The sequence below is a fragment of the Mytilus californianus genome, unplaced genomic scaffold (genome assembly GCF_021869535.1).
Source record: "Mytilus californianus isolate M0D057914Y unplaced genomic scaffold, xbMytCali1.0.p SCAF_9, whole genome shotgun sequence".
Classification (NCBI taxonomy): domain Eukaryota; kingdom Metazoa; phylum Mollusca; class Bivalvia; order Mytilida; family Mytilidae; genus Mytilus; species Mytilus californianus.
In genome coordinates, this window is record NW_026262745.1 from 97,140,903 (window position 1) to 97,212,991 (window position 72,089).

Below are 72,089 nucleotides of genomic sequence, written 5' to 3' on the forward strand. Positions count from 1 at the left end.
ATGTGGAAAATCGGGTCTCACCTGCACGGTTTTATATGCTTGTGGTGGTGATTGTGAACAGACATATATTAGTAATTTTAAACATTTTTTAGTAATTTAGTAATTTTTTTTTTTATTAAAAACTCTACTTCGAGGATACAGATTGGATACTCATTTCTGAAATTTACGCCATATTGTTTTTTACCGGAAGTGTTTACTTTGTATTCAAGTATTTCAAAAATAATAGTGAATTAGTGGTTTGAGGATAGCTTTAAGCCAAAAGTGTAATGACCGTCACAAAAAAACACTTTTTTAAAGTTTTGAAAAAACTGAATATTAAAATTGAAAATTGACATCGCTATGTCTGCAATATTGGATATTGCCAGAATTAGGGATTTTAAAGACATATTTCCTATTTATTGTATCCATGAGAAGCACCAACGAAAGGTTCCTGCACAATATAATGAATGTAGCAATACATTAACACATTTCAATTACCCACTCTAAAAATACGCCTATTTAAATACTTTGTCCGCCATATTGGATTTTACCGTAAGTAGTGTTTAAAGACATATAATCTATATAATGTATCCAAAAGTAACACAGAACAAACGTTTGTGCCGAATATAATGATAATAGCATGATTATAACACCTTTTAACATACCAACCAGCCTTCGGTATTGAACTGATTTAAGTATAATGTCCGCCATATTGGATTTTACCGGAAGTTGTGCATTTTTTTAGATTGCTTCCCTATCTGAAATCAAAGAGTAATACTAGAGGAAGCGTTGTGTCAAATTTCATGCTTGTAGCAGAATGTGCATATTTTTTATGATATAGTTTTGCATATAATATTTACATCCAATACATACACATACATTGTTATATTATTTTGGAAATACTAACCACGTGTGACAGGGGAATAGAGATATGGTCACTTTGGTCTTCTGCCGGCCTTTAAACCCTTTCCTAAGTGGGCGTCCGTTTGGCTGTGGATCAAAAATCAGTGTTTTCAATAAGTTTACTGTTAACTCAAAAGATTTTTAGTACTAAGATTTTTTTTCAGGTAATGGCGAACTCAAATCTGATAAATTCCTTTGTGTAAAAGCTGATGATGGAATGCTACTGCTGGATGCAGAACGGAAAAGCCAAACTTGTGTCGGAGATATAGTGAAAGTATTTAGCCCAGCTGGGTTTGAGATAGGGAGTATTAGAAAAAGGTATTCATAAAAAATTGCGTTTTCGTTTTCTTTGCCCCCATTGAAACAAAACCTTACAAAGTCATTTGATTTTTGTTGCTATGAGAATTAAAATTGTGTACAGATAAATAGAAAGCCTATTATTGAATTACGTTATGGTTTAATGTAGCTACTTACTGATATTATGTTAATCCATACACTGAGTCGATTGATTGATTGTTGTTTGATTTACATCAAGTAGAAACGTATTCGTGCATGTTAAGGATGAGAAGAATTCCCAATTCATGCAATAGTTAGGTTTTGTAATAACGGTTGAATGGGAATAAGGGCAGGGTATCTGGACTACTACTTGAAGACAATGTTGATAGTCATTAAGGCTTCCAACAAGGCATGAGAATCTCTAAAAGACACTATAATATTAGAAATATGATTAAGGGCTTTTATTGGTCTTGACTGCGGGTGTACTTGTGTACTTTTAGGTCCTATTTTGCATATAGCATCTATCGTGTTGCACATGTTAGTATAAATCCGATGATAAATCTCATTCGGTAGGTCACTTTTGAGGAAAAGAGGACATGGTTGTGGTTACGCAATTGGAACATATCCGTCGTCATCTGTAAAACATTCTATAACATTCAACAAACTCGTCATGGTACCCGTAACATTTTTTGAAGGGTTGATTGCAACTTCACCACTTGGAAGTCTTAATCTTTCCTGTTAGCTAATAATCCCTCTATCAAGGAAACCTTAGTAATGGTAACTGCAAGCTCTGGAATATCGCAAATCGTTAACGATCGGTCTGAGAACCAATGGAAACCATATGTCTATACGCAAGTCGAATCTTTTAATTACAATTTACACCTATAATACACATGCATGCATATTTTGGTGTATAATGGTTTAATATCATATGCTACGATATCTATTTTAGAATCAATCTTTAAATTAAATGTTTATATCATCTGTTCTAAATATATTTACCTATAATTGGCAGAGCAAATTCCATCATTATTTATTGAAACAGATCATTGTACTAATTTACTTATTTTGTTGACACGATAGGGATTTGTAAAGGATGTTCTTATGTTGTGTTACCACACCACTGTCCAAGGTTAGGGGAGGGATGAGCGTTCACAAACATGTTAACCCCTTCACTTATTTTATGTGCCTGTCGCAATGTCTCATGTTTAATGTTTGTCATACTTAATAGAAAAACATAGGATATTGGGTATCTATCCATGACACAAAATCAGTATATGGACAACACAAAAACCCATAAAAAGCAAAGGAACAGCGCTTTTATTTTACGCCCCCCCCCCACCCCCTCCCCTCGCCCCTAGCACAGGCTTGAGTAGAAATCGTTTCAAAACTGATTTGGATAGACTTTATAAGATGTAACACCAACCAATCGGACCCGGTAAAAAAAACATACTAGTAAGTAATACATATTTTAAACAAAATAGTTCCTACACACAGGTGTGAATCTTATATAGATTACATTTAAGTTATTAAGGTATCAGATAAAAGGAGAAAGACCGGTGATCCTTGTAGTACTCATAATTTACTGATAATTTTGAATAATACAAAAATGTTTGAAAGGGAGCATATATATATGAAGTGCTTAATTTGGTGTATAAAACAAAATTACGTAATCAGTGCAGTACGGTCTGATGTTTAAATCCCGCTTCCATAAAATGTTTTCAAGTGAAAAAAATCACGTGGACAGGAATGAGGGCCATGACAAAATGGTGTGCGTCTTATTAAAATTTAAGTTTACAAACTATTTTTGAAAGTATCCAAAAATTGAGGGAATGTTGTAGCAGACATAAGAGAAGTTATCTAAAGAATAAATACACCATAATTTTGAAAATAAATTAGAGCATACATTTCAAGCACAGGAAAATTTTCTGCGGCCTCCACACAGCACGAGAAACAAACTCCATTAATATAACAGAAAAACAAAGGATATTGGGTATATATCCATGACACAAAATCAGTACATGCACAACAAAAATGTGCTAATGCATAAATTGTTTTGTTATAAGTACGGCCGTTAGTTTTTTGTTTTTAATAAAATAAATTCATATTTTAGTGTCACTGCTTTTTTATGCGATTATATGGTATTGGTTTTTCTCATTGTTGCAGGCCGTACGGTTGTCTTTAAATACTTACATCCATTTCAATTGAAATTGGGTGGATAGTTGTCTTATTGGTATTCAAACAAAATCTTCTTCTTTTTATATTAATAAATAGAATGTTTTTAGCAATCATATATAATCCAGTCTACCAAATCTTATGTTTAATCAAGTCTCCTGAAGTCCCATTGTATTGCTTGGATTGGGAGAAACCAATAAAGTATTCTATCCTTAACACAGCACATAATAATATATTTAATGTCATGAGGCATGTTAAAAGGAAACGTTGTAAATATTTTATTAGTATACTCGATACGAAACGGTTCTGATCAAAACATTAACTTCAGAATTCATACCAAAATTTTACTTCGGCTTATATTTGGGTCTATCTGAGCAGTCAACGTCAATATTAAATGGTGGTCATAGCTAGATTGAAGTAATTTTCATTTTCAGTTGACATGTCGAGGGTCATGTAAAAATTCCAACACGTCTACTTTTTAACCGTATACTCGAAGGAAAAATCGATCGGTTATTTATTGGGGGATGTACGGCGGGCGGCTGCCAAACAGTGTCCATTCATATACATGAAAACAATAATGCGGTTTTCTGTGACTGCATGAAGGTCAAGTTCAATTATCACGACTTTAGCTTTTCTCGTTCTTGAATTTTGGAACCTTTTAGAAATCAGAAATTTACTTATTATGTGATCGAGTTATTTCCATTTGAACATACATTAATAAGTTTGTGTATAACTGAGATGTATAGATAGTCTATCAATGATTGTATCTGTTCACTTTATTAGTCAGAAGTTGTCAACAAATTATTTATAACGATTCTTTTTTAAGTCATGAGTGTTTTGAAGGTATATGTCACAGTTGGTATGTGGTATTTCATATTTGTTGCGTGTGTTAATGTGTTAAATTTTTACTTGATCCTGTTTGGGTGTCCAAATTTGCAAATATCATTTTTATTAGATAATAATCTATTTTAATTAAAGGGTATCTTTCATTACATTACGTTGTGTAGATAAAGTTGTTGACATTGATTGATTAGTTGCAAATAAGATATAAGTTTGTGACACATAAAAGAACAAATATTGGGAACTATTAATTATATTTGATTATAAATTGAAAACATCATATCTAATGTTAGAGAACAATTTTTTTGTGGTGAAATCATATCTAATTTTAAATTTTCATTACTGGTTCATGGAAACAAGTAAGAGGTATTTCCCTTTCAACAGAAACTGTTTAAATTAATAAGTATTTCATCAATAACTGAATTTTTGGGGTTCTTTAATAAGCGTCCTCTAACAATGCACTTTGATTTTGGTACTGGAACAGAACAGGTAAATGTCCAATTTCAAATTTTTCAGTTCTTTGACCACATTTATTTTGTGTCGCAAACCTATGCTGTATCAAATATTCCATCACAAACAAAATTCAGAGCTGTTTTAAGCTTTAATCTTGTATCCATACTTGCTTTACTATTTAGGGTTCGACCTCTGCAGGAAAAACCGGTTTGCTGTCACTCTGACAACCTCTTGTTCAGTAACTTCTAAATTTTAACATATGGTCAGGGCTGTCATAAAACCATTCTCAATATAGATCTGAAAACGTTTCGCCCAAAAGGGTTACTGACTGTGGTATAGAGACAAAATCAATTTGATCTTCCAATCGGCAATAAATCCTTGTCAAAGTGGGGCGTATGTCGAAATGGGGAAATTAAATCAAACGCCTTATGTAAAGAGAACTCCTGGAAGAACTCTTGGAGGTGTCCGTAAGTTGATTGTAGCGGGACAAAATTCCCGTCCCTTTCCAAAAAAACCAACATTCTCCTGACCTTCATCCCGGATGTAATCTATTACATGACCTACCTAAAGTATTAAGTGTTACTGTGGTATCCTCTTGAACATGCATTGACAATTTGCCCCTGAACTGTTAGCAACCAACAATTAACCAAAATGTTATATTTACATACTCTTGTTTTATTTTATTTCTCTTTTTGTTTAGGAGGTTCACTTTTAACTCTTATGAGATCTTTGACGGTAATATGAATGTGCTATTTCGCTTCAAATATGATTCATCTGAAACTGCAATCAAGGTACGTCTGTCCAGCATCATATTACACACTCTGATATAAAATGAACATATGGTAGTGATTCACGTTTTATGGGCAAATTTACAAAGTGTCTTAAGTTTATACTTCTTTAGACCAAGTAGTCGATACAACTTGTGCAGCCAATGTTAATTTTAGTGCCTAATCCATGAGCGATAAACACAAATCCATCCAAGGATCCCACAAAAATTTAATCAATAAAAATTAGCTTTTGCTTTGGTTGATAATCTTTACTTACTACTTCTATAGTGTCACTGGATTAAACATGTAATTATTAGCAAAATACATTTTAATATTAAATTTTGTTTTCATTTTGAGTTAGGACAAAATATTCCCTCAAAGATATTTTGAAATATTTAAATCCTTGTGTGCCTTATCGGAAACACATATGAAAAACAGCAATAATCGACAGTCAAACAAGTTCATGTATAATCTATAATTTGACGGGGTTAAACATGTTGAACAAACCTCTCCTTACTTGGGACAGTTGTGCAACAACACAACATAAGAAATAACTATATAATAAGATCAACATAAACCAGGAAAATATGTACAAAAAACACCTGACGGACGTGGCAGGGTATTTATACATCCACCCAAACACAAAGTTCAGAAATGGGAGCACTTGCAGTTTATAACACTTTGTTCAAAGCCAATAAAAATAAATTTTAAATAGAATTATGTAACAGAATTGTAATATTGGGAACAAACCAAAGCAATTCGAAAACCAATCGATTTTCTCTAAAATGCAAATTATTCTCTGAATAATTTTACAGAATGTGAGGGATGAAGTTATAGCAACAGTAACAAATCAGACAGAAAATACAACATGTCATATAAGCTGTAAGTAAAAACAATCTTTAAACTGATAAAATTCAAATTAAACACTTCTCAGTAATTCTTAAATTTGTAAAAAAAAATATGCTTTCTTACAGGGGTCACCTGTAGCATGTTATATCAAAATCTTGTAATCTTTATTTTGTCTTGTTTCGCCTTCTTGTATTTATCTAGCCAAGCACACTTAGTATTTTAAAAATTACTTAAATAATAAAGCAATTTGTACAAAATTATCAATATGTGCTGTTTTTTAAGTAAAATTCTCCGCTGACAAAAAAAAAAAAAGATATAATCAAATTCCCTCAAGGTAACTTGACTTAGATGGTTATGGCTATCTTCGTAGGTAAATTTTGGTCAAACGACTTTCCGAGCTATGGACTCTTAATGTTAGTGCGGGTTTTTTCTGCTTTGAAAATTTATTTGTCATGTGATTATGGACACTATGAATACAGTTAATAATGTTGTTTAAGCTGCAAAATCTCCAAAAATATCGTGTCATATTCATGCATCACTAAAAGGAATATATTCTTAGAAAATGATATTATCAATACCACTTACATCCATTACCTAGAAAGTGTTTTCGTTTTTGTTTTACAAAATTATGACGTGTAACCTGTTATGTTAACCTTACCTAAATTGAACAAGAATCCCCCCAAGATTGGTACATATTTTACATACTGTATTTTGGTATCTCATTTAGATATGCATTTATTTTGTAATTGGTTAACCATTAGGTTTATAGACCTAGGTTCAATTGATTTGATTTCATTAGGTTAAAGAACAAGGTCAAGGTTAAAGATCATGTTTTAAATTTTGGTTTATTATCATTTCTTTTCAGAAACTGTATAATATTTGGCAAATTATTTTTACTTAACTGTTAATTGCGACATGTCGTAACGCATGAATATTGGTTGCAAGGGTACTTTTCCATTAAAAAGAAGTTTGCTTCCCTCTTATATTCTAATGATGATGATGATGGATGGCTGCTTAACGTCCAGCGGCAAATGTATATGCATATTCAGAACATGTTAATGTTATATGAATATTTATACCCTGCTTTGTACTAGACCGACACTCTGAGTCGGATAGTTAACGTGTTAGCTCACAAGATAACAGTCCGCAGGAAGACATGTCACCTTACCCGGACACATTATTATATTCAGACTCCGAGACAACCAGTCTTTGCTCTAACTCCTTAATGCCGCGTGCTTGGCGGAGAAACAGCAAATACCAATTTTAAAGTCTTTGGTTTGGCCCGGCCGAGGTTCGAACCCACGACCTCCCGCACTCGAGGCGAACACGATACCACGAGACCACCGAGGCGGTTCTCTTATATTATGAATGAGCTATATGCTAATATAACTCGTTAATGTAAAAAAGAAGATGTGGTATAATTGCCAGTGAGACAACTCTCCACAAGAGATTATATGACAACCATAGGTCACCGTACGGCCTTCAACAATGAGCAAAGCCCATACCGCACAGTCAGCTATAAAAGGCCCCGAAATGACAAATGTAAAACAATTCAAACGGGAAAACTAACGGCCTAACTTATGTACAAAAATTTAACGAAAAACAAATATGTAACACATCAACAAACGACAACTACTGAATTACAGGCTCCTGAATTGGGACAGGCACATACATACAGAATGTGGCGGGGTTAAACATGTAAGCGGGATCCAAACCCTCCCCCTAACCTGGGACAGTGGTGTAACATTACAACATAAGGACGAACTATAAATATCAGTTGAAAAAGGCTTAACTCATCAGATGGATACAAATAGAAATACTACACAGTGTGGACGTGGCCGGGTACTTGTATATGCCAACAACAAAAATACACTACGTACAGATCTGAGAGTACTCGCAGTTACTGACAGCTACACAGGTAAAATAGCTACGGACGTATCACGGATGTGGTAATATACGTCCGTAAAACATCCGTAATACGGATGTATTACGGATGATACGGTTACGTCCGTAAAACGTCTGTAAAAATACATCCGTAAAACGTACGTGTAAAAACTGGTGTAAAACGGATTGTCCGTTTCACGGACGTTTCCTAAACATACGTATTACGGACGTTTCTGAAACATCCGTATTACGGCTGTATCATATTCAAAGATGTATTTTAAGAAAAAATGTATTCCATTATAACAAATCTATACGTCAACAGCATGCATAGTTAATTATGATTAGTTTTACAATAAATGAAAAAGTTTTGATTACTTTTATCATGCTTGAGATATATCTTGACACAAAAATGAGATGACTATGGTAAATAATGCTGAAACAGGTACACCAAGTGTAATATCAGGGCATAAAACACTCACTGGTAATTTTCCATGTGATTTAGAATTAAAACACATATATAGATCCATTCAAGTTGTTCACAGATTGTTTTTCTGTTGAAAAAACATAACACATGGTGGTATTAAACTTTTATACTGTTAAATTTTTGAAGCAATATTGATACATGGTAAACATCAGATAAATAAAATAATTATAAATTGTCTACAGATATAAGATTTATTTTTATATTTCGAATTTGTGTTAGTGAAAAAATGATATTATTGACAGCAATTATGTAATATTTGTGTTATACTTCAATACTTTTGCAACTGTTACCATGGTTACAGTTTCTAGATTTATGAAATTTTCTGGCGATTCATGAAAACTATTTGCTTTATTATAATAAACATAAAATTTTATATATGTTTATAATCAAACACACATTCAATATCTGAGTACAGGTAATCTATTAATATTCATATTTGTTGAGAAATATTTGGATAAAAAGATTAAAAAATTATAATTTAAGCAGGATCAGCAATTTAATATCAAGACAAAACAATGTTACATCTAACCTGTATAGTGTGACTGTGAATAAATATTTGAAATACATGTTTTTAGATCCTGTTCCAATAAATAGCTTTTCCACAGTAAATTATTTCTAAAAGCCAATTGATGAAAATATTTAAATTCTGAATAATAATGAGGATCATGTCTTACAGGAGCCAAACAAGGGTCAAACTACAAAATATATGTCAGCAAGGTATATATCTTTGCAAATTAATTAATCATATTAACAAAAGCAAATTATGTAAACTTGTGCATACATTTGATTATCATGGGTTATACATTCTTGTAACTTTTGACACAAGAAAGTAATTCAGGATGTGACATTCACAAATTAACAGCTATGGTCAAATCCAAGTACAGTTTGTTAATTCGTATGTACCAAATTTTAAAATTTTACTCCAAACTTTTCACTGTTACTGAGTATGAATATGGAAAAGCAATTTATGCTTTTTAAAAAAATTATTAAAATAATACCATAACATTTTTTTCACAAAATTTGCATTAAAATAACAAATTTAAACAATTTCATAACCATTTTTTTAATAATTTTTCTCACCTACAATTCATTTTGTAAACCTTTTTAAACACCACCTACATAACAAGGTTCATTGCAGTCATAGCACCAGAAGATATTTCTAAACTTTTACAGACAATTGTTCCAACCACCACTGCCCCCTCAAAACTTTTCATACAAATCATGTTATGAAATTTGGAATACAAGGAATATCTTAACTAATACATAAATTTCTGTTAAAAATTTAAGGACAATAAGATAAAAAATTAAGCACATTAAGATGTGTATCCAAATTTGTAATTTTTTAACCGATATGTTAAGTTTTTATCTTCAATTTGGTCATTTTATACAATTCTCTTAATGTGTGCATTTTAAAACAGGGTCCAAACCTGTTCAATTTAAACTAATAATATGTCACATATCTGGAAAATACTCATATTAAGTTAAGAAACTTGAATACAAATTATGTTTAATGCAACTGATTTTGTCAAATTTCACCAAACTCTTATTTTTTTGTGTATTTATAATTCAAAGTGTAAATTTACACCTTTTATAAGAAAAGCTCCATAAAAATATTTATTTATAACTTCTCTTCTTCCAAATTCATTATCTTGATGCAATTTTTGTCTTGAAACAATGATATTAATATTTGATATTAAACATGGTGTTAAACATGTTAAATTGGGGCCTTATGAAACATACTTCTTTTCAACAAGTCAAACATAACCTACTGTACATTTACATTATTGACTAAATGAAACTATATTTATTTAGAACATACACAGTATGATTTTTCTTGTGTTTCAAATGATTTGTTTTTCTTGTAATGTTTTCTTGTTCAATTCTTTCTTCATGCAATGCCTCTGAAATGTTGCATGATCCTCCTTTGCAATCATGAAAAAAATTAACCCTTTTCTGTACATTTATAGAACTTAAAATATCAAAAACATTTTGCACATTGTACATGTCACAGTTACAATCCTTGGTGTTGACCTTCTCAGCTTTCTGCAATTTGACTATTAGTCTTGTGCTTCCTCTTTTTGGTGTTAAAATATACCCCTCTTGGAATATACCATAGCATTCCTGCAACAAAAATACAAAATTATCATAGTTGTCTTTGTTATTTCGTTGTTTGTTTGCTGTCTTATTGAAATATTTAACTAACAAGTTCTTTTATTGGTATAGTTCCTCTCTTTTGTTCTATTGGACAATTCAGTGTTCTTACATATCTTATGTTAATTATACTCACTAAACTTGTTAAAATTTGTGGGCAATTAATATACAAAATATGTACTATTAAATAATTGTAGGATAATATATAATTTATTTGTATAACCTAAATAAAGTAAGAAAAAAGTGAGGAGCCGAAGATATACTAAATACCATTTCCTTTTCATAAGTAGTTCGTCTTCAATTTATATTGGGTTTGCATGTTAATTAAACACGAAGTTACATAATATTATTCCTATTTGATTCAATTATCTTCAAAATATGTCAAGCTGAAATTTGACTCCCCATAGTATCTTGCATACTCAGAATGTTTATCTTAAGTGTAACTTATATGAAGCCTATAGTCCAGTCAATCTAGCATAAATTTGACCCTAAACTTGAAGTAATTGCAACTGAAGATTTTTAAGTTTTAATCTTTAGCATTATACCCCAAATATACAAAGACAAAAGTCCAACAAAATCTAACTTTAGGAAAACTAAGAATCACAAGTTTAAAATTCCTATGGAGATTTGTATTGAAAAAAAGCAGAAATATCAATAAAATTGATACAAAATTATAACTTTACCGCTTTTATTCTTTAGAGTATAACAAACAACTCTAAAGGTGTTTTCATATCTTTTATCCAGCTGCAACCTAGATTTAATAATTCGTTAGTTGACCATTTATTAGATTTTTCAACATGTCAAGGTAAAGAATCTCAAATTTGATAAAAATAACTAAGCATCTATTCTTCTTTTTATGGTTTAAAGTATCTTGAAACAAGGTAGATGCTGAACAAATATAATTTACAGATATAAACAATACCAAATATTCACATTATTTTTTTCAAAATGGTCACAAAACCATAAATTTGCAATTCCTTTAATGAAAAATGTGCAAAAAAAAATAAAAATATGCATAACACTTTGGTATTGTCACATTTCATGAGCTGAAGATTTTATAATGTAGTCAAACAAGAACTTATAACCCCATCAAAGTATCATACTTTACATGAATTTTAAGAAAATCAACCAAAAACTGGTTTAAAAAAAAGACTCATTTTTGCGGAGTTATCTCCCTTTCCAATGTTAATTTCCATAGGAAATTAAAAATGCTGATTTTGAGTTTTCATCAAGTAAGATTTTATTGGACTTTTTTATGTGTATAATTAGGGCTTAATGCTATAGATTAGAACTAACACATTTTCTGTTCCAATTAGTTTGAGGTTCAAACTTGGTTTGAATGGACTACTGGTACATAATCATACAACAGTCAACATGTTGGTACACAGTCAGGAATTTCTTTAAGGTTGTTATTTATATAGGCTTAGATATATATATATTATATAAATATAAGAGATGTGGTATGATTACTTGAAAAGAAAAAAAAATAAACAACTCAGAAAAATAAATTGTTAGTTTTTTACAATTCATTAACAGAAGATGTTTAAATGAATCTTTATTAATGATCATACGGTATTATGTTTGCACCTACATTTTCATTCTCATTTATGTATTGCACCCAATCGCCACTTTGAGCAAGCTCATTTTCTTGGGTGGTCACACCACTTCCTCTCTTCAGGGTATACTGGCTGATGTTAGCATCAATATTTAGTGAAAGAGTGGCACTCAATATTACATCCTCATTTTGGGATTCCTCCAAAACATGTCCATGTTTTCCTCTTTTTAATAATGAAATTTTTCCTGCGACCCGTTGAGTCTGGTGACCCAACCCAAAATACTTTCTTACTTCTGGGGAGGATAATCCAAAGTTGATCACATTTGGTGATGCAGTTTTCCTATGAATGAAAATCCACAAAATGACATGCTGAATAGTAAAAATCTTCAATTACAGTTTTAAGTCGATTTATTATATACAATTATTAATGAGTTATTATAGGATTAAACGCCTTCACTCAAAAATTAATAATATGTTTGTGAGTGACTTGGTCCTGAGTTTATACACCAATAAATTCCTTTAAAAAGGCATTTAATCCTTATAATTCTTTTAAATTGGAGATAAGGAATTTATTTTTCCACACTCATAACCTCTATCACAAGTAAATTGTGTATTTGTGTCATTGAATTAGCCTGGCGCATGAATATATTTGTTGGTTAACGCAAAATATGTACTCCATGAAATTTGCTATCTGGTAAAAAAATAAACTACAAAAACTCTTATTGTCATTCAATGAATGTTTTGTGTTTATTATTTAATTTAAACGATTGACGCGCAGTGAAAATAAATATTTTTAATGTCGGCAGCTGGATTGTGTTATAATAGCCGCCATCTTGTTTACATTGGTTACAAAAAGAAATTCTCAGTTGAATAGAAAGAGAATTATATGATGTAATAAGCCCAAGTCAATAACCTTGCCTAAGAAAACAACGATAAACATATTACCCATGGTGTTTCAAATTCAAGACTGTTTCTTCCAGTTGCCTGTCTGTGCCAAACTGTTTCATGGTTTGTATGACCCCCAAAAAAAATTGACCCTTTTCCCTCTACATATTCAACTAAAATGATCTATAATTTTCTGTCTGACCGAATAAATTTAGTCTTACATTTTGTCAGTCAGACACAGTTCAGGATACACCGCAGGAGTGACTGTATATGCTTGTTACCACTTTACAGATTCAATTTGGATTTTACTTATAAATAAAGGAATTTTACTTTCGTCTTCCTTAAATTTTATTACTCACCATGTCTCATGGTCCTCAAAATACCCTCCAGTCATAATATGCTTAGCAACATAGTGCTTTGCAAATTTAATGCTGGTGTCTCTTGATCTCGCTTTCTGGTTCTGTAAAAATATTATATTGCGAATTGTACCGTGATTTTTTTCAAAAGCGTCCTCTTGAAAAGACTGTGGTGGACCATGGCGCTGTATATCCTCAACCTAAAATCAAATCACATCTTAAAAATAATGTGTAGTTTTAAGACAAGTCTGGCAGTATTCCTGAAAAATTTCTGAAGCCACCAACCAGATGCTCTTTCTTTAGAAATTATTGTTATATCAGGCTAAAATAAAATTTTCTTATAGCACCTATAATAAACAGCTGCGCCATGAGCGCATGATACGCCCGTCGTCTTGTGTGTGAATTTTTATGCAATAAGCATAAATAGTTTCTGACATACGGCGTGACATGCGAAAACCCCCTTTTTTTTTTTTTCAAAATACTCAATATCTCTAAAATAAAATTTTGTATCAAAACCAAAAAGTATACAGATCTTAAATCGTTTTTGAGATACGGCGCGACATGTGAAAACACCCCTTTTAAAAAAAAAATCAATATCTCAAAAATAAAATTTTGAATCAAAACCAAAAAGTATACAGATCTTTAGATAAATATAACTAAGAAGTGTGTAAAATTTTAAGCAATAATCATAAATCATTTTTGAGATACGGCGCGACATGTGAAAAACCCCTCCCCCTTTTCTTACAAAATACTCAATAACTCAAAAATAAAATTTTGAATCATCACCAAAAAGTATACAGATCTTAAGGTTAATATAACTAAGAAGTGTGTAAAGTTTTAAGCAATAATCATAAATTGTTTTTGAGATACGGCGCGACATGTGAAAAAAAAACACACACCTGTTTTAGTTACTAAGTCCCGTAACTCAAAAAGTTTTAATCTTATTTTCACCAAAAAGTATACAGATCGTTTGACCATCATAAGAAACAACTATGTTAAGTTTCATGAAATTTGGATAAGTCATTCTCAAGTTACGGTGCGACATGTTTACGCCGGACAGACAGACGGACGGACGCCGGACTTTTGTATAACATAATACGTCCCGTCAAAAATTTGACGGGCGTATAAAAATTATACAAGCCTGGGCTGGTGGGCATGTGGCCAAACTTGAAAACTGAACATGGAATTCAAAGTTTTCAGTGGCTATTTCAGTTATGGAAAATAAGTTGTACTCTTGTAACTACATTTTATAGCTATACATGTAACCATAATATTAGCCTGTCACAGTTTATAAACAATATAAGTACAACTTTTGAAATATATCAACTTTTTTGTATTCAGAATTTTTGAAGGGCTTGGATGTTACTTTTATATCTAATTTTTATATCTGATTACACTTAGAAATAGATGTTTTTTTTTCAATAAAGAAAAAATAATATAAAATGTATATGTTTTCTTTTCTATTTTTTTGTGTTGCATGATGACTGTGTCATTGATTTATATACCATATCTCCTTTCATTAATAAATATGTCATATATATAACAGGCCAGTTTGGTCTACAAAAGACTTGTCAGGGACACTTGAATTTTATTTTAATAAAAGCATGAAGCATTGAGTACCAAACATTCTGAAAGGATTTTCTAAATACAGCTAAGGTTATCTATTTCTGACCTGGAAAATCCTTATTATTTACAATTTACATATTTTTCAATTAGGATTTCTTTCTTTTCCATATCTGAAACCTACCACATGCAACAGAAGATGTGTTTTAGCCTTTTTCTTCAGTTCAGGTGCATGTTGATGCACAAGCTGATGATATGCTCTGATGTCTTCTCTCAGATCTTGAATATCTGTCCTTGTAAAATTGGCCTGGTTTAAGGTTTTCTGAATCTAAAAAAAACATTATTAAGTATCATGTATATGAATTGTTATCTTTGTGTAAGATCATAAAAGACCTAAATTTAGACTCTTTGAGACAGTTCATACAAATGCCTTGAATACCTCAAATTACTGACAGGTGATAGTCGTTACAATACAAGTCAAGTCTTAAATCATGTTTCCTTCTACTGGATATTTAAGAGAAGATTTTGCCATTCTTATGGAGGAATTATACCTTCTTCAATGGACTTGTGAAAAGTATAGACTTATTAAAGAAATCTTTTGTATTGGGTCTGAATTAGACCAGTAGAGCTGTATTTGCTCCACACATTTAGACTGTTATCTTTACTTAACTAAATTAATATTTTGGCTTCATCGTTTATATGTAAATTTATGTAGAATATTTAATAAAGTATGTGAACATCTGTATTTGGTCTCATTTGCCAGAGCTCAGTCCCAGTGGAACAAACCTTTGTCCGGCGTTCAATAGACACGAGGGGACGGTGTCGCATAGCCATCGGACCCTCCTGTTACACTACCCTACATTGATGGTCATTAAATTTATGTGTAAATCGAGTTGAGATGACCAATGATAATCTGCTTATCAATATGTTACCTATGACAACTATGTTAATGTCATTGACAGGCATGTGTGCCCTTAGTTTCTAGAGATAAGTTTCATATCACTCTACTGTGCTGAGTAAGAAAATCATCAGTCAGTAAGATCAAAGGTAAATTTCGTAAAATAGCGATAATTCTTAATATTTTATAGGTAAAATAGATAAAAAATTGTTAATCAAGAATTGAAATAAAACCCTTACTCAAAATATCCATATTATTAGCCAAAAAGGATAGAGCAAATACCGATTTCTAAATCCTTTGTTTATAACAGTGCCAAACAGTAAACATGTTAATGTTATTTTTCAATAATTTTCCTTCATACCTTTGCAAGGTAGGACACCATGCGTACATACTTTCCAGCTACTCCTGCATAACTCATGTTGAGAGGTGCAAGCTGTAACTGAAAAACAAAAATTAATTAGCATGAAATTTATCATTGCTTAATTTTACAGTTATGGTAGTAATTTTTTTGTTGTTGACCTATATAATATAAACAAAACTATGCTTTTTTGTGTTGGATTTTCCCAAGTCAGGAGCCAATAATTAATTAGTTTTTGGTCTGTCATGTTTTAAGTAAATAGTTGTATTATAAATTACACCCTCAGTTTCCTAATTTGAATTGTTTTACTTTCTCATATCAGGACCTTTATAGCTGATTATACAATATAGGTTTTCTCATTGTTAAAGGCTGTACTGAGGCCTATATAACTTCTACTTCTTTTTAACTCTGTTGGATAGTTGTTTCATTCAGCAACCATAACACATTTCCTCATCTTTACACTAATCTTATATTCAGGATCTATTTTTGGAATAACTTACCAATATTCCTGAAAAAATCAACCTCAATTACAAGCTCATTCAAAAAAAGATTAAAAAAATTACTTGTTAGAACATAAAGAAGCATAATAAATGCATAATAATTTCCACACACTTACTATATATATATATGTAAGCCTCAAATCTATGTCCAGCCTCAAATCTATGTCTTTTCTGCAAATCTATGTCCTTTTTAATATTGCGTCATAGACGTTCCAAATTTATGTCCTTTATTGTCTCAGATCTATGTCTTTTATTGTCTCAAATCTATGCCCTGTATTGTCTCCAATCTATGTCCTTTATTAACTCAAATTTATGGCCATTTTTGTCTCAAATTTATGTCCTTTATCGAAATTTAGAGACGTAAGACAGTTACATCGACGTCCCTATCTCCCACAGAGTCAAGGACACATAGAACGCTTCAATAGAACACTGACAGAATATTTTAGAAAAGAGATGTCAGTGGAAAAAGACTGACTGGCCTTCAAAATTGTCAGAATTTTATTACAACTACAACAACAGGGTACACACATCTATGTGAATGTTGATGTCAAGGTACACAATGGATTTTTAAAAAATACATAGATTCGAAACTTGAATAGTTCCCCAAAACAAAAAAATTGTTTAATAAGATAGTGGCACAAAATGTCGTTGTTAAACACAATAAATTATATCATACACATTTTTTATGTGGTATCTATACATTGAAACATTGAACAAAACGTTTGTAAATAGGTGTATATGTTAAAGCTTACGATACAGAATAGGTTTAATTCATTGTTGAAGGCCGTACATGTATCTTTAGTTGCTTGTATACAGATGTCATTTTGTCTTAGGTTGTTTATTAACTTATATTTCGTATTTGTTATCAAGACGTAACGAGTAAAGGGAAGTAACGATAATTACTACAGAACAATTAAACACGGGATCAAGAAAAGCAAACAATTTGAAAATGTTGTAGTTTTACAATAAAATGTAAATAATTATCATACAATAATTACACAGGCATGTAAAATTTTTAAGCACACACATGGAGAACACATCCCAACTTAACATTGAATTATGTGAAATGACTTAATAAAACAAAAATTCTATAAGGCCGTACTTATTAGACGGGCATAAATTTGAGCATGGCGAAACAAACTGGAAAAAGATTTAAGAAAAGGACACAGATTTGAGGCCGTATATTTTTTTAACAGACATAGATTTGCGAATGACGTCAAGATTGAAAACAAATGTGAAAATATGACACAGATTTGAGGCCGTATCTTTTTTAGCGGACATAGATTAGCGATTGACGTCACGATGGGGCACAGATTTGAGAAACAGACACATATTTGAGGCCGTACACAGATCTGAGGTTTACATATATATATATCTTTATTCTCAATAAACCATCAATTTGACAAGGTATAGAGAAATAGAACTTAAGATATTGTTGATTATTATTATTTTTATTATTATTATTATTATTAAAGCTTTTATTTTCCAGCCCAGTAATATATAAAAATGCAATGCTTATTATGTACCACATCATTTTCTACCAGTTTTAGGTATATGTTTACTGCTTAAATGACATTTGTCATTAAAATAAAAAATAACTTACATATTCTTTAAAGTGCTTTCCTTGTTTGCTATCAATATAATGGAAGAAATTTTGGAATTTGCTTCCTGGTACCATCGACAGCAAATGCAATTGCAGTTTCAGTTTTTGTATACTGTCTAAATCCTGTAGAATTAACTTCACCAGGTGCTTTGCAAGGCCAAGAGGTATCAGATGAAGTAATCCTACAGGTATGTCTCTGTTAAATAGAAAGATAAAATAAATAATACAGGACAATCATTATGATAGGTAGTAAAATTAATTTCAATTACTTTGTCTTTAATCTCTTTCTATACATTTGGGTTGTCCAAAGCAGTTTTCAGGCTTTAACATTATCAAGCAGTTGAACATCCATAAAGGTTTAAATTCAGGAATGTAAAAACACTTGAATACATCGGATATTTGAATACATTGGATATTTAAATACATTGGATATTTATAACCAAGGCAATATTTTATGTCAATACATAGACGACAAATTCTAGGCCCTTCATATTTTTTATAAGATCATTGCAAATTTCTACTTAAATGGTCCAAAAAAATATACCATAACTAGGAGATATCTGTATTGTATAGCTTCCTTAAAACGTGTTTTATTGACTCATACACTGAGTTAACCTAAGTTTTATGTAGGTCAAGCTTAAACAGTACAGTTATAACCATTCTTATGTAAAATTAACAAATATTTCTTTTAACACCAACCATCCGCATCCCCCTCCATGACATTGTTCTGGTCAATAGAACCTTACTTGATTAATTGCTTTACTTAATTTACTTCCAGTATTTAAGTTTAGTCATAATATTTAAATTTCTAACCTCAAAATCCCCTTTGAGTGAAGTTTTAAAGTGTACATAAAGCCTCATAACCTCACAATAAAATATGCATTAATCATACTAACCCCATACTGTATCTAAATTTATTTTTATGTATCATAATTAAACAAACCTATGAGGATCTATTAAATCCCAAAAAACATTTTCGTGCTCTTTCACTCCTTTCTGTTTTCTTAACGCTTTCTTGTCTCTCTCACTGGATCTCAAATTAATTCTTTCGATTGTTCTCTTGGTTTCTTCTGGTGTTCTTGAAGTTCCTAAAGACATGAAATGTTCAGAATCAACCTGTAAAATATTTCAGAACTTTAACGATAGGAAAAATAAGGCGTATCTCATAATTTAATGGTTTCAAAACACTTCTATAAAGATCAATATTTCAGAGTTATTCAAATACAGACTTTTTGAAATGTTATAAGAATAGTGTATATTTATCATGACTATTCATTAGCTCAGACAGACTTATAATGTTACTGTTCATGTAAAAATGCCAGATTCCTATATAGGTTTCTATGAGGGAAACAATTTACTATATCCCATAGTTGAGTGGGAGAGGACTTTATTGAATGTCACCCTCTCGTCCAGACCAATCAAAATTCTATACTTTAAAGGACAATGAATTGAATTAGCATCAAGTAATTAAAAACAATTTTATCATTTGACTGTCAAAATAAAAAAATAAAACATCTTGCTTCACTTCTGTTAATTTTTCTAATACTCGTAACGTTGTTATGTATGTGACGTCATAGAAAATACTTTTAAATAAAATTCATCTGTAAGAAACAATAATGGTAGGACATTCAGTATAAAAAATTAAATAACATAGCTGAGAGGGTGATAGAGCTGACTGGTACCCCTTCACCGCGGTTGACAATGTTTTCTCGGGGTAACAATCTGCTCTATCACCCTCTCAGCTATGTGTTATTTATGTAATGTCTTTCAGCACAAAAAAAATTAAAATTAAATATGTAATTAAACTCATCACCTACTTAGAGAAGCTATTTTTCTGTAAATTCACATTTTATAAAATATTTATACTGTTACTGCTGTTGCTGTTACAAAATAAATACATTCAATTCATTACTTGTATTCAAAGGTGCAGTTGTGTACAAAAAATAGTCATGGTGATCATAGCTACTTACATTGCATCTTGGGCAGTATTTATTAGCTGCTGCTCCTAAATGGTTGCAACAATAAGACAACATATTGAAGTCTGCAATAACAGAGTTGAGACTTGACTTAATGAAGCATTTTTTCATCTCATTGGCATCATAACCTTCGACTCCATCACTAAAAGTAAAAGGATGAGTTTATTGAAGCATTCAAATCATGAAAATTTAGAGTTTAAAAAAATAATCACTTTTTTCATATGTTATATTGAAATCGTCATCAGAATTTATTGCAGTTAAAAATGCAAGAGAAAGCTAGAAATTTCAAGTATTACTACAAAAATAATTATGAAGAAAACTTGTTTATATTAACAAATCTTAACCAAAGAGTAAAACTTTTAACAATTCACCTTAAAAAACAACGTTGATTGAGGCTATTTTTATATATATGTCAATGTTTTAAAATTGTTCATTTCATCTAATGAATATTTTCCTTCTGATGCCAACTAACAAACAAAAGCTTAAAAGAAAATTAATCCTTTATTTCCACTAAATACTTAAGAGTTATCTCCACTTAGAAGTCAGGAAATAGAAATGACTTAGCACTTGCTGAACACAAGTTTGCATAGTTCAAGTACAAGTTACTTTGTGATCCATTTGGATCTGGGGGATTTTTTTGGTGGTAATGTAGTTGAAAATAGCTTGAAATATCAACCCATAAGTGCCACCTGGAACTTAAATGGTAATGGAAGTTTTTAACGACCTTGACCTGCTGTAAGCCCTCGCATGGTCATTTGAGCTTAAGGTCATAAGAAACGAGTTAATGGTGAAAAATAATGTTTACCAATGCATGTATATATCATAAACTTAGTTTTCTGTGCACGATTTTATCATTTTTTATGCATCCATATCGTATAATCGTTTATTTTTTTATTTTTTTCTCTGTCTGTTAAGATGAGAAAATATGGCAGCTAATTTATTGTTGAGTTTGAAGCTGTAGTTTACCGATTGTCACCTTATAGTAAGCAATCAACAAAGAAGCATGGATATTGAGCACATGCATAACAGGTACAATAAGGTAATAGTTAATTTCAATGACAGATCAATGTGTATTGCGATCACCAGATTTTTACAAGATAGGTCATGCTGAGTTCACTTTGCACAGGGAAAACAAATTGGCAAATTGTTTGCTGTAACAATTCAAAAAAAGTAAATCTTTATCAAAATTTGGACAAATCATAGAATTATGTACAGAAGTTTTATAATTAACATGTGATAGAGATTACGTCAGTGTGGAAAAAAGAATTCCTTATTTCCATATCTAGAAGGAAATTTTGTAAAAAAATAAATCCATTTTTCCGTATTTTACTTTTAAATGGACTTAGATTTTCTGCCAGGAAACAACATATTCACTCTGTGGTTAAAGTTTTTAAAATTTTAATAACTTTCTTATACTTTTTTGGATTTGTACCAAACTTGGACAGAAGCTTGTTTATGATCAAATGCTAGTATCTAGTAGGAAATTTTGTTTTCTTCCAGTTAACATTACATTCAGTCTGCAGTTAAAGTTTTTAAACATTTATTATATTCATAAACTATCCTGGATGTTTACCAAACTTGGACAGAAACTTCTTACAATCAAAAGATAGTATCAAGAGGAATATTTTTATTGATTTACTTCCTCATTTCTGTTGAGCCTGCGATTAACAGAAAAAGTAGGCGAGACACTGGGTTCCGCGGAACCTTTACAAATTTTTTTTAAGAATTATAAGGATTGAAGGCCTTTTTAAATGAATTTATTGGAGTATAAACTAGACCAAGTCACTCCCAAACATATCACAAAAGTCTTTCCTTTTTATAAGCTGCTGCTGCTAAAGGGTTGCAACAATAAGACAACATATTGAAGTCTGCAATAATGGATTTGGGACTTGATTCAGCTGTTTTCTGCTCTTTTGTTGGGTTGTTGTCTCTTTGACACATTCCCCATTTCCATTATCAATTTTAATTCGGACTTTTAAAAAAAAAAATTTTTCCTATAATATTTCTGTCATATAATCAAGGAAAAATTAACATCAAATATAAAAAAGAAGATGTGGTATGATTGCCAATGAGACAACTCTCCCATAGACCAAATGTACACTTTGATTTATCATGAAATTAATAATTAATCACCTTTGAAGATCTTTTATATCATTTACTATTACTTGTGCAACATCCATTATTTCTACTTTTTCAGATGCACCTAGAAATTGAAGGGCACCTTCTTTTTGTCTTTCCTTGGTTGGTAACCCTGGAAATATATCATTTATAACTCATGAAAAACACTAAATCCTGCTACAGTTACATGTTACAGTTAATTTTTAATGCAATACACTTTTGCTATCGGCTAATTTCTATTTACCTGTGGAAATATAGTTTAACATGTGGTTATCTCAGAACAAATCAAAATCAAATCAGTGAAAATATAGGAATTAATAATATCATATATATGTTTAGGACTTTGACATTTTTAGTAACGATTATTCTTAAAAACGTATTGTTAAAATGGCTTCATATGGACATGTGTCTATTATGTACAAAAAAAGGTACCAGTATCACATAGGACCAGGAATTTTTATTTTTTTTTTGGGGGGGGGGGAGATAATTATGCCCTGCCGTAGCATTGGGGGCATAAAGTTTTTTACCCTTGTCCGTCTGTCCGTACGTCCCAAAATTGGTTTCTGTTCTCTAACTTGAATTTGCCTCAACCAAATGTTTGAATTTTGGTGGTGTCAATTTTACCGTTCTAGAGTTATGCCCCTTTACAAATGGAATGCTGAATTTTTCGTTTCCGTTCTCTAACTTTAGTTTGCCTCAACCAAATGTTATGAAACTTATACACAATGCTTATTACCACAAAACACAGATCTATTTAGAATTTTGGTGGTGTCACTTCAACCGTTCTAGAGTTATGCCCCTTTATAAATGGAAAAATTGCAAAATTTGTATTTTCTTCTAAATATCAAAGTAATCTTTAAAATTGGAGTTATCTTCCTTTGTCCATGATTATAGTTGAATCAACTACAATCAATGCTTTATACAATGCAATGTTTAATTTTGACTTCCACTGATAAAATACAGATCAAGTTGAATTAACCATTTTTGAGTTATATATGCCCCTTTATAAATCGAAAGATTGCAAAATTTTTAGTTTCCATTCAGTAACTTAAGTTTGCCCCAACCAAACATTATGAAACCTATACACAATATTCATTACCACAAAACAATGATCAAGTACAAATTTTTTTCTAACTTTAGTTTGCCTCAACCAAATGTTATGAAATTTATACACAATGCATATTACTACATAATACAGATTAATTACGAAATTTGGTGGCGACACTTTTACCATTCTTGAGTTATGTCCCTTTATGAACATAAAAATTGCTGAATTTGTTAGTTTGTCTCAACCAAATGTTAAAATACTTATACACAACCGTTCTAGAGTTATGCGTGTTTACAAATAGAAAAACTGCTGAATTTTTAGTTTCTGTTCTCAACTAAGTTACCCTCAACCAAATGTTATGAGACTTACACACAATGCTTATTACCACAAAATTCAGATCAAGTTCGAATTCGGGTAGAATCACTTTTACCTTTCTTCAGTTATGTCCCTTTATAACTATATGATATGCCAGCGGGGGCATCATCTGTGTCCACATGTGGACACTATCCACATTTATTTTTATATAATTTGCAAAAATTAGAATGGAAAAATTTAGGTAGAAATAATAACTTGCATTTAAAATTTTACACTTGAGGTACAGAATTTTTTTGGAAATATTATACCTGCTATTTGCATTTGAATACAGTGCAGTGCCATCCACTGTCTGCTCTTGTGTGTTGCAGTGTCATCCAAAAAAAGATTAATAGGAATGTGAACAACAGGTAAATCATCCACTCTATCATTATTGAAGTTGATATCAGTTTTCCACTTTTCTGCTTGAGCAGGATGTCCTATAACTTCACAATTAGCAAGTGGCTTTCTGTAATTCATTAACATAGGAATAACAAAACAGCAGTTGTTCACAGCTACTTTAGTACAAGTAATCTTGATGTACAGTTCTAAAGATGCATATCAAATGCACATCTGTATAGCTGTATATAAACTGTACATCTGTAAAGCTGTATATCAACTGTACAGCTGTATATAAACTGTACATCTGTAAAGCTGTATATAAACTGTACATCTGTAAAACTGTATATAAACTGTACATCTGTAAAACTGTATATAAACTGTACATCTGTAAAACTGTATATAAAATGCGGATAGATATAGTATAACACAAGATGCAGTGGTAGAATCTATATGATAAGCTTATACACAGATTTAAAATGTGCAGTTGATGTACATTTTTACAGAGTTACAGTTTATATACAGCTTTAAAAATGTACAGTTTATATACAGTTTAACAGATAAACAGTTTATATACAGCTTTAAACTACAGATGTACATTTGATATGCATCTTTAGAACTGTACATCAAGATTAATTGTACTAAAGTAGCTTATTTATGGAAATTTACATTTGTATGATGATCGATATATTGAAAATGTGGTCATGCCATGAAAAATCTTGGTAATTAAATCTTTTTTTCTATGTTACTATGTTTCCTTTGTTTTAGTAATGCATCAGAATATTGGAATAACAGTACTCTTGTAAATGTGTCAAGGCAGCCATCAATTTGATCGGACTGTAAAACTGTTAGTCACATCCCAAATTAATGGTGGTAACTCAATAGCGTAACAATACATATACTGATACTGTAAATTCAGAAATTATTGCGTGCATTTATTATTGCGATTTTGTCATTTTGAACTAAAATGCGTTTTTAATTTTTGCGATATTGAGAAAAATCCTGTTTAACTCATATAAAAAATTTTCAAAATGCGATTTTAAATTATTGCGATTATAACCCTGTCGCATTTTTCGCAATAATAAAAACATCGCAATAATTTCTGAATTTACAGTAGATGAAAATTGTATGTCTTAAAATATTTTCAGACAATTGAACCATGATTTTTCCAACTCAAAATATAAATGATATTACTTAATCAAAATTGCTGTTTCAAATGAATTGCTTTTGAAGTATTAACTTATCTGTATGAACTTATTGTACACATATCAATTACCTTATGATAGATTTAGAAGTATCTGGGTGTGAAATCATCATCTTCAAAATTGCAGATGGTTTTAGAGTCCACAATGGAATGTTATCTGAGTTCTGTCCCTTTAAGAATTATAATAGTAATTATATCATTCAATATACAGTACATTATTCTATTCAAGAACATTAATACAGCACCATTGCTGACAATTGCATATACTACAGGTCTTTAGAGAAGATTAGCACTTTTCCAGCAGATAAAATGAGCTATACTGAAAGTGCTCTGAATCATTGATAGTCACCCCGAGTCCCTTAATTTGCACAATAATTGCAATTTATATCTTAACCAAATAATATTCCCTGATACATGTTTCGCTGTTTACATTTTTCTTGATGAAAAATCCTGGAATTAATTTAATTTTTTTATCAAATATTTGCTGAGTTAATAAAAAAATCATTACAATTTTAGGCATTAATGATGAGGGTTATGAGAAGTTCTGTTGGTCTTGACTTATATAACATATATTTTCTTCAAATTACAATAAACTAAAAGTGCAAATTAATGAGTTATTTCCCCTTATGGACAGTATTTTTGAATAGATTTATAAGTGAAGCTCATTGCAGAGAGATATAGATTCCACAACTGCAACAAGTGTGTTACGATATTACTCCACTCAAGACAGTTAAATTTTAATATTTAAAGTGTGAGGCTTGCTAAGCTTTTTAAATAGTTAAAATTTAACTGTTGAGAGCGGAGAAATATCGTAATACACGAGTTATAGTGGTAGAAACTGTTTCTCTAATGATTTTTATCCTTCCTTTTCAAAGATTTTAAGAAAGTTGTGTTTCATTTTATATGACGTCATCAGGTATGGTTGCCTTTTTTCATGACGTCACAATAGTGAAATCCAAAAGAAACCAAAAAAATTTAATGTCACAATTGAACTTCGACCAATCAATTGCTGAGAACAGATTTTTCACTAGTGAGGAGAAATATCTTTCTGACACCAATCAAGAAATGTGAAAATAGCACAAAAATTAGAGAAGAAAATATCCAAACAACATCTTAACAAATTGAATATAAATTCTATAAATAAGATACTTAGTACACATTTTGAAATCTTTACTGCAAATGGTCTTCCTGATATCATACTTACCTTTGTAATTAGTTCTTCCCATGAAAAACTTCCAAACTTCTTTTCTTTCAGTTTGTAAAACAATGGAATATCAGGAACATTTAATTCTTTCATCATGTACAGCACAAATTTAACAACTTCATCACTCTGAAAAAAGGTATAGCAACCATATTCCCCACAAACAATGTTAACTTTTCTGACATTGGACTCAGACTTCTTTTAAACTGAGTTTTACTCTGCATATTGCTATGTGTTACTTTTTTCTACATTGACTAGAGGTATAAGGGGAGGTTTGAGATCTCACAAAACATGTTTAACCCCGCCACATTTTTGCGCCTGTCCCAAGTCAGGAGCCTCTGGCTTTTGTTAGTCTTGTATGTTTTTTAATTTTAGTTCATTTATATGTTTTGGAGTTTAGTGTGACATCCATTTTCACTGAACTAGCACACAATTTCATTTAGGGGCCAGCTGAGGACCACCTCCAGGTACAGGATTTTCTCACTGCATTGAAGACCCATTGGTGGCCTTCGGCTGTTGTCTGCTCTTTGGTCGGGTTGTTGTCTCTTTGACATATTCCCCATTTCCATTCTCAATTTTATTATATTGATTTAACTATTTTTACAGATTTGACTATTACATTGGTGATGTTAACATGTATTTTCAAGGAGGTTCAAGGGGGGTCTTAATTAAAATCCATAGATTTTATTTAATAATTAGTCAAAATTAAGTCTTAAATATCATGCTTTTTTCAAAAATATAATAAAAAAGTATTTTCACGATACAGGTTAAACACAAAACTGTTTCTATTAAAAAATAACTTTATCTGAGTTATATCCCCTACTATCTGAATTATCTCCCCTTATTTGGCAAAGTTGAAACAAAATGAATAAAAAAAAATTACTCACTACTCTTAAAATTTGCACATTTCATTAAAGATTTAGACCAATTGTTATCTGCCCTTCAAAATCCAAACTGAAGGAAGACACCCTAGCCACCTTAAATCATTGTATTCAGAACAGTTTGATAAGTTTCTGCATGAAAAAAATAACATAAATTGTCTTGAAATATACTTTTTATTCAGCAAGAATCAGGATAGAAATGCTCAAACAGCCTTGCATTTCACCTTTCCCAATTTTGAATCAATTTTATATCATGTCACCAATGTAAAAAGGCAACTCAGACTAATTCTTGGAACTCAAATGATTGAAATTAAATAACATATACGGGTCATTAAAAAAAAATGTCCAATTTTCAGTACACCCATGCTAAATTTTTTATTTCTAATGGAAAATGCCGTTATAAGTGTTTAAATGAATGTTTGTAGGGATTATGAGTCAGAACATTAATTGAAAACACGATTTAGATCTATTTTGATAAGATTAAAATATATTTAAGTCCGATTATTGCGTAATTTATGTGCGTACAGTGTCCGAGTAACACATTTCAAATGATTTTTTCCTATTTTCTGATCGCCTTGATATCTGCAAAAGGGACTTTTTTAGAAAGAAAATAATAACTCTAATGAAAAATCGTACCTTCTTTATTATTATAAGTAACATTTTTTCTACAAACTAAATTAAATCAGCGTACATGAAGTTCAGGTCCAGCCTGTTACTGCTACTGAAATCAGCTGTTAAATTTTTCTCTCTATGAATATTGAACTAGTCAGTGTTGATTTCAAAAGCGCAAAGTAACCTAAACATTTAACACAGCACGTTTCTTATATAACAGTGTAGAGAAAAGAAATTTCAAGACATTTAGTGAAAAAAAATAGTGGGTACTTTTTTGTCATGTCTATGCTGTTACCAACATATTGATTAATTACACCAAATATTATACTTGCAATAGTGCAATAACGTGTTGGAAACCAAAATCACAACATAAAAACATTATCACTTCATCAAAGGGAGTAGTTATTTCACAACAGCATTCAAAAATGAAGAAATTTGTCTATCCTGTTATGTCTATCCTGTACAAAATGGAAAATTGTCAAATAATATATTATTTCACAGAATGAATATATATACTTGAAGTTTTTACTCTTAAGAATCATCTTATTGGCTACGAAAAACCAGCTTAAAATTTTATCGCAACCTTTTCTAAATAACCCTAAATTTCTTTTGAACATGGTAACAGGAGAGACAAAATATTGCACCACCTATCAAAAAATGTTTCAATATATTCTTGTATGACATTATCAAGATTGCATCTTTTTATATGTTGTTCTATAAGTACTGTTTGTTTTGATTTGCTTATGACGAGGGTTGTTTGAATAGGTAACTTTAAATCAATTTTGCAATTTCAAAATTCGACATTTTTTTAAAATGACCCATACATGTACATGTACTTACAATAGGATGAGTTGTGGAATTCATGAAAATGTATATCAATAATTCTGTCTTTGACTGGAAAGGATACCAATCAAAGTCTTTTGACTGCTCATCATTTGAAGCTGAAATGTTAAAAATCATGTGTGTACTTTAGTAGCTATCTTTTTTATTACAACACTCATTATAAGAAAAAACAAGTTATGAAAAATGTTCTTTATATATTTCTGTTATGTCTTTTGTCTAAACATACTAATCAATTATACTGCACTAGCTACAATAACCACAAAAATTAAAAATAAGAAATAATTATTTTACTTCCATGAATTTCCCTTAATTCATGGTTCAGAGACTACTTAAAAAGAAAAGTAAAGATTTCTTGGTTTTCCTTAACGGAAGATTATACAGACAGAATAAGAAGTATACTTAACAACAAAATTATTTTCATTTACCTGTGTATGAAAATATTTTATAATGTACATTTAGTCTCAGATGCATGATTTTTATACGCCCGTTTACGGGACGTATTATGGTATACCACTGTCCATCTGTACGTCCGTCGTCAACATGTCGGACATTAACTCAAAAATGCTTAAACCAATTTGCATAAAACTTTGGTAAATTGTTTATATCTATTGACGTGAGCTCCCTTTCGTTTTTTATAAATTTTAGATTTTAGGTTTCCGAGTTATGGGGTTTTATTCATTAAAAAAGGGGGGATTTTCCAGTTTTTCGGACAAAAACTCAAGAATGCTTTCACCAACTTGCAAGAAATTGTGGTTAATTGTTTATATCTATTGACATGAGCTCCCTCTCAATTTACATATATTTTAGATTTTAAGTTTACGAGTTACAGGGTTTTATTAATAAAAAAGGGGGATTTTCCAGTTTTTCGGACAAAAAGTCAAAAATGCTTTCAGCAGTTCTTATGAACCTTTGGTGAATTGTTTATATCTATTGATGTAAGCTCTGTTTAGAATTTTATAAAAATATCATTTCTGAGTTATGGGGTTTTATTCATTAAAAAAGGGAGGATTTTCCCGTTTTCAGACAATAACTTCAGCAGTTCTTCAAGAGCCTAAATCAGTCACCTGTAATTTTTTGCTTGATTATTTTTGCTTTTTAATATATATTAATGAGTGGCTTAAAAATTCCATTCAGGTGTTCTTTGTATCTGTCATATTTTCTTCAAAAGCAAAGAAATACATTTTACTCCTATGTTCCATTTTAGCCATAGTAGCTATGTTTCTTGACGTACAAGAAAATAAAATACAAAATTTATACTAGATACTCTGAAACTCATTCGGCCAAAGTTTGGCTGAAATTGATTCATCAGTTTCAAAGGAGAAGATTTTTTAAAGTAAGCGAACTAGATGAACAAATTGTGAAAAATTGTCTTTAAAGGGCAATAACTCCTTAAGGACACATTTGACAATTTTAGTCATATTAACTTATTTGTAGATCTTACTTTGATGAACATTTTTGCTGTTCACATTTTATCTTTATCATTAATAATAATACAAGACAATAACCAAAAACTGCAAAATTCCTTAAAATAACCAATTTAGTGGCAGCAATCCAACAATGGACTGTTAGATTCGTCTGAAAATTCCAACTGTTCAGGGTTGGACCTCTGCGGGCGTATCCAGCTGCGCTCAGCGAAGCAGTTTATTTTATTAGTTGTTAGTGGCTTTGAACTTGCTGTCAGTAACTGCGAGTACTCTCAGATCTGTACTTAGTGTCTTTTTGTTTTTGTTGTTTGGATGTACAAGTACCCCGTCACGTCCACTTGTATTTGTAGTATTTTAATGTTTATCCATCTATGGGTTGGGATCCCACTAACATGTTTAACCCTGCCACATTCTGTATGTATGTGCCTGTCCCAAGTCAGGAGCCTGTAATTCAGTGGTTGTCGTTTGTTTATGTGTTACATATGTGTTACATATTTGTTATTTCTTTCATTTTTTGTACATAAATTAGGCCGTTAGTTTTCTCGTTTGAATTGTTTTACATTGTCATTTCGGGGTCTTTTATAGCTGACTGTGCGGTATGGGCTTTGCTCATTGTTGAAGGCCGTATGGTGACCTATAGTTGTTAATTTCTGTGTCATTTGGTCTTTTGTGGTATAGTCTGCCCCTGATTGACTACTGTTGTATTATTTGGGGTGAATTTAAAAATGACGGGATAACAAGAATTTTAAAACTCCAAAAAAGGGCAGCAAGATTAATTCTAGGTGCAGATCCTTTATCCCCCTCAGCCCCCTTATTTAAAGAAGTTGGGTGGATGACAGTTGACAATAGAATCAAATACCACAAATATTTACTTCTATATAAATGTATGCGTATGGAAGCACCAATGTACCTAGTTCAAAAGTTTAAACTGAAATCAGATAATAATCCTTACTCCTTGAGAGGTGTCACTCAAGGTAATCTGATAGTTCCTAAGCCAAAAGCTGAGCTATTTAAGAAATCTTTTGTTTATTCTGGATCAGTGTTATGGAATTGACTACCACACAAAATGCGTAAAGCTCAAAACACTTATACTTTTAAACAAAGTATCAAGAAGTTCTTAACACAGTCCTGATAAGATTATGTTTTCTACAATGTATTTGTATATTCTTTTATTTTTATTTTATTTTTTGACTACATGTGCATCTTGAACAGCCTTATATCTTATCATGTTAGTAATATTACATTGAACTAATTGACTGTAAATTAACTATGTGTAAATATCTGTTTTTGATTGTATTGTAATTTGTATGTGAGGGCCTCAGGGAAGATTAGTTTATTGTAACTAACTGAGTTTTAACTCTCTTTAAATAAAGAATTTATTATTATTATTATTATTATTATAGTTGTCTCATTGGCAATCATACCACATCTTCTTTTCAATATGTCGGTGTGGCATGTTTTTTTTTTTTACCTTAAACCCATTTTTACAGTTCATTGTTGATTATTAATTTTTAGTTTTTTTGGTCTATTTTTCTAATACTTTTATCAATTTGTGAACTCTATTTGGTGTATGGAATGATTGTAAGTTATACATGTCTGTCTGTCAGGGTTCATCTGACCTTGACTTCATTTTCCTGGTTCATAGATATAAATGTTAAGTTTTTCTGGTTAAGTTTGTTTCTTATTTATGCATTAGGTCAACTACATGTTAATTTGAAGCATATTTGGTGTATGGTATAATGTAAGATGTACATGTTTTACCAGTTTGGTTTATCTGATCTTTGACCTCATTTTCATTGATTATTTTACGTTTATTTGATAGTTGTAGTAAAGCTTTACCTTTAGAACTACATGTATCAACATAATATCAATGGTTAGTAAAAAAGGCGAAACATTTCAGCGTGTGCACTCTTGTCTTCCCTTGATACCAGTAAATATTTTGCATCATAACACCAATTTTTATTTACATATAAGTCTTCAATAGCTCAAAAAAAGTATTTACTGAAATTTTAGCAGATCCTAGATTTCTTTTCTTTCGATTTCATTTTGAGACCCAAGTAATACCAATGCAAATATAAAGAAAAATTTTATGTTAGCCTTTTCTCACCATTTTTAAATAATAAAATATCTTGAAATTGAGCTCAATGACCAATCAAAGTTAAACTTATGTTGTTCCTAAACTAATTGTCTTCTGACTTATAGTAAAATGTTCATTTCTAGATTTTTTTAATTTCACTGTAGTATTCATCCTTTAGGTTGATTAGTTTATATATCATGTATACAAAAGTTTTTGACAGTAAAATATTAGTTATAGAAGATTCATAGACTTTAGTACTATATATTGTCAATACAGATACATGCAACTTAGATTAACCATCATTGCCAAGAGTATCAGGACATAGTTGGGTGAAACACATACCGAAGTAGGTGTAAGCTTAAAACCCAGTCCCCAATCATGTTCTGGAATCATAATACATGCATGTCTGTAAATATAATTAGTACTAAATATGAACATCATACAGTAATGACATAAATTTGCTTTATTGGGTTTTTTTGGAATATTCTACATTTCATATGTGACATTTTGTTCACCATTTCAGTCAATAATTCAAGACCAATTTCAATGAATATCAGTGGCAGATCCAGAACTTTTCATAAGGGGGGGGGGGGGGGGGCTGACTGACCTAAGGGGGGCCCGCTCCAGTCATGCTCCAGTGATTACCTATATAATCAACCACATTTTTCCCACTAAATTTTCCCTAGATCCGCCTATGAATATGAACACTTTTCTCACAAATTAAGTCCACATAAAAGGCATATTATGATTATGATGTATATGCTAATTTTAAGTTATATTTAACAGTATAAAGGTTTTATTAAAGGAGGGTCTCTTCCTATATGGCAGAAGGTATATATACATTGTACATATCAGCTTCTGGAATGGGTCCCTTTTTTGATACATCAAATATATCAAAGGGGTAGCAAGGATTTGTATAGTACATGTAGGGTGGGTCTTTTCACCACCGAACACCACCACACACCACCAAACACCGCCGAACACCCAAAAAAAACATTAACCACTGAGAAAATCAGTGATTTTATACAATAAAACGGTAAAATCAATTAAATTACGTCTAATTTAACAATTTTTTAGATGTTTATATGCATCATTTTTCTGTTAAAATAGATTATCAATATAATCCATATAAAGAAAAACGTCTCCGGATTCATCACTATTTTTCCGGATTACATTGTGCGTGTTTAAGAATCATTCTAATGCAATTAGTTTGTATCAGTGGTTCTGATTGGATGTTAGTAAGCGTATAATTCTCTAACTCCTTGTCTGTAACTAAGGAAGCTGACATTTTGAATTGCGGAATGTATTGACATGCAATTTTTACAATGATAAGCAAAAAACTCACATGTTGCACCTAGAAATCTTCTTTTTATCAAATTTAATTACATTCTGAAGCGGCCAAGAAGCCAGAAAACGCCCGGTGTTTACGTTTGATGGCGGAAGCATACATATGACGTCACCTAGTTTAGGGGCCAAAGAAGATAACATCTTTTCGCGGAATTTTCTTTAATGAGAATTTTACACTGAGATAATGATTGAAATTGAATTATGTACTTGTTTTGCATTAGAATAGAGATAACTGTATAGTATTTGAAGCTTTGTGGACGTCCATCGGTAGTTTTACTGTCGCAAATACCCGTTTAACTGTCTCCGCTACGCGTCGCCAGGTAAACTAAATTTGCGACAGTAAAACTACCGATGGACGTCCGCAAAGCATCAAATACAATACAGTTATCTCTTAATTTGACATCAATTACTGATGAAGGATATTAGTTACCCGAAGTATTTAACATTTGTTCATGTCTCTTTTCTTGTTATTGGTAGAACTATTTTATAAAAGAAGAAAAAAAATAAAGAAAAAAAATTATTTGAGGTGTCCAGTGGTGGTTTGCAGAGTTGTAGTGTTATAGACTATCCTTTTCTATTCGATATAGATATTTTATCTCTTAACCTTATTATTTGTTGAAATAATAACTTAAATATTATATTTAGGTCATATTTATAACAATAAGAGTTAAAAAAGATAAATTTTTGGGGTGTTCGGCGGTGTTCGGTGGTGAAAAGACCTACCGGTACATGTACATGGTATCCGGTCGTTCCGTCCCCAAACCGATCCGGCCCCAAGTCGATCCGGCCCAAAGTCGATCCGTCCCAAGTCGATCCGGCCCACGTCGATCCGGCCCAAAGTCGATCCGGCCCCATAATAAAATATGAATAAACTATGACACATTCCCAATTTCCATTCTCAATTTTATATTGACTTTGGAGGATTTTTAACAGTATAAATTGATTTTGCAATAATTCAAATATTTAAACGGATAGCTGTAGTACGCTTTACTATTTTCTATTTCTATTTAATATTTTATTAATCTAACTACTCAGTTTTGTACAAAAAGTCTAATAAGAAAAAATAAAGCAATCTTTATTTAGAATTTATAAGCTTTTTACCATTTTACACCTGAAAACACGCAAATTAATATTCCCAGATTTAAAACAAAACTATATACTTTTTTTTCATATTTATGGTTTAATGATGAAAACAAAGAAAATAATATTTAAGACTTATATACAAAATTACAGTTTGATTATATTAAAGCAAAGAGTGAAAATAGAAACTTACCGGTATTACAGAGACGGTGTTGCCACTTTGAACATTGCTCACACTGAAGTGCATGCTACCGAGGTCTAACATGTTGGTCACATACCACACAAGGAAAGCCATTGTGATATTAAAAGCAAACGCATTCTGTCTCCTCTTTTATAGAAAGGATTCAGCATATCAAACAACATTTCTCAATTTGAGAAGTTTTAAGAATTTAAAACAAAAACAAAGTTTGTATGTATCAGCTTGGGGATCGGCTTGTACCGTTGTGTATGTAACTATTTGTTATTACACAGGATGAAAGACTTGTTAAGATCACAGTCAATTGAAAGAAAATGCTAATTACTGCTGATTAATGTTGATGTCTGTTGATTGTACTAAATTCTCTATTATACCCAATAATCTTGAAAACTTGTAATGAAAACATAATCAACCTACTTGTTTTATACTCATCTAAAGAAAATATTTGTCAAAGGCCATTTTTTTTACCGTACACCTTTTACATTATACTAAAATTCATAAACATTTATGAATTACAATTAATATATATCTTTATTTTTATTCCTTATAAATATATTTTTTTATTGGGGCCGGATCGACTTTAAATATGGGCCGGATCGACGTTGGGCCGGATCGACGTGGGACGGATCGACTTGGGCCGGATCGACGTAGGGCCGGATCGACATGAAACCCATGTACATGTACAAAATTAATGTATACAAATCCTTGGGGGAAGAAATTGACCACTGGTTTAAAAAAAGGCCTTAAATGGTTTTGAGGATATTTATATAATATTTCCATAGAGGTATACAATTATTTTGTGTATTACCATGCCTTGGCTCTGTATTATCTTCTGTTTCACTGCCTTCTCCCTGTGAATCGCTCTGCTCGTCTTCTCCCTCCGACATTGACAGGCTGGTGCTTTCATTTTCCAACACAGTGTGGACCATCACGTCAGCAACATGATCATCGGTCGACGGATCACTGATGTCACAAAAGTTAGGGTTTTCATCAGTGCTATCGTTAGCATCCTCGCTATCCGAATCATCAAAAAATAAGGCTGCAGCGTGGTGTTTACTTTCTAAATGTCTCTGTAGATGCTGCTCTCGGTTAGTTTTATAATTACAAGGCTTGCAGTTGTATAGCTTAGGCATTGTGTATGTTGAATAAAAAAAATGTTATAAAAAGCTAAGAGCGGACTAAAAATATACAATTTGGCAAAGGCAACTTGAAGTGTTTGTAAACATTACCAGACGACATTCTTCAGAAAGGTACAAAACAATGTTCCGAATGTACTCATGTTTACCGAATCGACCCTGTCGTTTATTTCGCCACAAACAAAAATGTAATGTATATCCAACTATGTTAGTAAAATGTATTTTGTTGTATATAATATGGTCGGGTTGTTGTCTCTTTGACACATAACCCATTTCCATTCTCAATTTTATTTAGCTTAAATTAAGCAATTAATACTCAATAAAGCTCTTAATAGTTCGCGCATTTCATTGGGACGAATTAACCCTCAAGGCAGGTGCGCAGTGACGTCATCTGACAGACGACAGCTGATTTTGACAGAACTTGGAAAAGGCAAAGAAGATGAGTGCGTATGAGGTAAGTACTTGTGTGAACAAAACTTAACAAGGAAAGTTCGCATCTACAATGCAAAAAAGAGAAAAACGTGTAATTTACAAACCTTGAGATGTGATTACGGTGATTACCGTATTCATGTGAGCAGCTCAGACAGCGTTTCTGCATCCCCACTTGATTTTTGTAACATATATCATATTGTGGATAGAAAACCAAAATTCGCTAATTTACAGAAATATGTGCCTATTTCAGTTTGTTTTTATCTTCAAATTTTTGCATATTGAAATTAGCATATTAAATAAAATCCACATCATTTGCCGATGACGTACGTTGTATCTGTAGTGTTATATATTTCTGTGTCATTTGGTCTCTTGTGCAGTTGTGGAGAGTTGTCTCTTTTGCAATCATACCACATCTTCTTTTTTATATTAACAATAACAAGTTTTTAATTTATGAATTTTACGTTTAAGTTGCACAGTGTTGGTCAATAAGTTTGGGTTTTCTCATGGATAGTGGGTTGAGACTGATGAGTTAACAATTTAAAATATATATATGGTTTTGGCACTATAATTCTATATATATATATTTTAATTGTTCTTAACATCTAATCAAGCTCAACCCACTACACATACTTGAATTTTTTTTTTCTCCAATTATTTTGTTTTTTCAAATTCAATTATTTTCAAAAGCTGACGTTACTCATGAAAATAAGATTTCTGTCATTTTAAGTCCTAGGAAATCGCAAGAATGAAGGATTTTGCACCATTTACCCACGACCCCACGCCGAATGACTTCCTTCCTCGGCATTGAGTACACATCATTTTGCCCTAGCTACGCCCCTGGTTATAGGTAAGTTTGTGTGTATTGGTGTGTAATTCTTATACTGTATGCAATAGGTCATACTATATTTGGTGTATGGAATGATTGTAAGGCCAAACAAAAAAGTTTGTGTGTTTACTGTCACATGCTGAAAAAAAAACAGGGTAGGTAGGTAGGGATTTTTTTTTTTTTTACACATTGAGTCTATTGGAGCAACATTGTGACTTTAACAGTGCTTAATCAAAAAATGGCCAAAAAAAAAACTTTATTGTAGGTGATAAAAATTAGGGTAGGTAGGGGTACAGTAAACACATACTTTTTTTTGGCCTAAGGTGAACATGTCTAACTGGTAGGTATCATCTTGGCTTTACCTCATTTTCATGTTTCAGTAGTCAAAGTTAAGTTTTTGAGTTTTGGTCTGTTTTTCTCACACTATATGCAATAGGTCAACTATATTGATGTATGGAAATTTTTTATGATGTTCATGTCAGTCTCACCGGTTTTATTTGACAGTGACCTCATATTAACGGTTCCTTGCTTTATATTTAGGGCTATCATCATAATATCAATGATTGGTAAATTAATGAAGGCGAGACTATGATTTCTTGTGTAATGAATAGAACGTTTTCATTTTACTAACTTTTGACTCTGGGTTCTACAATTATTCAACAGGTTACCTAATCTGTGGTAGGTCATTTATGAGGAGATAAAAATATGAAAATATTTGATCAGTGCAATTTGGGGGGAAATTTACTATTTTATAATGATTTAGTCGAGTATAAAACAGCAATTAAACAGTTAACTTTCCCTAAAAATTGTAAATTGTCTGTTTCTGTTCAGTACAGATACATTTTGTACATGTATAAATGATAATTTAACCAAAACTATTTAGTCAATAACATTCATGTTATAAGTGTCAACAAATGAATGGTGTTTTTTTTTGTCAGGATTCTCAAGAAGAGAGACAGGATGATTTGCCCTCTCAGTCTCAGGACTTATTTCCGGAGGAGGTCCAAAGTTCTGCATCACTAGATGACAACATTGGAAGGCAGATATGTAAGCATTTATATTGGCAGTTCATAAAATAAATAGTTGTTTATTGAGAAATTTTGTCATGATAAATACATACTATTACTAGTAAAACTTTTAATTAGTGATTCAGTTTAAAAAAAATTTTTAAAAATTATTATAATAAAGGTAAGACATTTTCAGTTCAGGTTTTTTAAAATATTATTTGAATAATTAGAAAGATGTTTTCAAGAGAGAAGCATATAAATACTTAACACTTTACTGATTAATAACCTGCATATATATTTAAATAGATAGTTTTTTTGTCGAGCCTGCGACTTTTGTCGCAGAAAGCTCGACATAGGGATAGTGATCCGGCGGCGGCGTTAGCTAACTTCTTAAAAGCTTTATATTTTAGAAGGTGGAAGACCTGGATGCTTCATACTTTGTATATGGATGCCTCATGTTACGAAGTTTCCGTCAGTCACATGTCCAATGTCCTTGACCTCATTTTCATGGTTCAGTGACTACTTGAAAAAAAAGTTAAGATTTTTTGTAATGTTAAATTCTCTCTTATTATAAGTAATAGGATAACTATATTTGGTATGTGCGTACCTTGCAAGGTCCTCATGCCCGTCAGACAGTTTTCACTTGACCTCGACCTCATTTCATGGATCAGTGAACAAGGTTAAGTTTTTGTGGTCAAGTCCATATCTCAGATACTATAAGCAATAGGTCTTGTATATTCGGTGTATGGAAGGACTGTAAGGTGTACATGTCCAACTGGCAGGTGTCATCTGACCTTGACCTCATTTTCATGGTTCAGTGGTTATAGTTAAGTTTTTGTGTTTTGGTCTGTTTTTCTTATACTGTATGCAATAGGTCTACTATATTTGGTGTATGGAATGATTGTAAGGTGTACATGTCTAGCTGGCAGGTGTCATCTGACCTTGACCTCATTTTCATGGTTCAGTGGTTATAGTTAAGTTTTTGTGTTTTGGTCTGTTTTTCTTATACTGTATGCAATAGGTCTACTATATTTGGTGTATGGAATGATTGTAAGGTGTACATGTCTAGCTGGCAGGTGTCATCTGACCTTGACCTCATTTTCATGGTTCAGTGGTCAAAGTTAAGTTTTTGAGTTTTGGTCTTTTTTTCTAATACTGTATGCAATAGGTCTACTATATTTGTTGTATGGAATGATTGTAAGGTGTACATGTCTAGCTGGCAGGTGTCATCTGACCTTGACCTCATTTTCATGGTTCAGTGGTCAAAGTTAAGTGTTTGAGTTTTGGTCTTTTTTTCTAATACTATATGCAATAGGTCAACTATATTTGTTGTATGGAAGAATTGTTAGCTGTACATGCCTGCCTAGCATGGTTCATCTGACCTTGACCTCATTTTCATGGTTCATTGGTCAATGTTTAGTTTACTTGGTTAATGTTAAGTTTATGTGACAGTTGTAATAAAGCTTTATATTTAGGACTATCAACATAATATCAATGATTAGTAAAGAAGGCGAGACATTTCAGTGTGTGCACTCTTGTTTATTTACATCACAAATTTAAGTAAACCAAATGATCGTTTAATAACTTAATATTGCTTGCAATGTGCAGATTTTTCTCAGGAGTGGAATTGAGATGAAATATACATATTATAACCAAGCGCAAAATTTATTATAAATAACAATCTATATCTTCCTTAGTGGCTGAGTTGAAGAGTCTGCAGAATAGGATGGGCAAGATGGAAGAGAATATGACAGAAATGCAGAGGAAATTACTAAATGCAGAAAAGAAAGCTGCATTTAGTATTGATTCCTGTACATTTAAGGTAATATATACAAAGTATTATCAACAATCAAGTATTACAAATTTCTTTCGATGAATTATAATTGGAGTGTAAGATAATGTTTTCTTTAAATCATTTATTTGGAAAAATTAAATTGCAGAAGACAATGTACAGCAAAAACATTTAAGAAGTGCAAGTGTAACAAAAATTTGTTCTGGTGTGTCTATTGTTTGAACATGTCTTTTAATATAATTGATCACTCACTTTGTTTGTTTCAAATTAGGACAAATGTTCAACTTAAACTATACTTTTTTATGCCCCCGCCTTAGCCGAGGGGGCATTAAGTTTTACCCTTGTCCGTCTGTACGTACATCCATTCGTATGTCCCAAAGTTGGTTTCCGTTCTGTAACTTTAGTTTGCCTCAACCAAATGTTATGAAACTTATACACAATGCTTATTACCATTAAATACAGATCAAGTTTGAATTTTGATGCCCAAAAAGGCGCAAGCCAGGGCCCACCGTGCAAGGGCTGTATAGCCAGTCAAGGTCGTTAAAAACTTCCATTTGTTGTTGTTGGTGGCATCACTTTTACCATTCTAGAGTTCTGGCCCTTTACAAATGGAAAAACTGCTAAATTTTTCGTTTCCGTTCTCGAACTTAACTTTGCCTCTACCAAATGTTATGAAACTTATACACAATGCTTATTACCACAATATACAGATCAAGTTTGAATTTTGGTTCCGTCACTTTTACCATTCTTGAGTTATTTCCCTTTATAAACATAAAATATGCTGAATTTTTTGTTTCCGTTCTCTAACTTTAGTTTGTCTCAACCAAATGTTATAAAACATATACACAACTGTTCTAGAGTTATGCGTGTTTACAAATAGAAAAATTGCTGAATTTTCAGTTTCTGTTCTCTACTTAATTTAGCCTCAACCAAATGTTATGAGACTTACACACAATGCTTATTACCACAAAACTCAGATCAAGTTCAAATTTGGGTAGCGTCACTTTTACCGTTCTTCAGTTATGTCCCTTTATAACTATATGATATGCAAGCAGGGGCATCATCTGTGTCCACATGTGGACACAATCCACATTTATTACTCAATAATTATTCTCCTTCTACTGTTTCCTGGCTCATAAATAAAGTGTCATTTTGGTATTTTTTGTGGAGTACACATGTATGTATAAATTAAACAATTGCTATACTCCACAGGATCCAAATTGAATGTTTAAGTTTTCTATTTATTACATTATTGATATAATTAATACATGTTTTTATAATGTACTTGAATGATAACTTTAAACTCACTGATGACAAATTAAATGCTCAGTATGTAAGATAACTTGTTTAACCTGTAGAACATATTTCACAGACAGGAACTTATTTCACCAGGTAAGGAACATATCTCACAAACCTGGAACTTATTTCACTATGTAAGGAACAATTTTTACCATCCAGAACTTATTTCACCAGGTAAAGTGTGGACCATATTTTAAGAGATGGAACAAATTATACAGAAATTATCTGTAAAAAAAGTTCTCCCAGAAAATATTTCCCGTGACATTAGTTCCACTGGAACTACTTTCACAGGAACAAATTTTGGCTTACATAAGAACATACTTTTATTGTAACCTTCTATTAAAAGAGGTTGATTTGAAATATCTCATAATTTCAACGTGTTTATGTACAATTTCGATATGGAAATTTAAACTTGTGATTATGTGATTAATAAAGCCAGCAAAGAGAATAAAGTTCCAATGTTCACTTTTATCATCTGAAAACAATTGATTAATTATTTTGTAGAAAAAACTTTGCAGCTACTTGAAAGACAGATTTACTTCTAATCCATGGCTGGAGCCAACTTCTGATGTAGAATTTAAGGTTAGTGCTCTTATATTGTAAAAGGTAATTTGAAGGGGAAAAAAGAGGCAGTTAATTTTTTGTATTACTAAATTGTTTTGTAAACAAGAATTATCAAAGGACTTTTATGTAAAGTTTGTGAGTACTAAAGAGAATCAGTTTACACACAAAAGTCACAATGGCATAACCCTTAAATTGATTAAACCTTATAATTCTTAAGCGAAAGATTTGCAATTTTTTAATTTTTAGTTAAATTACAATACTCTCTAGAAGAACTCAATTTGCGACAGTAAAATTTGCATTCTAATGCAATTATTTTGTATCAATGGCTCTGATTGGATGACGACAAGCGTAAAATTCTCTATCTCCCTGTCTGTAACTAAGGAAGCCGAAATTTTGAATTCCGGAATATATTGACATAATTTCTGCAATAATATAAGCAAATAAACTCATATTTGGACCTACAAATCTTCTTTTCAGCAAATTTTATTACATTTTGAAGCGGACAAGAAGCCAGAAAATACCCGGTGTTTACGTTTGATGCTGAAAGGGTTACACTAATGTTCTGACAATGTCCTGACAAAGTCCTGACCGATATGAAAATGCTAAATACTTTTTTGTTATTGAAAGGATTGACTTTAAATTTTGAACCAAGCAAGATGACAACATTTCTGAAATAAATACAAGAAAAAAATTTTAAAAATATATTTGTAAGAGTTAGAAAACTTGACCTGACCAACTTAGACATTGTCCTGACGACAATATAACTAAACTTTCAGGAAAATAGTACAAATTTGAAAAAAGGAAGGTTAGTTATCACGCACCTGCTTATGTTAATTACTGTGTCTTTGATATTACAAGAACCTCTAAACGGCACTAAATGTGGTCCTACAATAGTTTTAACAAACATTTATAAATAATTTAAACATATTACGATATGTGCAAGCGTTCGTTATTTAGATATATGAATAACGTTCTTTTTTTTATTTTGAAAGCAATTTGGCGTATGCAGCAAAAGAGTATTCAAAGCATAGACATAAGTCAACAACAGTCAAAATTGGTCAGGTCAAGTTTTCTAACTCTTAAAAATATTTTTTTTTATTTTTTTCTTGTATTTATTTCAGAAATGTTGTCATCTTGCTTGGTTCCAAATTTTAAGTCAATCCTTTCAATAATAAAAAAGTATTAAGCATTTTCATTATCTGTCAGGACAGCCATCAGGACAATGTCGAAGTTGGTCAGGTCAAGTTTTCTAACTCTTTATTTAAGATATGTTGTCATCTTACTTGGTTCCAATTTTGAAATCAATCCTTTTAATAATAAACAAGTATTTAACATTTTCATATCGGTCAGGACAATCGTCAGGACATTGTCAGGACATAGTGAAACCCATGCAGGAAGCACACCTATGACGTCACCTAGTTTAGGCGCAAAAAAAGATAACATCATTTCGCAGAATTTTCGTTTAATGAAAATTTTACACTGAAATAATGACTTAAATTGAATGATTTGTTTATTTTGCATTAGAATACAGATAACTGTATTGTATTTGACGCTTTGCGGACTTCCATCGGTAGTTTTACTGTCGCAAATACCCTTTTACCTGTCTCTGCTACTCGTCGCCAGTAAAATAAATTTGCAACAGTAAAACTACCGATGGACGTCCGCAAAGCGTCAAATACAATACAGTTATCTCCAAATTTTTCAAAAGGCCAAGCTAAAACTACAATACAGTTATCTTATTGAATGGAATGAAGTGTACAAGTAATGAAATAATATTCAGCAGGAGACTTTTCAATCATATGATATGTCATGTTAAATTCCAATTTCAAACATTTTACAATCTTTATTGAATGCATTATTATACAATTATTGACTTTTGATGAGGTTGATACATTATGATTTATCAACCCCATATATATATGATATTAACCAAGGACAACAGCAAAGTGTCATTGTATCAACAATCAAAAGTTAATAATTGTCTTATTATATAACTTTTTATCCTTCTCCAAAATTCTAGTTTTTGCTCAAGATACTTTTAAAACTGCTTCCTGTTTAAAAAAAATAAAATATATCATAATGCAGTTGCTAAGTTAAAATATTTAAATAAAGAAAACTAAACAACAATTTCACACAAAAAAAGAAGAAAAGAGAAATATACACCAAAAACCAAAAGGAAAAGAAAAAAACATGAATTTTCTTGACGTCCTGAACATACGTCATTGTCTCTGCCTTGGAATATTTATATTTAGATACAGGGACGCTGTTCCAACTCTTGTATTAACCTCATGGACTTTTTTGCGCAGTAAATATGACTTTTTATCAATGATAATTTCCTATGCTTTTAGCCAATGAGAAAACAGAAAATTTTTAGTCATATAATAATTCTTTTTGTCTTGCCTTAAAAGAAGAAATAGCAGTTATGTTATGGTTTTGATTTTTAATCTCAATTTGCTGAAAATTCCTAGATCTCATGCATGAACAGATCACACTGTAGAATATGAAATTAGTTTAGGCAAAATGGTTTACCAAAGTATGAAGCAAAGCAAAAACTGCTAACAGACCAATCTGGTTCAATGATTAATAGATATATATGTATATCATATAAGAATAATCATAAATTGGTGCTGTAACTTTTATATTATACAAATATATAGCCCTCTTGTTATCCTGTGACAATGTTGAGTAAACATATGATTTAAATTGTTCACATCATGAGCCATCATTTTCAATCAGATTCCTTTTTGCAGTTTAAAAATACTAAAGGTTCACATGGAAAATAAATTATGAGCCTTTCCATGAGCTAGCCACTTACAGAACTCTGATTCCGGAATAAATTTTATATCCCTCCTTTTCAATGTAATTTCATTGTTTACTTATCTTATGTAAACCAGTCTAATATAGTTTAAAATTTCTTTTTTAACAGAATGAAGTTAAAAAATTTCTGAGAGCTGATGGGCTGGCAAAGGACACTTCTGCTTATAAACAGGTAGTGTCATTTTCCAGTTCAAAGTATGCAGATTTAAGAAATCAGCTACGTAGAAAGGTAAACTGAATTAATTATTCTGTTATAACTATTAAAGGAAAGTAGAATAATTATATTACCAAAATGCCCAAAGCAGTGGCGGATCCAGAAATTTTTATAAGAGGGGGCCCGCTTCGGTCATGCTTCAGTGATTCCCTATATAATCAAACAAATTTTTCCCAGAAAAGGGGGGGGCCTGAGCCCCCTCTAAATCCGCCTCTGCAAAGAAGTCTGTTACAATTCATCGACAAAGTAATTGGGCAATGTACAATGTTTTTGATATATAAAAATAAGGCAATGTGGTATGGATTCATTGTCAATGAGGCAACTTTTCAATCAAAGTTGAAATAAATTGGAATTAAGCAGTAAGGCAACTGCATTTACAGACTTCAACAATGAGAACAACCCATACTGTATTGATGGCTATAAAAGGCTCAATACAACCTGAAAGATATGAAATAATTCAATTGAGAAAACTAATGACCTAAAAAAAAACCATTTAAATCAACCCTACCCTAACTTGTGTCAGTGATGTTACAGTATAGCATATGAACAAAACATAAAAGTAAGTGAAAAAGGGCTGAAACTTATCAAATTGATACAAAGCAGAAAAACATGTAACACAAAAGCACCGACCAGATATGGCATGGAATTTACACATCCATCAAAATAAAATATGACACACAGCTACAGTTCCAATAGTATACTCGCAGTAACTTAATTACAGCTAGTTCAAAACCATTAATTAAGAAAGTAATATAAACAAATCATGTATCTAATGTAAAAATTAGAAGATGTGGTATAATTTGTTGTTAATGAGACAATTCTCCATAGGAGACCAAAATGACAACAAATATAGGTCAGCCTTTGACAATGAGCAAAACCATAAGGCTGATATACACAGCTTCTTTTGCATAGGTACTATTTCTGTACTGAAAATCTGTAGTACTGGAAATTTACTTTTAATATTTAGTACTATATCTTTACTTTAAAGTTGTTGTAATATTTAGGTACCTTTATTTCACAGTACTTGATTTGTACTACAAGTTTTAATACTACAAATTTTTGGTACAGAAATAATACCAACAGTGATCACAATATTCCATGTTTGAAAATTTTAAGAGATTTGAAATAGACAAACTTTCAAAATGCTAAAACAGTATAACCTAAAATCTGTAGTACCTCAATTTCAAGTACAAATCAAGTACTGTAAAATACAGGTACCTAAATATTACAATAATTTAAAAGTAACAAAATAGTACTTATTATTAAAATTAGATTTCCTGTACTACAGATTTTTGGTACAGAATAAGTACCTTAGCAAAAGTAGCTGTGTATATATCAGTCAATTGTAATCATTGTAATGATAAATTATATACCAACTTTTAAAAAAAAAATTATAAAAATCTGAAATCATTACCCCTGTTAGTTTCAGGTACTGTATATCTGCTATGGATGACACAAGGTGATAAAAATGAATGTTGAAGAATTGAAAGATTTGTGTTTAGTTTAAATATATTTTATTGTTCAAAAATGACAAATGGATTAGACACAAGTTTTTCAACTTAGTAACGTCTTCTCCAAAAAGATTTGTGTGCATTGTTTAAATCATTATTAAGTGTTCAATTCAAATAAGTCTTATATCTTTTATTCTTTACACAATTTAATTTATATATAAATATGTACATTTTAGATTTTCCAAGAGTTGACAGAGGGGAAGAATGACCTCCAAAGCCTGCAGATAGATGATTTTGCAAAAGTCATCCTAAGCAGTTTCTGCAGTGCTTTGGAGAGTTATGATTCCCAAGAGAGAATTAAACTCTGTTTGGTACTTGTAAGTATATTTATAATGTATTTTAAATTTACATACACCAATATGATCCTTCACATTTTGAGCTGATTTTTATTATGATCAGTTACAGATTGAGTTTTGTTTGGTTCTGCTCCGCTGTAGCCTGAATTACCGGTTTTGGATTTGAATAAATTCTAAAAAATAGCAGTTATAGGGACTTTTTTAAAACACTTTCACTTATTTAGCTGATGTTGAGTATGTGAGTCTACCATGATGAGTTAATAACAGGTTGAAATTATGTTTGGTTCTGCTCCATTGATATTTGTTGAAATTACAGGCTTCGTTTGGACTAAAAATTTCATGAAAGTAGTAGTTATACAGACTTTTTTTTCTTAACACTTTTACATATTGAGCTGATGTTATGTATGTGAGTCTATTATGATGAGTTACAGATTGAGTTTATGTTTGGTTATGATCTGCTAATTTTCATTGAAACAACTGGTTTTATACTTTGAACGATTTAACATTTTTTGTGGAACTTATAATTTTTTTCTAAACAACTTCACATATTGATCTGATTTTTAGTATGTGTACCAGTCTTCTTAGATGAGTTACAGATCAAGTTTACATTTTGGTTCTGATCCATTGATTTATGCTGAAAATTGGACAAAATTTCATGAAAATGACCGTTATTCAGAATTTTTTCTCAAATTTTACTCCTATAAACACATTAAGTTTTCTCTTAGAATTTATAATTCTTCTAACATCTATAAAAAAGATTGTGACAAAAAGCTAGCTTGGTCAATGTACTTAATCTCAGTAAGACCTGAAAGGTTAACCTAATTTGATTTGAATTCCATATTGATTAAATTTATGAAATAAATATATTATATCTAATCGTTTAATGCGTTTTTAAACACTTTCTTTAGGTATAACAATCTACCTTATTCTTGATACACATCATACTTTGAAAGTTGTGCTGAACTCATGTGTCATGGCTGTGATATGTTTTTAAGTTTAAACATTCAGAATAAATGAAATTTTGCTTAATTATTTTCAATGTGAAAAAAAAAATGACAAATGACATTAATCAATTCTGTAATGTGGTGACTGGTTTGAAAATGTATTTTGTAAAATACATTAAATCATTGTTATTTGGAAAAGCTGTGATTTAGATTATATGACTGATTTTAAAAAATATTTAATATAATAAAACTTTATATTCAGAGATCATTCCTGCATAAGAGGGGACTCTTTGCAACAAAGCAGTCAATTCCAGATTTCTGGGATAAATTTAAGAACTACTTCATGGAAACCACCAAGGGGGCTAATGACGAGAAGTGGGAGAAATTGGCAGGAATTGATTCTCGTCGAATTATTAAGAGATTGGAAGTTTTGGGTAAGAATAGCTAAGTTATTAAACAAAATATGAAGGAGTATATGTACGTACAGTAACTATGTTATTCATACCTAAATTGTTGTGTTAAAATGCACATTTAAAGACCCCTTTCAACTGCTATATCGCTATAAACATGCTAAAGCATCAAGTTACCTCATGAAATCTTAAATTTTAAATTAATAAGGAGTTGTGGTTTGATTGGGTATGGGACAATTATCTTAAACAAAGAGTGTCCATGTGAAGTAGATTTTAGCAATAAAAGGTCCCTTTACAACCTTCAACAATGAGCACAACTCATAATGTATAGTAAGCTATAAAATGCTATAAAAGGCTAGGACATGTAAAAACTTGAAAATTTAAATGAATACATCGATGGTCTAGTTATGAAAAAACTGTCAATGATAAACAGATATTGCAACCAGCAACCAACTACAACCAAAAAAGTATAGACTCATAAATAGTCGGTCAACCACAAATACCAATTAACATGACCAATTTGAATCTCAGTTACACACTTTTCACACATGTTGTTTCCCTTTGTCAATTGAAGACTCAGGTTCTTACTGGATAAAAAAGATTATAAGTGATATATATGGTAACAGGAATGTTAAAGAATTTTTGAGAAAAAAATATTATTAATACATAATGATTTTAGCTTAACAAAAGGAATAAATGGAATGAAAAGATTTTGAAAAACTTTGTTTTCTCAGACTAGAGTATCAATCCATCCACATTCAACAGAGTGAATACTTCCAATAAATCGTCAGAGAAAAGCATGACTGTTAAATCATCATACAACAACAAAAAAATCATGATGATAAAAATTGGGATATAATATCCCCTTTTGTATAAGAATTGAACAAGCAATTTGAAGCAAACCCATTAAACTTTCAACCAAAGCAATAAAGAGAAAACTAGCGGATGAATGTGTATAGACACTTAAAAAAACTGTTCAGTTAGTAATCATGAGCAAAATGTTTCTTAAAATTTGATTTCCTGTTGACCATCACTGTTTCTAAAGCTTTCATTTATTCTAAATACTCAAGTTTTCTTTTTTTATTCCAGGAAATTAAAGGATTACAGTCGATCTGCACTGAGATTATGGACTTATTATAAACTGTTTCATCTATTTAATTATTCGTCATTTATTTATAATTCATATTACTGTTACAGTCATTAATTTATACATTTCTATATCATTTGTATTAATCATGTTTATAATTTTTAACTAAAGAAATTAAATTATATATATTTTAAAATTTCAGACTTTCTTTTCCTTTAAGTTACCATGCATGTAATTTTAAGTCATAAAAAACATACACTTTCTGGATAATTATCTGTACAAAGGAACATTCAACTTCATTTTATATATATATAACTAATTAGTCAACTATTTATACTTTATGCAAGTATTTCTGTTACCAACTAAAAGATTGAATTAATTTTTTTTAGGGTTTGAGGACAGTCAGGTTTTTATTAGAATTGCCACTGGCAAAAATGGAAATGCAATTTTGAGATACACAGAAAATTGAGATATTGTGGAGTTGACTATTGATATTAAAAAAAGGGCTATTAACATGTATGCTTTGATATATTTTAGTATGTTGTAAAATCCCCTAAAAGCAGATATATTCTTGGTATGTGTTTGGTATGAATGTACCAATGAGATGAAGTAAAGATAAAATAACACATGGATAACTTAAACAAACTATTACTTAAAAAAAAACCACATATTCATTTTTTATATAGGCTGAATTGTGAAAAAAATAAAAATTATTGCACCTTCAGCATAATATGAGTACAAGCAATGCATAATAATAAAAGACGTTATACGTCCGTGGTACAAAAAATCCGTATTACGGACGTGGTACTAAAAATCCGTATTACGGACGTAGCAATATAAAATCCGTATTACGTCCGTATAACGGATGTTTTACGGGTCGATACGGACGTATTACGGATAAGAAGCAACGGACGTTTTACGTCCGTGGTACTATTCGTCCGTAGATCTTCCGTATAATACGGACGTATTACGGATTTTTTACGGACGTATTACGTCCGTAGCTATTTTACCTGTGTAGTTCAAAGCCGCTGACAAATAATAAAAAAAATCATGCATCTAAGACTAAATATATATAGTAAAGATCTAGGATCTTTTGATTTGAGGTCCTTGCTTCATAATCTTACAATTTAGTTCAAGGTCAAAGTTAAAATTATCGTCCACTAACGACGTTTATTTATTGTTCCCTTACGATGATTTCACTTGTAAACGTAATATTAAAAATGAAAAAAACAAAAAACAGAGAGGTCGGGTCTAAGAAGTAGGAACATTAGTTTGATATTATCATTGGTTCGTTTGCTACTATTCTATATTTGACTTTTTGACACCAGCTTCTCATTTTATTAGAACAGCCTGCGATTTGGTTTTTTTTCGATTTTTGGATTCAGTTCGAAATACTTCAATATATATCTATCTATATATATACAATAAAAACTATAACACAATTTTCAATACGTTTCGGCCATTACGGCCTTCTTCATTGGAATAAATTACAACATTGAAACAACAATTACATCGCTTGGATACATTACGTTATAATAACTACTATGACGTTCATTTGCCGCGTTTTTTTCTTTTTTTTATAAATATTTTCACTATCGTTCATACATTGTGTTGAGTCCATCAGGCTCTAAAGTTTTAATTTTTTTTATCCAAAACGCTTCTTTAGTTTTTCTGTAAATTTCTGTTCCAATTCTATGGCGGTAACTTTTAAATTTTTCATCGAATGATTATGCTGAATGAAGTGGTTTGCTACCGGATCGTCTGTTTTGTTTGTTCGTATTTTTGAAAAGTTCATCCGTTGATAAAGTGTATCACCCGTTTGTCCTACATATATAAGTTTTTCGCATTTTGTAGTTAATTGCATATACAACGCCCACGGTTTTACAGTTTATTTGTCCCTGAATGGTATATTCTTTCCCGGTGTTGTCACAAAATACCTTGGTTTCATTTATGTGTGAGCATAATGCACAATTTTTACCGCATGGTCCAAAGCCATTAGTTCGTTTATAAAATAGTAAATTGTGCTTCTTGTGCACTAAGATGTCTTTTATGTTGTTGTCGCGTTTAAATGCTACGATAGACGGATCGGGGAATATTTTCTTTAGCCTGTTAGATTGATGAAGAATTTTAAGATTTTTTCTGAGAATTGAATGTATATTTGAAAGCGCTTTGGAAAAAGTAATCACCAAGGGTACTCTGTCGTTTTCTTTCTTTGGTTTGTACTGTAATAGATCGTCTCGGTTCAGAATGTCGACTTTTTTTAATTGAACCTCAGTTATTGTATCCACGTTTTTTCAGGTGCGTTTTTATTTCTTCTCATCTTATTTTGTAATTTTCTTCTGTTGAGCAAATTCTTTTGACACGAATACCGAGTCCATATGGTATAGCACTTTTTACAGAATTTGGATGGCTTGACGAAACATGCAAATATTGGTGTTTATCTGTCGATTATGTAAAAAGATCTGTTTTAAGTTGTCCGTTTTCTATATTTACAAACACATCAAGAAAGTCGATTTTTTTAGTTGAGTAACGCATTTCTGTTTTAATTTGAGGATGTAAATTATTGGACAATTCGTGATTTTTTTTTAACTCATCTAAACCATGTTCCCATATTCCCCAGATGTCATCAACATATCTCCAATATAAAAACGGGTGTAAATTGCTGTTTTGAAATAAATTTTCCTCCCATTGTCCATGGTAGGTGCAAGCATAATTCATGCCTAGATGGGAACCAATAGCTGATCCTTCTGTTTGTAAAAAAATGCTTTCCGTTAAAGCTAAAATTATTATTTTCAATGACTAAGTTCATCATTTTAAGAACATCTTTAGTTGGGATTGATATACCAGATAGATTTTCTAATGCTGTTTTACATTGTCCTCGTTCTTCTTTTCGTGGAACACTTAGATCCAATTTAGTTACATCTAAACAAAACATTATTGCGTTGTCTGGTAATGGCTGTTGTATTGCACTTAGTTTGTTTAAAAAAATCTGTTGTGTCTTTAACATAGGTGGGCAATTTTCGAACATTATCCGAAAGTTCGTTTTCCACTATTTCCGCGATCTTTTCTGTCGGATGGTTCCGCCCATTAATAATTGTTCTTACCGGATGATTTTTTTTTTTTGCAATTTTGGATTTGCTTGTACTTTTCCAGGACATGTTCCTTTCGGTAGTAGATACTTTTTTATGTCTTTGTCTATTATTTCTCTTTTACATAAATTTTCTACAAGTTTCTTTACTTTATTTTCATTTTTCTGTGTGAGATCTTTATCTATTGCTTTTTAAGTATTGTTGTTATTTAATTCTTTTTCTACTTCTAGTTTATAGTCTTCTGTGTTTATTATAACAACGCCGGAGGATTTATCGCTCGGTCGTATCACGATGCTTGTATCATATAACAGTTATCGCATTGCCTTTTCTTCTTCTGTAGTAATATTCATTTTAAATTTTCGCCTCAATCTACTTAAAGTTTCATCTTTTACGGTCTGAATATATTCGTCTAACCATCGTTTTCTTCCGGGTGAGGGTGTGAAATTACTTGATTTTTTGAATTTAGAATATTCGTTTTGGCAATTTTCTTTTTCCTCGTTTTCTTAAAAAAAATATTCGCGGAGACGCATTCTTCTTTCCCATATTTTCAAATCGGCTATAATTTTTCCCATGTCTACTTTTCTTCTAGTCGGCACAAACTTAAAACCTTTGAACAATAATGTTTTTTGAGCGTTCGTTAGTTCTTTTGATGATTTATTTATAACTTCACATTTTGTTTATTAATTTTATCTTTTGACTCTTTTGATTCGTCTCTTAATTTTGTATTTGTTTCTTTTGCTAAATTATGTTTGTTAATAGGATTGCATGTACACGGTCTAGGAATATTTTGTACGAGTGAAAAATGATTGTTTTTATGTAGTATTGTAATATAAGGCATGCCATGGTTGCAATGTTTATTTCTTGAAAATTGGTTCCATTGAGCTATGAGACCGACTTTAGTTTTGATAAAGAAATCAACACTGTATGTTTCACTAGCTGCTATAATTTCTGCTTCCGTAGCCCAGGATGAGGAGTGTCCATTTGTTTTTGAAATGTTATTTATATGGGTATCGAAATCACCGTCAATAAATTTCGTATAAAAGTTTTTGTTTGTTGAAATTGTTGTCAAAATTTGATGACGTATATCTTCATGTCTTTCTTGGGTGTCGAATAAATATTTTGAGATGCATCTAAAAAAGCAATTCCCGTCTTTCATTATGTCTATATTCTGCTCTTTAATCGGGTTAGTTCTAGTTTGAATATCTGTTGTTGATCTTTTGTTGTTGTGTAATTTGTAGCTTTGAGATTTTAATGCTGAGATTTTCTTGCTCTTCGTTCTTGTAATTTTGTCTACTATTTTTTGCAGTTCATTCTCATGATTCTGTTGAATTTCTTGTAAGATATCACTTCCAAAAATGTTTATGATGTTGCTGTGTATTAGTGTTAAATTGTTATCAACTTCCTGAAGTTGTGTAGCACATACCTTTATACTTTCTTTGATTAACTGATATGAAGAGTTCTCTAAGATATTATTTACTTTTTTCATGATGACTGTCGTCCACTTTACCTAAGTTTAATGTCCACTTTAAATTAAATCCCTTTGGTATGAATTTAAGTCTATCAAAGTATTCCAAAAATGAAAGGTGACTTCCGTAGCGGCATTTCTTTTCACATAATTTAAATAGTCTTCTACTCCAACATTCTATGTTTCCAACAGATTGCAATTGTGTGTATTCCATGCTGTTTGCTGTTTATATATAAAGTCTCTGAATGATTGTATATTAAAAACTATAACACAATTTTCCATACGTTTCGGCCACTACGGCCTTCTTCATTGGAATAAATTACAACATTGAAACAACAATTACGAATTAGACTATTTACCGGATTTGTAATAACATAAGCAACACGACGGGTGCCACATGTGGAGCAGGATCTGCTTACCCTTCCGGAGCACCTGAGATCACCCCCAGTTTTTGGTGGGGTTCGTGTTGCTTAGTCTTTAGTTTTCTATGGTGTGTCTTCTGTACTATTATTTGACTGTTCGTCTTTTTATTTTTAGCCATGGCGTTGTCAGTTTATTTTCAATCTATGAGTGTGACTGTCCCTATGGTATCTTTCGTCCCTATTTAACATCGCTTGGATACATTACGTTATAATAACTACTATGACGTTCATTTGCCGCGTTTTTTCTTTTTTTTTTTAAATATTTATACTATCGTTAATACATTGTGTTGAGTCCATCAGGCTTTTTAAAGTTTTTTATTTTTTTATCCAAAAGGCTTCTTTAGTTTTTGTAGATTTCTGTTCCAAATACTCTTTCTATGGCGGTAACTTTTAAATTTTTCATCGAATGATTATGCTGAATGAAGTGGTTTGCCACCGGATCGTCTGTTTTGTTTGTTCGTATTTTTGAAAAGTTCAATAGCATCCGTTGATAAAGTATATCACCCGTTTGTCCTACATATATAAGTTTTTCGCATTTTGTACAGTTAATTGCATATACTACGCCCACGGTTTTACAGTTTATTTGTCCCTGAATGGTATATTCTTTCCCGGTGTTGTCACAAAATACCTTGGTTTCATTTATGTGTGAGCATAATGCACAATTTTTACCGCATGGTCCACAGCCATTAGTTTGTTTATAAAATAGTAAATTGTGCTTCTTGTGCACTAAGATGTCTTTTATGGTGTTGTCGCGTTTAAATGCTACGATAGGCGGATCGGGGAATATTTTCTTTAGTCTGTTAGATTGATGGAGAATTTTAAGAATTTTTCTGAGAATTGTGCATTGTCAAATACTTTTTTTCTTTATTTTTGGGAAAATTCAGAAAATGTTTGTGTTCTTTTGAATTTTCTGGGTAAAAAAAGTTTCAATAATTTTTTTTTTTAATTTTTAATTTTTTTTTATTTATTTTTTAATTTTTATTTATTTATTTTTTTTTAATATTTTTTTAATTTTTTAATTTTTTTAATTTTTTTTCTTCTTTATATTGGCAAATTTTTTTTTTTTTAATTTTTTGGTCAAAAGAGTAGGTCCGGTAAGGGCCGATTTTGGCCACAAATTTCAGATTCATCTGATGAAAGATTTTGGACACTTTTTAAACACTTAAGTGTCTACTTCAGTCAATTCAATTCGTTTATGTGAAAGATTTTAACTGATTTAGTCATTAAAGACGCTCAAATTCAAGCTTTAACATGAAAAAGCTATCAAATATGCCATAATATGTCACTTTTCACATGGTTTTTGTCAAAAATGAAAGTGGCCGCATCCGTGTTCATCCTCAACCTTTATATATGTTGTGTATTATCATCAAATACAACTTACATTTAAATATTAAGAATGAACACAAATGCGGCCACTTCCATTTAAGACGAAAACCGTCTAAAATTTAACTCAAATGCTAAAATTGTGAAGATTTCAGTAATTTAGCATCACTTAACGCTGCTAGTACCCCATATATGTGCATTGTATTGTCAAATACAGCCCATATTTATGTAGCAGAAGTATTCTACTTTCCAATAAATATATAAAAGTTTACATTTTAACAATTTTGTAAAACTGCTATATTTTGGGGCCAAAAAGGGGTCTTACTGAACCTACTCCTTTTATTTATCACGGGGTGAACAAGGGTGGGGTGTTATTTACACCGGGTTAATTAACCAATCAGATTGCAGTATTTTTGCTGCATAAGAAATAATATTAGTTATCTTGGTGTATTCAGGGGTGTACAGAATTTTACACCGTTGTTATATATATAAAATGACCGAATAAAAGCCAACGAAAAATCTTTAGGGCCGATTGATCATACAATTAGGATACAGTACACTACAAAATATAATATATAACAAGTCTAAAAGGGTACAACATCACCAAAAAATATTAAAATCATGAACAAATTTCAGATATTTCGGATAACTAAAATCCTTCATCAGTAAGATGTAAAATGAATCTTATCTTGACATGTGGTAGTCAAACTGAAATAAAAATCTTGAACGCTATACAAATTATCAATAATCAATACGCTGGTAATTTTTTTCAATATTGATGTTTGGGAGGAGGAATAAGTTTCTTCAAACTGTAAGAGTCCAGTACGGAAGCCTGAGTTACTGGAACCAAGTGATGGTAGGAAAATGAGTGATGGTAGGGAAAATGAGAGACACATTCTATGTTTTTTTTATTTATGCCCTATGGGGAAACTGTCCTTAGCTTTCTTATCCAAAACCTTTCCCGAGCAAGTCTGTCGGCTATTGACCAACCCTCATTGTGGTCTATGATAGTGATGGTAGGGTTTTTGAGATCAGCTTGGACGTGCCCATGTGATCTCAAATGACGACTTACGGGGAGGTTGGGCTTGCAGGTGTAGTCACTTTGATGACCATTCATGCGTTTGTTGAATGGCTGTTCTGTCTCGCCAACATACTGCATGCCACATAGACACTGAAGAAGGTATACACCATTCTGGGTTTTGCAAGTTACATTGTAAAATATAGTGTACACAGACCCAATGGAGTGGCAAATACATTTTTGAGTATTCAGTATTTGTTGGCAAGTCAGACATCGTCTGTTACCACACGACTTGCACCATCCTGCAGTTGAACAGCTTTTATTAGAGGAGACATTAACTCTCACAAATAAGTTTTTCAGACTTGGTGGTCTTCGAAAATCTAAGACAGGAGGTGTGGGAAAGATATTAGATAATTTAGGATGCTTCGCACCTGCACCCTAAAATTGTCTAAATAACAGCCCAACAATGTTAGATCTGTAAATTTGCGCTAGTAAATTTGTTTTTTTCTTCCCAGGCCGGGATTCGAACTCATGCTACTGAGATATCGTGATACCAAATTGCCTTGCACTGTGCCCGACGCGCTAGACCACTCGACCACCTAGGCTCTACAAAAATAAAGCTTTTGGTGGCCGGTTGTTACCTTTTCTCGTCAGTTTTAATCTAGCGTCGTAACACAGTACATGATATATAAGGCATGAAGATGGAATTGTTACAAATCAGCTGAATAATCTATTGTATAGGATAATGTAAGATGCAGTCACGGAAAAAAATATATTATAAGTACGTCTTAACCAGTGACTACTCTACAACAGATTTTATCCGTTGGATCACTAGTGATGGTGATACAAGGCTGAAAACACATTCTGCATATATAATTCGTCTAAATAACAGCCCAACAATGTTATATCTGTAAATATATATATAAGTGTTCTACTTAATATAATCAGCCTGCTTAAACTTTTTCGCAAGTGGCAACCAAATTAATCAACGACAAAGATATATCAATGATATTTGCATACCAATGCCACAAATCTTAAAGTTAAAACCGGAGATTATATAGCCAATTTCATGATAGTTCCTTTCAATTTATAACAACCTATACAAACGTGTTTTATGGGAAATCAAATAAAAACTAAATAGTGTTTTCACTTTTTTGCAGATAAATCGAAAACAAGCGTAATTGAAAAAGTTTTGGTACTAACATGTGTTTTGGCGTGGAGAAAGACTGAACACCTTTACCATGGAAAACTTGTTGGTTGTTGCAGATTGTGTCTAAAGCAATTACTAGTTCTATTAATTTTCTTACTCTTGTGTCCTTTCGTCATACTATTTTATGTGCTTGGTGTTTTATGTTGGCTCTCGATATTTCCCTGTATGCTTTCAGATGATGTGGATGATGCAAAAAAGGTTATGATTACTGCCTTGATCTGGCCCTGGACTAGTTTTTGTGTTTGTGATTGCTGTAGAAAGGTACAAAATTACACTGATTGCGATTGCTTCCACTACATGTGAAACGTTAAATTTATCCTGACATTTTGTCGTTTAAAGTGGGCAGTGCTAAAGCTTTATTTTTTCTTTCATATTTATTGTGGATTTTCAGCATAGTATACGGTGTACATTTGTGTCAATCTTACCACAATACAATGCACAGGCAAAGTTGACACACCATGCATTTATTATCCTTAGTATTATGAGTGTTTGTTGACACAACATGCATTTATTATCCTTAGTATTATGAGTGTTACTTTTACAAATAAGAATATTCTTGTATTCCTGTCACGTATTGTTTTCATTCTAGCGGATTTTTAACATTGCCATATCAGCGGTAGGTTTGCTTAGCACAAGAAATAGCATGCACAAATGAAAAAGGAACCGATTAAGTTAATGTGAGACAAAGTAACCATTGCAATCAGAAAATTCAAGTCAAAAGGGAAAAAGCTAACGACTAGTGAAGTAATGGAACCAAATGGAATATATAAACTGTTTAAGCTTGATGAAGGTTATGGAGTTTTAAAATCTGTCCGTTCTTCGCCATTTAGTGAAGAAGCTAAAAATGATATGACAAGGCAGTTTGGTCTACCAATCCTTTTCTTATCATTTTCTGTAGCAGAGACAAAATGGGTTCCTCTTCTTCAAACACTGTGTAAAGTATCTGATAAGAAATTGTCAGTCTAAGAGGTTAATAGCTTAGCACGATAAATGAAGGTTGATAAAGGGTGACCCTGTGACATGTGTTAAGTATTTTGATTATAAGGTGCAAAAATTTATAAGCATGGTTTTGAGGCATTCACCTCATCTCGTTGGAGAAATTATCGTGTTGAATTCCAACAACGTGGCTCACCTCATATTTATACATTTTCACCCGAGTACAGTGACAAGTCTTCCAAGTGCTCCACGAAACCTCTTTTTAAATTATTTATATCGATTTTATCAGCAATCAACTAATTATCAAAGGTACAAGGCTTATATTATGATACGCTAGTTGTGAGTTTCGTCTGCATAAGACTCATCAGTGACGCTCAGATCAAATTAGTGGAAGCCAAACAAGTACAAAGTTGAGGAGCATTGGGGAACCAAAATTCCAAATTAGTTGTGTCAAATACCGCTAAGGTAATCTATGCCTGGGATAAGAAAATCCTTAGTATTTCGAATAATTTATACTTTTGCAAACAGTTAATTTATAAAAAATTACCATATAATTGATATTCATGTCAACACCGAAGTGTTTGCTGACTACTGGGTTGGTGATACCTTCGAGGATGAAACGTCCATCAGCAGTGGCATCGAACCAGTGGTGTAAATAGTCAAAGCCGGGCTTTAATAGTATTAAAACATTTGACTTTTCTACGCTTTACACAAGTATTCCCCATTCCAAACTATAAGACAAATGGAAAGAGTCGGTATTGCTTTGTTTCATAAAAAAAGAATGGCCAATGTAGATACAAGTATCTTGTCTTAGGGAGAAATAATTACATGTAACGATATTCCCGGGCTTGTATTTCCTATCATGATTTCCTTGATAGAGGGTTGCTGCTCACAAGGAAGCTATTAAACCAAGAGTTCCAAATCGGCAAGTTGAAATCATTCCTTCGAAAATTTTACGGACGCCATCACGAGTTAGTTGACCGTTATGGAATAACCGTTTCACAGATGATATCGGATATGTTCCTTTTGTCGTAACTAGTCCAATTCCATTTTCACGAATGTGACCTACCGAATTAGACTATTTACCGGGTTTGTAGTAACATGAGCAACACGACTGGTGCCACAAGTGGAGCAGGATCTCCTTACCCTTTTTGGAGCACCTGATCTCGACCCCATTTTTTGTTCGTGTTGATCAGTCTTTAGTTTTCTATGTGTCGTGTGTACTGTTATTTGTCTGTTTGTCTTTTTTCTTTTTTAGCCATGGTGTTGTCAATATAAAAAAGAAAATGTAATATGAATGCCAATGAGACAACTCTCCACAAGAGACCAAATGACAAAGAAATTAACAATTATAGGTTACCGTACGGCCTTCAACAATGAGCAAAGCCCATACCGCATAGTCAGCTATAAAAGGCCCCGAAATGACAAATGTAAAACAATTCAAACGAGAAAACTAACGACGTAATTTATGTACAAAATATGAACGAAAAACAAATATGTAACACATCAACAAACGACAACCACTGAATTATAGGCTCCTGAATTGGGACAGGCACATACATATAGAATGTGGCGGGGTTAACGTTTTAGCGGGATTCCAACCCTCTCCTTAACCTGGGACAGTGGTGTAACAGTACAACATAAGAACGAACTATACAAATCAGTTGAAAAAGGCTTTGTCAGTTTCTTTTCCATCACTAAAAGGAATATATTCTTAGAAAATGATATTATCAATACCACTTACATCCAGTACCTAGAAGCTTTTTCGTTTTTGTTTTACAAAATTATGACGTGAAACCTGTTATTTTAACCTTACCTTAATTGAACAAGAATCCACCCCAAGATTGGTACATATTTTACATACCGTATTTTGGTATTTAATTTAGATATGCATTTGTAATTTGTTAACCATTAGGTTTATAGACCTAGGTTCGATTGATTTGATTTCATTGGGTTAAAGAACAAGGTCAAGGTTAAAGATCATGGTCTAAATTTTCGTTTATTATCATTTCTTTTCAGAAACTGTATAATATTTGGCAAATTATTTTTACTTAACTGTTATTTGCGACATGTCGTAACGCATGAATATTGGTTGCCAAGGGTAATTTTCCATTAAAAAGAAGTTTGCTTCCCTCTTATATTCTAATGATGATGATGATGGATGGCTGCATAACGTCCAGCGGCAAATTTATATGCATATTCAGGACAAGAACATGTTAATGTTATATGAACATTTATACCCTGCTTTGTACAAGACCGACACTCTGAGTCGGATATTTAACGTGCTAGCTCACAAGATAACAGTCCGAAGGGAGACATGTCACCTTACCCGGACACATTATTATATTCTGACTCCGAGCTAACTAGTCTTTGCTCTAACTCCTTAATGCCGCGTGCTTGGCGGAAAGCAGCAAATACCAATTTTAAAGTCTTTGGTTTGACACAGCCGAGGTTCGAACCCACGACCTCCCGTACTCGAGGCGAACACGATACTACGAGTCCACCGAGGCGGTTCTCTTATATTATGAATGAGCTATATGCTAATATTACTCGTTAATATAAAAACGAAGATGTGGTATAATTGCCAATGAGACAAATTTCCACAAGAGATTATAAGACACAGAAATTAACAACCATAGGTGACCGTACGGCCTTCAACAATGAGCAAAGCCCATACCGCACAGTCAGCTATAAAAGGCCCCGAAATGACAAATGTAAAACAATTCAAACGAGAAACCTAACGGCCTAAATTATGTACAAAAAAATAACGAAAAACAAATATTTAACACATCAACAAACGACAACCACTAAATTACAGGCTCCTGACTTGGAACAGGCACATACATACAGAATGTGGCGGGGTTAAACGTGTTAGCGGGATTCCAACCCTCCCCCTAACCTGGGACAGTGGTGTAACAGTACAACATAAGAACGAACTATAAAAATCAGTTGAAAAATGCTTTGTCAGTTTGTTTTCCATCTGTGAGTGTTAATGTCCCTCTGGTATATTTCGCTACTATTTTACTTATAAAAAAATCACTGATTTAAACAAAAAAGTCTCTGAAACTGACATTATCAAGATTCTTGATTTCTTGATTGACAACATATTTATTACGTTTGGAGGACGTATTTTCAACAAACTATCGGCATTCCTATTGGAACCAACTGTGCATTTCTTCCTACCAACTTGTTCAATTATTCTTATGAGCCTGGCTTACTACAAGAACTTCTTAGGAAGAAAGAAAAGAAGTTAGCAGTATCTATTAACTACTTTCCGCTATAAAGATGATATTCTCTCACTAGATAATTCAAAATTTGGTGATTTTGTTGAACGCATCTATCCCATCGAATTTGATATAAAAAATACTACATATACAGTTAAGTCTGCCTCATATCGTGACTTATATCTAGAAATTGACAATGAGGATCGGTTGAAAACAAGCTTCCCAATTATGAACTTTCCATTTCTTTGTAACAACATTCAAGCAGCGCCTGCTTACGGAGTATATATCTCCCAATAGATTTTATGTTTCCGGGCTTGTATTTTCTATCAGTATTGCCTTGATATAGGGTTGCTGCTCGTAAGGATGTTATTAAACAAAAGTTCCAAATAGTGAAGTAGAAATTATCCCTTCGTTAATGTTACGGACGTCATCATGAGTTGGTTGACCGTTTTTTAATATCCGTTTCACAGATGAGAGCGGATTTGTTCTTAAAGCCGTAACTACAACCCTGTTCCCTTTTCACGAATGTCACCTACCGTATTATACTTGTAACCGGGTGTGTACTTACATGAGCAACACGACAGCACCTGAGTTGTTGGTGGGATGCGTGCTTTTTAGTCTTTAGTTTTTTATGTTGTGTTTTGTGAATTGTTGTGTATGTTTGTCTTTTTTCTAGTTAAGCCATGGTATTTATTTTGTATTTACATTGTGTCATAGGTCAAATTTATTTGTTCAGTGTATGTTCAATGGTGTTAATATGTCCTTTGATTGAGTTAAGCTATTTCAGTTGATATTTTATAGTGTGTCTTTCTATGTTGTGATGTTACACTATTGTTTCAGAAAAAGGGTGAAAGTTTGGTACCATTAAAACGTTTAAACCCGCTGCATTTGTTTGCACCTGTCCTAAGTCAGGAATCTGATGTTCAGTAGTTGTCGTTTGTTGATGTGGTTCATAAGTGTTTCTTGTTTCTCGTTTTTTATATAGATTAGGCCGTTGGTTTTCCCGTTTGTTTTACACTAGTAATATTTTGGGGCCCTTTATAGCTTACGTTTTGGTGTGAGCCAAGGCTCCGTGTTGAAGACCGTACTGTGACCTATAATGGTTTACTTTTATAAATTTTGACTTGGATGGAGAGTTGTCTCATTGGCACTCATACCACATCTTCTTATATCTATAGTCAGTTTATTTCGATTTATGAGTTTGAATGTCCATCTGTTTTCTTTCGTCCCTCTTTTACAGTGAACCATACATCATAAGATACCCAGACAACTTGACCATTTCCAAGGCCAGTTGAAAAACAAGAAAGTACAATCATACCTCCGCCCACAACATCGTACCAGGAAACTTCAAACAGATAAAAAAATTACTCAATCTTCAGTAATATACAGTACAGTTGGTACACATATTGATGATGATATTACATGTATTGTAACTACAACAATTAGCACCAATTCATCCCACAAGCCTAACGACGATGAGGTGTCCAGCCATGCAAATAGTGAAAATAAGTACCAACCCTCAGATCATGACCAATGATGTATGTACAATTGTAATAAATGTTACCACAAAGAAGTATTTATAGTTATGGGGATAACAATGAGATAATCAGCTGAGAAATAAGCAAATATTAATTGATTAAATCAACATGTTTAAATAACAAACAATATTTATATTCTCAAGTAATGATGTACATGTACCTATATCATGTATATTTAAAAAAAAAACAGCAACCCTTACACATCTATTATTACTTTAACTAGAAAAGTGTAGATCCAAAGTAAAAAACAAATTTAAGAAAACAAGATATGAAAAAAAAAAAAAAAAATAAATAAAAAAAAAAAAAAAAAATAAATAAAAGATAAAAAAAAAAAAATAGATAATTAAAGTCACAATACTGAGGATAATAAAATAGCAAAATTTTGTATATTAATTTTTTTTTAAAATATTTTCTTGTATACGGCTTTTCTACTTATATTTAAAATGTTTTAAAATGTTCAATAGTATTTCATTTTCTTATTAAATCTTTCTTCTATGTCAAGTATTAATTCCTGCTGTAAGAACTAAACAATGTGTTTTGCTGCAGTTTGCATGCTGGTTAAAATATAACATATACAACATTTATATAATGAACATGTATGTACAATCGTCATTTTATAGCTAACTGAAATAATTCAATGAGTATCGGTGTATAATTTACATCTAAACATTAGGTCTGAGGACCATCCAATCTGTATATATATAAGAGTTCGTAATTGTATAACAAGAAGTGTAATACTGCATTATTTTTCAGTTCTGATGATAACAGCGATGACCAAGATGACCACACAAACTACCGTGTAAATGTAATAGCAACGTCAGAAGAACAGAAGCAGTACTTTGTTAGCGAGTCTGCCCTAGCCGAGTTATTGCCACTGTCACTGTCTGTTTAGTAGTCCATTGTGCAGATTGTTCTTCATATCAATAAATTTCCACATTTATCATTGCATCCGTATGCATCGCTTTACGAAATTCAGTTATGATTGGCCAACCCTAACTTTAGACAGAAATATACCCATCTGCATATGATACTGCTACAAGGGTCTCAATTCATCAATAATTTTGAATTTGATGTGACCAAAACTACCCCAACAAAAAACCTTACATTCTAATGTGACAGACAAACAGCCACACAGACCAGAAAAAAAAAACATAGCTTTCGCCTCTACTTAGTCAAGTACCTTGATATGGATAATTATCACATACAAAAATTTCAAAGCAAAAATTAAGATGATCACAATAAAATTTAGGTTTTCTGATTGTTAAAGGCTGTATAATTACAGTGTGATCTAAAGTTACTTACTGCTTACATCTACATCGTTTGGTTCCTTGTTGATAGAAATCATACCATTGATCCTTTGGTTTTTGTATTTTTCTATTTAAATAAATAAAAGTGACACTGAATATTTTTCTCAACTAATATGTTAAATTTTATAATATACCTGCTTTTGAATTGATACTTTTAGATTCATAAGCAAAAGTCGGATAACGTCCCAGTTGGAATATATAATTTCAAAACATGTCAGTATTTTCTGAATTTGTGACTGTAGTGGTAGCTCTACAAAGTATTTGAAAGTATTCTTTTAGCTCACCAAACAACGATCGAATTTATTTGATACTTTGAAAATGCGTCGGGTTATGTCAAATCAGTGATATCATCTTAATCAGAAAAATCAATGGCCACTGCAGACGACTTGAATTTTGTTCCATCACAGCTTGGTGATATATGTCATTGTTGTTAATGCCAAATTTTAACATGACATTGTAATCATCTTCATCTAAAGAACTTGAACTATCGAGAAACAATCTTCAATGAAGTCTAAATGATCAACATTTTCCACAGAACTAACTTTATCACCTCCTAATAATAATCACTTCCGTCACTTTCTTATGTAAACAACCGCCTTAGATTCATTACCATATCACATATATACTGTTTTTTGCTTACTGTTTTACAGTTGATTAGTGCTAACCGCTAATTGTTTAGTAACGCTATGTAAGTCGTGCCTTATCCAAATTACTCTGTTGCGTTTTGCCTAAATACATTTTACAATATTCTCTTATTTGATTGTTACTAAGACTAAATTAATCGTTACGATCAAGAATACACAGTATGTCTCCAAGAGCAGAGGTGATGAATTCTTTAATATAAGTTTGTTTCCTATTATTAAAAAGAGTTCCAAGACAAATAATAGTGTGCTCCCTTTTAGAATAGCTAATAACTTCAATGCAACGGCTCAACGTCCAGTGGCAAATATTTCATGCATATTCAGGACGAGAACAAATTAACAATAAATACAATAAGCAGGTTCTGTAATAGAGGTGTCCGGGATCAAGGTCAGAGAAATTTAGACTGCCACGGGAAATAAGGGTATCTTGGATAGGGACTAAAATTCAGCCTTGCAACAGGTCACCTACGGAACCATCAAAGAGTTGTTGCAAGGGTTGATAACGTGCAAAAGGCGTGGCACTCTCTCTACACTAGGCTTCGGATTTAACGTCCCCATTCTGACCGGACGGGGCTGCAAACTTGATACATCCCGCACAGCCCAACGGACGGCCCACTTTGACAAGGTTTCTACTGCCGGTCGGAGGAAGACCAATTGTGACCATATTTCTTTTCCCCAGTCACCATTGGGGACTAATAAAATTAGATACATACCATCTTTTCTTGAGAAATCTTCATACATGTACCCCTTCTGCTTCTGTCCTATTCAATCTATCAGAGTGGCTAGATGAGGAAGTCTTCTCCTAGCCTGAAAAGATAATTTCGTTCGTTTAAATGAAATGAGTAGGTAATATATCTATTAATCGTGTTTTAAACTTTTTTTCTTCTGATATTTCTCAACTAGTTACTTGCATTTATGAGAAATAAGAAAATGTGCATATATTATATACATGTATATCTAATATAATCAGATACTACCATCACTTGTTTCCAGTAACTAACTCTTACAGTTTTAAGGAATGTATTCCTCCTCCCAAACATCAATATTGAAAACAAATTATTGCTAATCTGTATAGCGTTCAAGAATTTTATTTAAGTTTGACTACCACATGTCAAGATAAGATTCATTTTACATCTTACTGATGAAGGATATTAGTTATCCGAAATATCTAAAATTTGTTCATGATTTTATTATTTGTTGGTGATGTTGTACCCTTTTAGACTTGTTATAAATCATAAGTACGTCTGAACCAGTGACAATTCTGTGACATTTTTTTTCCAGGCATTGGATCACAAAAATAAAGCTTTCGGTAGCCGGGTGTTACCTTTCCTCGTCAGTTTTTATCTAGCGTCGTAACACAGTACATGATATATAAGGCATGAGGATGGAATTTTTACAGATCAGCTGAGTTATCTATCGTAGAGAATATTACAAAGGACCTGGTAGTCAAATGCGTTTTCATACAATATGTTGTTCGTGCTGTATTTAGACCCCTCTAAATAGAAATTTGTTTTGCATACATACGTATAACAATTGCGGTTTTTACCCAACGCAATAATAGGTTTGAACGTTGTTTTCAATTTAGACTTGTTTAAATTTTTTCGTCTGGGCTTGTATTATATTTGCCTTCGGGTTTATATGATCCATTCATCCTATATTGACTCCTCAAAATTCAAGAGTCTATCCTAAATTGAGGTAAATTGTATGGCTTTCCAAATACCGTTTCGATTCCTAACATCAATGAAGAGACATTAATTGTCGAAATCTGGATATGGTGTACAAAATCCTTTGCACCTAATGTTTGCGGTATATCATCTTTTCCGCAAATTTATTGTTTTCTGTTTTGTATTAAATTTATAATTAAGATCGATTTATTACATCGGTGATCTGTTTATTTGGTAATCGCCAATGGCAGTCAGCAGGGTTTAAGAACATTTGTTGTTCGACCTGATAGTCAAATGCGTTTAGTTAAAATATACTTTTTTACTTTTTTGGTCTTTTGGAAAATGTTGTTTGTGCTGTATTTAGACCCCTCTAACAAGAAATTTGTTTTGCATGTAAACGTATAAAAATTGCGGTTTTTATCCAACGCAATCATAGGTTTGAACGTTGTTTTCAATTTAGACTTGTTTATGTTTTTTCGTCTGGGCTTGTATTATATTTGCCTTCGGGTTTATATGATCCGTTCATTCTATTTTTACTCCTAAAAATTCAAAAATCTATCCTAAATTGAGGTAAATTGTATGGTCTTCCAAATACCGTTTCGATTCCTAACATCACTGAAGAGACATTAATTGTCGAAATCTGGATATGGTGTACAAAAGCCTTTGCAACTTTTGTTTGCGGTTTTCATCTTTTCCGCAAGTTTATTGTTTTCTGTTTAGTATTAAATTTATAATTAAGATCCATTTATTACATCGGTGATCCGTTTATTTGGCAATCGCTAATGGCAGTCAGCAGGGTTTAAGAACATTTGTTGTTCGACCTGTTAGTCAAATACGTTTTGTTAAAATATACTTTTTCACTTTTTTGGTCTTTTGGAAAATGTTGTTTGTGCTGTATTTAGACCCCTCTAACAAGAAACTTATTTTGTATGCACACGTATAAAAATTGCGGTTTTTATCCAACGCAATCATAGGTTTGAACGTTGTTTTCAATTTAGACTTGTTTATATTTTTTCGTTTGGGCTTGTATTATATTTGCCTTCGGGTTTATATGATCCGTTCATCCTATTTTGACTCCTCCAAATTCAAGAGTCTATCCTAAATTGAGGTAAATTGTATGGCTTTCCAAATGCCGTTTGTCGATTCCTAACATCACTAAAGAGACATTAATTGTCGAAATCCGGATATGGTGTACAAAATCCTTTGCACCTTTTGTTCGCGGTATATCATCTTTTCCGCAAGTTGTTTGTTTTCTGTTTAGTATTAAATTTATAATTAAGATCCATTTATTACATCGGTGATCCGTTTATTTGGCAATCGCCAATGGCAGTCAGCAGGGTTTTCAATTTAGACTTGTTTATATCTCGCAGAACGAGAACAGAACAAAATATAGTTAAGCACACGAGAATGCTTGCATATCTTTTCTTTTGTCTTAAAGGCGAGGCAGCTTAAATTGGCACAGATATGGAAAATGTTACCATTTTAATGGATATTATTTATGTTTTTGGTGCAAAGAACGATGATGGAATGAAATATAGAAAGCTCTTGAGGTCAAAATAGATAAACTTGAGAAGAAACTGGTAGAAAAGAAAACATATAAAGATAAATATGATTAAGCAAGAACCGATCCAGATGTGAAAGAAGATGCTTCTAAGGGACTAAATGTATATATCGAAGAAAGACTAGTTATTTTTGACAGTTTTGGCTAGGAAGAAAAAAATTGGATTGACAAACAATAATGACTATGCTAATGGACACATCTATGGAATGTTTCAACAAATACCTCACAATTTTCGTTACGACTGTCTGGTGAAATGCCTAATCCAAGTCGGGTAAAAGACAGTTTTCCATCCGCTTTATATGTTCCGAGGTTTGGATTTTGCCATTTGATCAGGGACTTTCCGTTTTAAAAAAAAAAAGTCCCAAGTCATGTTGAATTTAAAATACCTGTTATCAAACTTGATGAGACAAAAACTTTGCTTCATAGAATAAGTATTTCATAAGCTGAAGGACTTGGTAATATTGGGCAACATTTCAAAAAATATATATATATATATACATATATACAAGCAATTCTAAAATGAAAACAACGTTCAAACCTATGATTGCGTTGGATAAAAACCGCAATTTTTATACGTGTGCATGCAAAACAAATTTCTTGTTAGAGGGGTCTAAATACAGCACAAACAACATTTTCCAAAAGACCAAAAAGGTGAAAAAGTATATTTTAACAAAACGCATTCGACTAACAGGTCGAACAACAAATGTTCTTAAACCCTGCTGACTGCCATTGGCGATTGCCAAATAAACGGATCACCGATGTAATAAATGGATCTTCAATATAAATTTAATATACATATATATATATATACAAGTCTAAATTGAAAACAACGTTCAAACCTATGATTGCGTTGGATAAAAACCGAAATGTTTATACGTGTGCATGCAAAACAAATGTCTTGTTAGAGGGGTCTAAATACAGCACAAACAACATTTTCCAAAAGACCAAAAAAGTGAAAAAGTATATTTTAACATAACGCATTTGACTAACATGTCGAACAACAAATGTTCTTAAATCCTGCTGACTGCCATTGGTGATTGCCAAATAAACGGATCACCGATGTAATAAATGGATCTTAATTATAAATTTAATACTAAAGAGAAAACAATAAACTTGCGAAAAAGATGGTATACCGCAAACACAAGGAGCAGGATTTTGTACACCATATCCGGATTTCGACAATTAATGTATCTTCAGTGATGTTAGGAATCGAAACGGTATTTGAAAAGTCATACAATTTACCTCAATTTAGGATAGACTCTTAAATTTTGAGGAGTCAAAATAGGATGAACGTCTCATATAAACCCGAAGGCAAATATAATACAAGCCCAAACGAAAACATATAAACAAGTCTTAAATGAAAACAACGTTCAAACCTATGATTGCGTTGGATAAAAACTGCAATTCTTATACATGTGCATGCAAAACAAATTTCTTGTTAGAGGGGTCTAAAAACAGCACAAACAACATTTTCCAAAAGACCAAAAAAGTGAAAAAGTATATTTTAACAAAACGCATTTGACTAACAGGTCGAACAACAAATGTTCTCAAACCCTGCTGACTGCCATTTGCGATTGCCAAATAAACGGATCACCGATGTAATAAATAGATCTTAATTATAAATTTAATACTAAACAGAAAACAATAAACTTGCGGAAAAGATGATATACCGCAAACACAAGGTGCAAAGGTTGTTGTACACCATATCAGGATTTCGACAATAAATGTATCTTCAGTGATGTTAGGAATCGAAACGGTATTTGAAAAGCCATACAATATACCTTAATTTAGGATAGACTCTTGAATTTTGAGGAGTCAAAATAGGATGAACGGATCATATAAACCCGAAGGCAAATATAATACAAGCCCAAACGAAAAAATATAAACAAGTCTAAATTGAAAACAACGTTCAAACCTTTGATTGCGTTGGATAAAATCCGCAATTTTTATACGTGTGCATGCAAAACAAATTTCTTGTTAGAGGGGTCTAAATACAGCACAAACAACAATTTTCAAAAGACCAAAAAAGTGAAAAAGTATATATTAACATAACGCATTTGACTAACAGGTCGAACAACAAATGTTCTTAAACCCTGCTGACTGCCATTGGCGATTGCCAAATAAACGGATCACCGGTGTAATAAATGGATCTGAATTATAAATTTAATACTAAACAGAAAACAATAAACTTGCGGAAAAGATGGTATACCGCAAACACAAGGTGCCAAGGTTTTCGTACACCATATCCGGATTTCGACAATTAATGTATCTACAGTGATGTTAGGAATCGAAACGGTATTTGAAAAGCCTTACAATTTACCTCAATTTAGGATAGACTCTTGAATTTTGAGGAGTCAAAATAGGATGAACGGATCATATAAACCCAAAGGCAAATATAATACAAGCCCAAACGAAAACATATAAACAAGTCTAAATTGGAAACAACGTTCAAACCTATGATTGCGTTGGATAAAAACCGCAATTTTTATACGTGTGCATGCAAAACAAATTTCTTGTTAGAGGTTGCACTTGTGTAAAACCAGCAATGCAATTTTCCATAGGAACTGCATAAAATGCATATGCAGTCACACTTCATGTAGGAAGTTTCGATGAGAATGTTATATTTCCCTGGAAAGGAGACATGCACTACCTTTTTTTTGCACCAATAAAAACATATAGCTGTGCGGCATATTTTCAAGTCTTACTGGCCTCCATGTATAAACATTGCAGGATCGCACTGAATTTGTCCATTAAATTTGACTCAACACCCAAATATCTTCCAGTCCTCCTGAAAAATAAGTTAAATAAATAGACATTTTTATTTATATCCATTTAATTCTCCAATCAAGTCTTAATTAAAAATAAAATAGTTTGCATCCATGGCAACAACTATGTAAACAGAAGCAGTATTGATATGCATATTCAATTTCTCCCCAAAAGAGGCGTAACCTGCAAATCACACGTGATTTACAAAGTGCAACCTATACTGTATTTTCAACCCCCTTTTAGGGTCAACATTTTCTTATATTCTTGCTGTTATTTATGTAAGTAATAGAAAATACTAAGTTACAATGGTAGTTTATTCATTTTTTTTTTAGTACTTCAAGTAACTTTACCCAGTTTGCGGCAAGGTGTGTTTTTTCCTTTTCACTAGATTTTTTTTTTGTATGCAATATATTA

General features: G+C 31.9%; 2 protein-coding genes across 3 annotated transcripts; one reads left to right on the forward strand and one right to left on the reverse strand.

Moving 5' to 3' along the window:
* Positions 1-8,701: 8,701 nt before the first annotated feature.
* On the reverse strand, positions 8,702-36,436 carry LOC127714542 (uncharacterized). The gene is made up of 14 exons (XM_052220621.1): positions 35,985-36,436; positions 29,050-29,150; positions 26,720-26,845; positions 25,588-25,685; positions 24,245-24,441; positions 22,589-22,706; positions 20,450-20,597; positions 19,423-19,595; positions 18,480-18,675; positions 16,380-16,457; positions 15,305-15,448; positions 13,561-13,757; positions 12,353-12,656; positions 8,702-10,731 (listed from the first exon to the last, which is right to left on the reverse strand). The coding sequence occupies exons 1-14, from the start codon at positions 36,307-36,309 to the stop codon at positions 10,399-10,401; spliced, it is 2,538 nt and encodes an 845-aa protein (XP_052076581.1). The 5' UTR covers positions 36,310-36,436; the 3' UTR covers positions 8,702-10,398.
* Positions 36,437-36,658: 222 nt separating this feature from the next.
* LOC127714552 (uncharacterized) lies at positions 36,659-49,712 on the forward strand. 2 transcript variants are annotated; one of them, XM_052220634.1, is made up of 8 exons: positions 36,661-36,766; positions 38,509-38,617; positions 40,275-40,399; positions 42,173-42,250; positions 45,159-45,278; positions 46,951-47,091; positions 48,277-48,448; positions 49,514-49,712. In XM_052220634.1, the coding sequence occupies exons 1-8, from the start codon at positions 36,752-36,754 to the stop codon at positions 49,519-49,521; spliced, it is 768 nt and encodes a 255-aa protein (XP_052076594.1). In that variant the 5' UTR covers positions 36,661-36,751; the 3' UTR covers positions 49,522-49,712. The 2 variants fall into 2 exon arrangements, with proteins under 2 accessions (XP_052076593.1, XP_052076594.1); XM_052220633.1 differs by lacking the exon at positions 49,514-49,712 and having other exon boundaries at positions 36,659-36,766; positions 48,277-49,506.
* Positions 49,713-72,089: the final 22,377 nt, after the last annotated feature.

Excerpts from the sequence above, each read along its gene's own strand:
- LOC127714542 (XM_052220621.1), bottom strand. The coding sequence starts at position 36,309 with ATGCCTAAGCTATACAACTGCAAGCCTTGTAATTATAAAACTAACCGA. Across the intron at positions 22,707-24,244 it reads TATTCAAATGCAAATAGCAG|GGTTACCAACCAAGGAAAGA; the intron begins GTATAATATTTC and ends ATATATTTCCAG. Across the intron at positions 20,598-22,588 it reads GATATAAAAGATCTTCAAAG|TGATGGAGTCGAAGGTTATG; the intron begins GTGATTAATTAT and ends TTTTACTTTTAG.
- LOC127714552 (XM_052220633.1), top strand. Across the intron at positions 45,279-46,950 it reads GAAATCAGCTACGTAGAAAG|ATTTTCCAAGAGTTGACAGA; the intron begins GTAAACTGAATT and ends TGTACATTTTAG. Across the intron at positions 47,092-48,276 it reads TTAAACTCTGTTTGGTACTT|AGATCATTCCTGCATAAGAG; the intron begins GTAAGTATATTT and ends CTTTATATTCAG.